We start from the raw sequence: 72,089 nt of genomic DNA on the forward strand, positions 1-72,089 counted from the left end.
AATCCTTGTCAGGTCAGCTGAAAAGATTTTTCATTTTTGGGATTGGGAGCAAGGCTGGTATTTATTACCCATCTTTAATTGTCCTCAAACTCAACGGGTTGAAAGGCCATTTGGAGAGTTATGTTAAGAGTCAATATTTGTATAGGTTTGGAGTCACATGTAGGCCAGATTGACAAAGGATGGCAGATTTCCTTCCCTGATTGGTGAACCAGTTGGTTTTTAATTAACGACAGTCTCATGGTCACTATTAATTCTGTTAGTTTCATATTCCAGATGTATTAATTGAATTTAAACTCACTAGCCACTGTGGTGGGATTTGAACACATGTCCCTCTCGCATTTACCTCAGCCTCTGGATTTCTAGCCCGGTGGGGTTACTATGACCCCACCACCTCCCCATTACAACGGAACATTGACAGAAAATTTTGCTTCAGTACCTCCCAGCCAGGTACCCAATACATTCCATGACTACAGAATCCTTTGTCGGGTCTGTCTGCACACTCAGACAGAATGCAATACAAATTTTGATTTTAGGAGAATGGGGCAAAAGCATATTACAGTTCCACCGCATGATATAGAGATAATCTGAAATCTCAAACAGCCTGGCAAAGTGAATGTGCAATTTCCCCTGGGTGAAAACATCTCTCTATCCATCTTTTCCCTGCAGCTGATGCAGTGCAGCAGGTGAGAATGGAATTGGGCTTGGCAGTGTTGCCTCCACAGCAGAACAGCTGGAATCTCTGGATTGGCATGACTTTAATGCCAGGGCAGGTATAAAAAATATTAGCGAAGGCATGTCAGGGTTCACACAGCCCTGAACGTCAGTGAAACGTAACAATGACCAGGGAGAAAATCATCAAGAAATTGAACTGGAAGGAAAGTTATGTACGAACGTAAAACAATGACAACCCACACCCCCACACAAAAACAAACAATCAGTTCAATGCGGATTTGCTAGATGGATGGAGCTTGTGATGAGGGGTAAATATTCCATTACACAGTCAGAAAAAAGTTATTGCGCAAAATATGAACATAAACAGGAACCATTTATCAGACAGGCTTAAGGTAGAACGTCACAGGAAACACAACCGGGGGGATGTCGAGCTGATGCCTGCCATGTAAATGCTGGGACTTAAAGCCAGCACGTCATCAGACAACATTGCACGCTCTGGAGACAACTTCAGCTGTAGCTGCATAATGACTCATTCTGCACAAACGTCATCTCCACACTGTTAGTGCTCTTGTAAGATTCCAGATCACATCAACGTTCTACCTTCTTCATCCCAGGAAGGGCTTTATTGGATTAACTGATTGTTGGGTTTGCATCCTCCAGTGAGGAGGAAAAGTGCAAGAGAGGAGATAAGACTTGTATCAGTGAACAGAGGAGACAATGCTGTAAGTATTAAATGTTATATATTTTACCAGCAATGATGAGAACACGAGAGCTGAAGAAATATACAGAATAATTTTCGCGCTGTGTTAGCTGATTTGTGTGTGTGTGTGTGTCTGTGTGTATGTGTGTGTGTGTCTGCGTGTGTGTGTAAAGTTTGGGTCCATCAGTGTGTGAGGCTGAGAGTGCTGGCAGATGGGATCTTCTCATTTCACACACACCACTCCCAGGTCTGATGGAGCGAGCTGGGAACCACAGCAAAGCTGTCGTCAACTCTGCCCCAACAGTGTGCTCAATCAGCTCTAACGTCTCGGGTCACATTTTACAAGTTTTGCAATGTTTTCGGAGAGCTGTGGTTGGGGAATATGGGTGCTGACTAAGGGGAAACTGTCTCTGTTCATGACACACTGTTGCTGAAGATATATAACTCAAATCGAAATGAATTGAATTGAACTTATTATCACGTGTAACAGGCTTTGCAAAGTCAGTGAGATGTGTGGCAGTGCCTGGGTTTTGTGACATTCACATATTAATCTCTTAAAGGATTTTGCTATTCTTATTCATTCTCCACCAACTTAGTCTGATTGACAATAATGTACATTTATATGGCACCTTTCTCACTGCACATCCTGAAACAGCCCCCACTGAGGGCAATTCTGGGTCATGCGGGTTCAAGTAGCTTCAACTGAACTCATATAACTCACCAACTTTAAGGGCATTTAAATGATCTTTGGATGAATATATGGATGAGAGCGGAATAGTATAGGTTATATGTGCTTTAGATCGGTTCCACAGGTCGGCGCAACATTGAGGGCCGAAGGGCCTGTACTATGCTGTGTGGTTCTACGTTCTATGTTCATATATTCTTTACAACTTACAGTTATCCTAAGGCAAATCATTAAGTCTAAATAAAAGGATGAACATCTTTTTGAGACTAAATGGTGGCTATTTTCTTTAGTTGTTCACTCTTGATATGTGATGCGGGCAGCATTTATTACCAACCCCTAATTGACCAGAGAGTATTTAATAGTCAACCATATTGCTGTGGTATTTGAGTCAAATGTAGGCCAGATCAGGTAAGGATGCCAGAATTCCTTCTGTCAAGGACATCAGTGGATAAGATGGATTTTTCCTACAGTAGACAATGGTTATTATTTTCCATTTTTTTGGCCGCTGAATTAGTTTTGGAATCTGCTAATGCAAATATTGAGAAACATGGGCAAGAGTCCAGTCTACAGAGAAATTGACAAGTTTAAAACTTTAAACATTCTTAAAAGTAAAACTTTATTTATGTTTAGCATCTGAAGTTGAAGCAGGACAGGGCAGAATACATTATAAGTACGTTTTCAGAAGCTGTACAAAAACTAAAAATACATTCTGAACCCATGATTTGGCGATGCCGGTGTCGGACTGGGGTGTACAAAGCTAAAAATCGCACAACCACCTGATGACGGAACGGCCCTTCAAAAGCTAGTGCTTCCAATTAAACCTGTTGGACTATAACCTGGTGTTGTGTGATTTTTTTAATTCTAAACATTCCTTCTAACTAATTGAGAAACCCTAGTTCTGTCTACATTATTCTAAATTCTAACTCATAACTCTGCTAATCAGAAATAGTGGAAACATTGGTACGTTATGTAAGTGCTGAGGCCTGTGTTATTTGGAAAAGCAAAACTACATTTCAGTGCTTGAGCTGTTAACATGTCCGCTTCAAAGCAGGTGGGTGAATTCAGAAGGATAAAGTGGCCTCTCTTCGGCGCCAATTAATTGGGGTTATAGTTCTTTATTACCCAAGTAAATTATTACTAAGGTAGATTATTCTCCTATCTAAAGTTTGGAGTTCCATAGCACAATTCACAGAGGATCAGGCAGGTCTCCCAACTACATCTGACTGAACAGAGCTGCAGTGCCCCATTGCATTCTCTAAAGCTAGATCCAACATTGCTTGCCTCCTCATTAGCCTGGAAGCACACTGATTAAGAAAATTCTGTTGTAGACAATTCTACTCCAGAGAGCAGGTTGAAGGATAGAACTGGAACAACTCTTCAGTCATTATATATTTATTTACAGAGTTACACATTACAGATGCACATTCCCAAAACCAAACACTTTTGTTTATCTGTGTATACCAACACGGGCTTGAGCAAATCCTCAGTTAATGCATTATTGCCGGCAAACAATTAAATATGACGAATACATAATTAAACAAATGATCTATCGCAATCAATATACAATCCGCACACATTTCATCCTCCACTTTTCTCTACACACAGTTATTTTCCCAGTTTTTCTCATTATCCCCATTCCTAAGCTCTTGCATCTTCCTGTAATTTTCCTGCATGTTATCACCTTTCCCCAAGTACAAGAGCCTCAGTAGCTGCAGACAGTAAACAAATAAAACCAAAGAACTGTGAGTACTGGAAATCAGAAACAAAACTAGAAATAGCTGGGAAAACCTAGCAGGTCTGACAGCATCTGTGAAAAGAGAAAGTAGAGTTAACGTTTCGGATCCAGTGACCTGTCTCCAGAACGTTCTGAAGGAGGGTCACGGGACCCGAAACGTTAACTTTGCTTTTTCTCCGCAGCCGTTGTCAGACTAACTGCAGAAAGATGGTATCCTTCACAGTGTTGTACTCCTGCTGCCTTTGTCTAATGTATGGGAAATGCGAATCAGTTTGTCTATCCCTGTGCGTCTCCTGTCTACCTCAGTTTACATGCTCTTAGTAAACCTGGTGATTGTAATGATTCCAGGGAATTCTGTCTGCTCATGCGTTTGGACACTCTTGGAATTTGTTGTTATTCTGCAATTCTTTTTGGAAAGGGAGATAAGGACACTTCTTTAAACTACAATAACTTGATGTGATTTGGAACATATTGCCTGAAAGGCAGAAATAGATTCAACAACAATTTCCAACAGGGAGTTGAAGATATACTAGAGATTGAAAAGTACACAAGGCTGTGGAAATTGAGTAGGGAATAGTACTAATTGGATAGCTTTTTCAAATACCTAGCAGAGGCAGAATGGACTGAATGGCCTTCTCCTGCACAATTTAAAGAAAGATTGACAGTAATTTGAAAAGTTTGATTCAGATTTTTACAAACACACATACACACGCACGTACACACACACACGCACACACAGCACAAGACACACACAAACACACAGCAAAAGACACATAGACACACACACACATACACACGCGCACACTTGCAACACCATCAACTCGAGAGAACAAGGATTAGTGTCTTTGTTTTCACTCTTGTATCAGGAATATGTCATTGTAACATGTTTATTTGTATGTTTGAATTATAAATTCACATTGAATTTTAGTGTGGTGCTGCTACAGCTACATAAACCTTGACACACAATTGTGACTGTCTAACATTTTCCCCTTGTACATTCTCTGCCCTAGTTCTGTTACCATCTCAAACACAAACACACACAAAGAACTCCCTGAGTTTGAGTTGTAGTTTCACAGTGCAGTGTGGTCACACTCTGTAAGAACCACTCACACCCTGGAATTTTAGTTAAAACATTTTTTAATGAAAGTCCTCTTCAGTCAGCAAAACAATTTCTTTTACATGTGCAAAAGCTTCGAAGCTGTTTCCCCTGATTTGAATAAGATAGAATGGTATGTATGAGGCATGGAAGGTCACAAGAAAGTGTTGATCCTTTCACGATACATTAAATCCTCGATTAACATCAGGAGAGTTAAACAGAGGGGCTTGAATGTGTGGGCTCGCTGATGTAAGTGAGGGGGTAGACCCTCAATAATGTGAGATCAGAATAGATCTATCTAGTTACTAGTGCTAGCTGCCTGAGCTCATTGTGCAGCTTTCTTTGCGGTTGGAAACTTGGTTTGGTTGTACAATAGCTGTGGTTAGGTACATCCTCCAGATCATATATCGAGCTTACTCAAGAAGACTGAGAACACGGAGAATGAAAAAGAAAGCGTTTTACAAGTCAAAATGTTCTTATCACCTGGCATCAATTAATTCTTTTTTTAAAAACTCCTAAACAATAATAATTCTACAACACGGGTTTGGGAGCACCGACACAAATGTTGGAGTTCACAGTTTATCTATTTACTGCGCCGGGCAAGACGAGGCTGGAAGATGTAGAAGGAGATGCAGTATAGGGCAGAGAAACACGCTGTCTGGCTCAGCCAGTTAGCATATGATTATACTGTATCCCATCATCTTCCTCCCACTCTTGAACGCTATCAGCACATTCCATTTTTCTTCTTGTACTTCTTCAGTTTCTGTTCAAACTGTAGACGCTGTTCACCTCGACGTTCCCACATGGGAATGAGTTTTCCATTCTCACCTCATTCTGGGTAATGTCATTTCTCCCAAGCTCCCATTGGATTTATGAGTGACTGCCTTACATTTTGAAATCTTAGGTTTGGACTTCCCCCCACCCCTCCCCCCAATTACGATGCACCTCTCCCCAGGGTGGCATTAAATAATATTTAAAGTCTCTGCCTTACTTGATTTTATGAGCCTGTGAAGAGGGCAAGGGCACAAGAGCAGAGATAATAGACAATAGGTGCAGGAGTAGGCCATTCTGCCCTTCGAGTCTGCACCACCATTCAATATGATTATGGCTGATCATCCTTAATCAGTATCCTGTTCCTGCCTTATCTCCATAACCCTTGATTCCACTATCCTTGAGAGCTCTATCCAACTCTTTCTTAAATGAATACAGAGACTGGGCCTCCACTGCCCTCTGGGGCAGAGCATTCCACACAGCCACCACTCTCTGGGTGAAGAAGTTTCTCCTCATCTCTGTCCTAAATGGTCTACCCCTTATTTTTAAGCTGTGTCCTCTGGTTCGGCACTCACCCATCAGCAGAAACATGTTTCCTGCCTCCAGAGTGTCAAATCCTTTAATAATCTTATATGTCTCAATCAGATCCCCTCTCAGTCTTCTAAACTCAAGGGTATACAAGTCCAGTCGCTCCAGTTTTTCAGTGTAAGGTAATCCCACCATTCCAGGAATTGACATCATGAACCTACACTGCACTCCCTCAATAGCCAGAATGTCTTTTCTCAAATTTGGAGACCAGAACTGCACACAGTACTCCAGGTGTGGTCTCACCAGGGCCCTGTACAGCTGCAGAAGAACCGCTTTGCTTCTATACTCAATCCCTCTTGTTATGAAGGCCAGCATGCTATTAGCCTTCTTCACTACCTGCTGTACAAGCATGCTTACCTTCATTGACTGGTGTACAAGAACACCCAGATCTCTCTGTACTGCCCCTTTATCTAAATTAATTCCATTTAGGTAGTAATCTGCTTCCTGTTCTAGCCACCACAGTGGATAACCATACATTTATCCACATTAAACTGCATCTGCCATGCGTCTGACCACTCACCTAACTTGTCCAGATCACCCTGTAATCTCCTAACATCCTCATCACATTTCACCCTGCCACCCAGCTTAGTATCATCAGCAAATTTGCTAATGTTATTGCTAATACCATCTTCAATATCATCAACATATATTGTAAAAAGCTGCAGGCCCAGTACTGATCCCTGCAGTACCCCACTGGTCACTGCCTGCCATTCCGAAATGGAGCCATTTATCACTACTCTTTGTTTCCTATCAGCCAACCAACTTTCAATCCAAGTTAGTACTTTGCCCCCAATACCATGCGCCCTAATTTTGCTGACTAACCTCCTATGTGGGACTTTATCAAAAGCTTTCTGAAAGTCCAGGTACACTACGTCTACTGGATCTCCCGCGTCCATCTTCAGAGTTACATCCTCAAAAAATTCCAGCAGATTAGTCAAGCATGATTTCCCCTTCATAAATCCATGCTGACTCTGACCTATCCTCTTACTACTATCCAGATGTGTCGTAATTTCATCCTTTATAATAGACTCCAGCATCTTTCCCACCACTGAGGTCAGACTAACTGGTCTATAATTTCCTGCTTTCTCTCTCCCACCTTTCTTAAAAAGTGATATAACATTAGCCACCCTCCAATCCACAGGAACTGATCCTGAATCTATCGAACTCTGGAAGATAATAACCAACGCATCCACGATTTCCCGAGCCACCTCCTTCAGTACCCTGGGACGTAGACCATCAGGCCCCGGGGACTTATCAACCTTCAGACCTAACAGTCTCTCCAACACCAATTCCTGGCAAATATAAATTCCCTTCAGTTCAGGTCCTTCAGCCACTGTTACCTCAGGGAGATTGCTTGTGTCTTCCCCAGTACCAATTCAATTCTTCTGCCATTTCTTTGTTCCCCGTAATATATTCCCCTGTTTCTGTCTTCAAGGGCCCAATTTTAGTCTTAACCATTTTTTTGCCTTTCACATACCTAAAAAAACTTTTACTATCCTCCTTTATATTATTGGCCAGTTTACCTTTGTACCCCATTTTTTCTCTGCGTATTTCCTTCTTAGTAATCCTCTGTTGTTCTTTAAAAGCTTCCCAGTCCTCCGTTTTCCTACTTATCTTTGCTATGTTATACTTTTTCTCTTTTAACTTGATATGTTTCTTAACTTCCCTCATCAGCCACGGCCACCCATGCCTCCTCCTAGGATCTTTCTTCCTTTTTGGAATGAACTGATCCTGCAACTTCTGCATTATACACAGAAGTATCCGCCATTGTTCCTCCACTGTCATCCCTGCTAAGGTATTGCACCATTGAACTTTGGCCAGCTCCTCCCTCATAGCTCCATAGCTCCCTTTATTCAACAGAAATATTGTCACTTCCGATTGTACCCTCTCTCTCTAAAATTGCAGATTGAAGCTTATTGTATTATGGTCACTACTTCCCGATGGCTCTTTCACTTTGAGGTCCCTGACCAATTCTGGTTCATTGCACAATACCAGATCCGGAATTGCCTTCTCCCTGGTCGGCTCCGGCATCAGCTGTTCTAAGAATCCACCTCTGAGGCACTCCACAAAGTCTCTTTCTTGAGGTCCAATACCATCCTGATTCTCCCAGTCTACCTGCATGTTGAAATCCCCCATAACAACTGTAGTAACATCTTCGCGACAGGCCAATTTCAGCTCCTGATTCAACTTACATCCGACATCCAGACTACTGTTTGGGGGCCTGTAGATAACTCCCAAGAGGGTCTTTTTACCCTTAGCATTTCTCAGCTCTATCCACACTGACTCTACATCCCCTGATTCTAGGTCCCCCCCGCGCAAGGGACTGAATATCATCCCTTGCGTGGATGTACTGCTGAGGCTGTATGATGCTTTGGTCAGACTGCATTTGGAATATTGTGAGTAGTTTTGGGCCGTGTGTCTAGGGGGAAGGTTTTGCTGACATTGGAGAGAGTCCAGAGGAGGTTTGCAAGAATGATCCTGGGGATGAAGGGCTTGTCATGTGAGGAGCGGTTGAGGACTCTGGGTCTGTACTCGATCGAGTTTAGAAGGATAAGGGGGGAGCTCTGATTGAAACTTACAGAATAATGAGAGGTCTGGATTGAGTGGATATGGAGAAGATATTTTCACTAGTAGGAGAGACTAGGACCCAGGGCACAGCCTCAGAGTGAAGGGACGGCTCTTAAGAACTGAGATAAGGAAGAATTTCTTCAACCGGAGGGTGGTGAATTTATGGAACTCATTGCCTCAGAGGGCTGGGCACACCAAGCCATTGAGTGTACTTAAGACAGAGATATATAGGCTCTTGATTGGTAAGAGGATTAAGGTTACAGGAGAGAAGGCAGGAGAATGGGGTTAAGAAACACATCAGCCAGACCAGACCTAGTGGGCTGAATGGCCTAATTCTGTTTCTATATCAGATGGTCTTATGACTCTAATGGCTTGGTGAGCATATACATGGTTCTCATCTTGTGCCAAATGGACGAGGAACTGGCCTCAGCTCGATGGGGCCAACCCATGGCTGAATGCAATAGGTCTCAGTACCTGCTGGATATGGTAGTGGGGAGGTGGGGAATGGTGAGCGAAGTGAGTCAGGGAATCCGTGTTTCTTGCTGGAAATCAATCCAGGCCGGTGACCCCTCAGAACTCACATTGCATTTTATTGCTTCCCATTTGGAACACACTTTATGAATGGCATGTGTGAAACATCAGAGGCAAGAGATGAATCTAGAACAAGAGTTGATGCTTTCAGGAGGGGATGGGGATATCTAGGAGAGGGATCAGGGAGCCCTGGCACAAACTGAAAGTTACTACGTGGTCCTCACAGGCCAGAATTTAATTAGATTACTTACAGTGTGGAAACAGGCCCTTCGGCCCAACAAGTCCACACCAACCCGCCGAAGCGCAACTCACCCATACCCCCTAACCTAACACTACGGGCAGTTTAGCATGGCCAATTCACCTGACCCGCACATCTTTGGACTGTGGGAGGAAACCGGAGCACCCGGAGGAAACCCACGCAGACACGGGGAGAATGTGCAAACTCCACACAGTCAGTCGCCCGAGTCGGGAATTGAACCCAGGTCTCTGGCGCTGTGAGGCAGCAGTGCTAACCACTGTGCCACCGTGCCGCCCCCAGAAATTGGGCATATTGTCCGTGGAACGGAGAAGATTAAGAGGTGACTTTTGTTTTAGATTAGATTACCTACAGTGTGGAACCAGGCCCTTCAGCCCAACAAGTCCACACTGACCCTCCGCAGAGCAACCCACCCAATCCCATTCCCCTACATCTAACACTAGAGGCAAATTAGCATGGCCAATTCACCTATCCTGCACATTTTTGGATTGTGGGAGGAAACTGGAGCACTAGTTGGAAACCCACACAGACACAGGGAGAATGTGCTAACTCCACACAGCCAGTTGTCTGAGGCTGGAATTGAACCCGTGTCTCTGGCGCTGTGAGGTAGCAGTGCTAACCGCTGTGCCACCGTGCCACAATGTTTCCAGTAAATTGGTTTTATGAAACTCTCATAAGCCTTTAGCCTTGATGATGCAACATAGTCCTGACTAGTTTCCCACATGCTACTCTTTATAAACTTGTGATCTTCTAAACCTCTGCTTCTTGCATCAACCTGTGTTCTCACATTGCCCCTGTGCTCACTGACCTACAAGGGTCTCTGGTCAATTAGCAATGTCCTAATTTTAAATTCTTGCGCCTACTTTTGATTCCACCAGGGTCTAACCTCTCATTGTCTCTGTCACTTCTTTCAGCTCAACCACCCATATCTTCTGTCCACTAATGCTAACCTTTTCATAATCTTTAGTGCTCCTCAGTGACAGCAGTGTCTTTAGTGATCGAGTCCTCATGCTCTGGAACACCACCCTGTTCATCTCTGTCTCTCTAACTCTCTGTGTTCTCCATAGCACACGTTTAAAAGCAACCTCTTTAACCAAGCTTTTGCTCATCTAACCTAACATTTAATATTAATTCCTCAGCAGCTCCATAAGAAATAGAATTTATTAGGCCATTTGACCCATTGAATCTGCCCCACCATTTAATCCTGACTCATTTTTATTGTTTGATTATTTTTTGTATTTATTATAATGTTTAACATAATTTTGTTTTAGAATGGGCTTTGGGATTTTACATCCGTCTCTCTGCACGTCTGTAGGTCAGTCTGTTAATGAGTGTGTCAGTCTGGGGTAAGCACGTGTCCCTTTTTTCTTTCACCATATGTGAGTGTCACTGGTAAGGTCAGCAGTGATCACCCATTTCTAATAGCCCTTGATCTGAGTGGCTTGAAAACCAACCATACTGCTATGGGTTTGGAGTCACATGTAGGCCAAACTAGTTAGGGTGGCAGATTTCCTCCCCTGATGTACGTTAATGAACCAGTTCACTTTTATTTAAATAACAATTGACGATACTTACCATCACTGAGACCAGCTTTCAATGCCAGATCTTTGTGAAGGTAATTGTAATTCCCCAGTTGCCTAAGTGGGGTTTGAGCCATGGCATTAGTCTAGGTCTCTGAATTGCTAACCTGCTATGCCACGTGTGCAGCAATGTGTTTATGTGTGCCGATGTCTTTTATGTGACTTTCAGACAAGTATTTGTCTTTCTGTGTACCTATATTAGCTCTTGCCTGTGCATCAACCTCTAGTTAAGTGTGCAATTCTATGTCACTCCATATGTCCCCTTTGGATGTTTATGTATATGTACATTTGTTGTATGCGTGTTATATGACAACCCCTTTCAGCTTATGTATTATTTGTATCTACTCTGTGAGACGCTGCTGTCTTTCTGCAGTGCCTGGGGGCTAGTTCCATGGGGTTTGTGAATCACTTCATAATTATTCTAAATCATTCACAAAGTACCAAAAAGAAACTTATATTTAAAGAGGATCCTTCGCGCCTCAAATGACACCCAAAGAATGTTTTTGAGAATTATAATTAGTGTTTAAGGGCAGCCAATCTGTGTGCAGCAATGTGATAACCTTTTTCATATTGATGTTGGTTGAGGGTTCAACATTAGCTAGGAAACTGGGGAGAACACCCTGCAGAATAATGGCTCGGGATATTTAATATCTGTATGGAAGGGCCACAGGCTTGCAGTACCACCTGAAAGATGGGACCTCTTCCTGTAGTGCATTGGATGTGTCTCAGGAAGTTCCACTAAAACTCCGAAAAAGCTCCTCTGCGTGAAAAAGTTGGCCCTTTGGTCCCTTTTAACTTTGTGGAGAAAGAAACTTTTAATGTTTCAAGTCTGATGCAACTCTTCTTCAGAGATGTTCTGAAGAAGCTGCACTGAACTCAAAATGTTAACTCTATTCCTCTCTCCACAGTTACCACCAGACCTGCTGAGTTTTTCCAGTATTCTCCCACGGTTATTTCAGATTTCCGACATCCACAGTATTTTGCCTTTACCCAATAAAACTCTATTTCACCACACATAATTTTCGAAGTTATTTAAGGACAAAATAACTGAAGTCACAAAGTAACCAAACTCCTGAAAACAGCGTGCAAACGACATGGGGAACCTTACTTTTGCTTGAGATGAAGGCTGGCTTTGTTGCTGCATTGTCATGACTTTCCGTATCTGTTAGCTGGGTAGTATGAGCTAGTCACTCTGGCACACAACACTCTGGCACAGTTGATATGAAAAAAAGATCTAAAGTGCAAGAAATGGAAAGCCACACATGAATCAGTGAATCACATAGCAGAGTGGCTCAGTGGTTAGCAAAGCTGCCTCACAGTGCCAGGGTCCCAGGTTTGATCCCAGCCTTGGGTGACTGTCTGTGTGGAGTTTGCACATTCTCCCCGTGTCTGCATGGGTTCCTCCGTGTGCTCCGGTTTCCTCCCACAGTCCAAAGATGTGCAGGTCAGGTGAATTGGCCATGTTAAATTGCCCGTAGTGTTGGGTACATTAGTCAGAGGTAAATGGGTCTGGGTGGGTTACTCTTCGGTGTGGACTGGTTGGGCCAGAAGGGTCTGTTTCCACACTGTAAAAAAAAAACCCAGATCCAGTTTCCAATGAGTACCTTTGTATAGTATACCATGATTAACACTGAACATGGCAAAATCACAGAACCATGGATGATGCAGATATCTCATAGCTGATCTCCTCTGGGTAAGTAAGTAGACTTGCTGTTTCCATGGAAGCCACAAAGTCTCATTTCTGTGAGAAGGAAACTTTAAACTCCATTGGAGGTGCCGGTAATGCAGGAAACCTCATGGTTCCAGCTCAGAATGAAACAATCTTCAAATAACTGCTTCTCCTATTCCCGGTGCTTTCAATGCGTTGAGGTCGAACACCTGAAGAGTGAAAGACTCAACGTGTTTCAATTTTATTTTTAGTTCGGTCTTTGGCTTGTGATGGTTGTATGCCCAACTCTAACTGCTCATACATTTTGTGAATTGTCGCAGTCCATGTGGAGTAAGTATTCACACAGTTTCTGCAGCAGGCCATTGCATCTGAAGGACTTGCTGAGCCTTTCCAGAGAGAAGTTGAGAGTCAACCATACCTGGATTCAGAAGGCCAACAAGGTGAAACCGGCCTCTGAGGAGGGTTAGCAACCTAGACAAATTTTTTTTAAAAATCAATCTAGGGTGGTTCGGTGGTTAATACTGCTGCCTCACCATGCTAGGATCCCAGGTTTGATTCCTGCCTTGGGCGATTATCTGTGCAGATTTCACGCATTCTCCCGCGTCTGCATGAGTTCTCTCCCACAGTCAGGTTAGGTCGAGTGGCCGTGCTAAATTGCCTCAGTGTATCCAGGAATGTGAAGGATATTTGGATTGGCCATGCTAAGTTGTCCGTAATGTCCAGGGATATGCAGGTTTGGTGGATTATCCATGGGGGAGACCCTGTGATGGGGTGTGGGGTGAGTCTGGGTGGCTTGCTCTATGGAGAGTTAATGCAGACCCATTGGGCCAAATAGCCTTTATCTGCTCTGTAGGAAATCTGTGATTCTACTTTCTGGTCAGAATTAATGAAAGCAACATTTTGCTCCAGATTTATTAATTGAATTTAACTTCCCCCAGCTGCCATGGTGGGATTTAAACACGTCTCATCAAAGCAGTGACCGAGTCTTTGGATTATTAGCCCAGTAACACAACCATGATGATGCAACACTTATGCCCTCATCAACCTTACTCTCCATACTCCCCCATAACCTCACTACCATCCCCTCCTTCCTCCTTTCCCCAACACCCAATCTGCCAAATGTGTACGGTACATCTCATGGTGCAGGCCTGAATAAGATACTTTCCCATCAGTTAGCAAGTGAAGCATTCAGCCAATGATAAAAACAGATTATTCCAACAGAGTTAAAGAAATGGGCTCACGAGCGAATTCAATTTCAAAACCATAGAAAAATCACAAGGAAAAGGGGCGGCACAGTGACTCACAGTGACAGGGTCCCAGGTTCCATTCCAGCCTCGGTCAACTGTGTGGAGTTGGCACATTCTCCCCTGTGTCTGCGTGGGTTTCCTCCGGGTGTTCCGGTTTCCTCCCAGAATCCAAAGATGTGCAGTTTAGAGAATTAGCCACACTAAATTGCCCATTGGACAATGGCAAATATATAGGGTAGGGGAATGGGTCTGGGTGGATTATCCTTTGGAGGGTCATTGTGGACTTGTTGGGCCAAAGGGCCGGTTTCTACACTGTAGGGATGGATGCTTTGTAAAATCATAGCTTAGACTCGTGGAGGTTGTAGAAGGAGAGCTTATTTGGTGAAAATCTCCAGATGAGATTCATGTCAATAAATTAAAATCAATAGAAACCAAAAGAATTGTGAATGCTGTAAATTAGAAACAGCTGGAGAAGCTCAGCAGGTCTGGCAGTACCTATGGAGAGAAATCAGGGTTAATCTAGTGCCGGACTTGCTGAGCTTTTCCATCAACTTCTGTTTCTGGTTTAAAATCAATAGTTCACTGAATGATAACTGTCAAAAGTCCCTTTCCAGGGACAGCTTTAGTTGACTTGGTTTCTGGAGCTAAACAGCAGCTCCTCCCAGAGTAGCACCAAGAGGCATCGAAATGAACCAGTGGTCTACCACTGTCACCCAGGACTTCCCCTCTTCAGTTACTCGAAGGGATTCCTCCTTAGTGTTTAGTTGCATTTCAGCCCCATGCTCCTGATTCACCCCTGGGGAGTGTCGGACAGGTCAGAGAGCATTTCCTCCACAGCCTGGACAAAGCGGCCACTAGCAGCAAACTGAGTAGGGGCTCGTTGTTCCTGGCCATCTGCCCCGCTTTCATAGTTACGTCCACACTCAGGGATACCTGGAGATGGCGCACGCTGACCCCCCTCCCCACCTCCCCCAGCACACTATCTCCTCCCCCTCTTCAGCACGCTGTCCCCCCTCCCCCCTCCCCAGCACACTATCTCCTCCCCCTCCCCCAGCACGCTATCTCCTCCCCCTCCTCCAGCACGCTGTCCCCTCCCCCTCCCCAGCACGCTATCTCCTCCCCCTCCCCCAGCACGCTGTCCCCTCCCCCCTCCCCCAGCACGCTATCCCCTCCCCCTCCTCAGCATGCTGTCCCTCCATTCCCCAGCATGCTGTCCCCCCTCCCCCAGCACGCTGTCCCCTCCCCCTCCCCAGCACGCTATCCCCTCCCCCTCCTCAGCACGCTGTCCCCCCATTCCCCAGCATGCTGTCCCCCCTCCCCCAGCACGCTGTCCCCTCCCCCTCCCCAGCACGCTATCCCCTCCCCCTCCTCAGCATGCTGTCCCCCCATTCCCCAGCATGCTGTCCCCCCTCCACCAGCACGCTGTCCCCTCCCCCTCCCCAGCACGCTGTCCTCTTCCCCTCCCCCAGCATGTTGTCCCCCCTCCCCCAGCACGCTGTCCCCTCCCCCTCCCCCAGCATGCTGTTCCCTTCCCCTCCCCCAGCACGTTGTCCCCTCCCCCTCCCCCAGCACGCTGTCCCTTCCCTCCACCTCCCCCCTTTCCCCAGCACGATAGAGGCCTTCCCAGACCAGTGGGGAGTACAGGAGCTGAGTGCATCACTGCTCTGGATCACATTGCTTTGACTGGATAATGTTCCATTCTTTGACTGGATAGGTTTCCACTGACCATGAGCGTTTATTTTTGTTAAAGTACTCCATCAGGTGCATCTAACTTCATTTTAAGCTTGTTTAAAAGACTAGAGAAGGGAGAATTGTCATTTTGAAATGGGGGACTTTTTCGAATATTACTGTGGCTTAGTGCTGTTCTTATAGCTTTTCCTTATAAGGCTTCAGTTTGCATTTTCTTTATACTTGGCAAAGAAATGCGACAAGTTTGGTTGACTACTTGTATGTAACTGTGAGAAGCAGTCGGTGTGAAAGTGTGCCTGTATGCTTTATCTGTACTGAGAACAGATCTCTCCAGTACAGGGCAAGGCAAGAGGCTAAAGCAGTCACTGGACCAGACTTCAATACTTTACAAAATACTCCAGAAGGTTGGGAATTTTCTCAGTGTAATTGCAAGAGATAGCCAAAACTCACTGAAATGTATAAGCAATTGTCCGCAGTGTTCACCTTCTCTTGACAGTTCAGATTCTATGAATTTGGCAAACCTGCAAATCTGAAACCAAAACAGAAATTGCTGGAAAAGCTCAGCAGGTCTGGCAGCATCTGTGGAGAGGAATCAGAGTTAACGTTTTGGCTTGAGTGACCCTTCCTCAGAACGTGTGTACATTGTTGAACCGACATGAAGAACATTAAAGCCAGATGACCTGTTTCACAGGTGGTCATTAGGAAACAATGATTGACCAGAACACCATCAGCCTCCAGATATCAATCCACTGCAGTAACTCAAATCTTCTAACATGGCTCCCAATAAAAGCCAAATACTGTAGGTGCTGGAAATCTGAAATGAGCACAGAGAGTGCTAGAGAAACTGCAGGTGGAGAGAGAAAATATTTTGAGTCCAGTATGAGACTTTGTTCCTGAGGAGAGGTTATACCAGAGTTGAAACATTCACTCTGTTTCTCACTCCGCAGATGCTGCAGGACCTGCTGAGTTTCTCCAGCATTCTGTGTGTGTTACAACAACATTCATAGTCACCAGGCCAGCATTTATTACCCAGCCCTAATCGCCTTTGCTGGGGCGTTGTTTCAAGTTGCCTGCTGTGCTGTTAGGGAGGGAGTGCCAGGATTTTGACCCAGTGACAGCGAAGGAATGGAGATATATTGCCATGTCTGAATGGCATGTGGCTTGGAGAGGAACTTGCAGCTGGTGCATTCAAGTGCCTGCTTCCCTTTCTCCTCCAGGTGTTAGAGGTTGCAGGTTTGCAAGGTGCTGTCAAAGGATCCTTTGCATCTCTATGTGCAATGTGCACATTGGACATGCACACCGGCAGTGAAGGGAGACAATGTTGAAGGTAGTGGATGGGGCCCCAATCAAGTAGGGATGCTTTGTCTTGGATGGTGCTAAGCTTCTTGAGTATCTTTGGGAGCTGCAGGCAACTGACGAGTATTCCACCTCACTCCAGACTTGTGCCTTGCAGATGGTGGGCAGGGGGAGACGGGAAGATGTATGTCTGAGGGCAGGAGTGGGTTCGACATCAGCAAACTCTTTCCGCTCACTGTCTGGGGCTGACACATTTCAATTGTCATTGAACCACGGGTACTCATCGGATCTTCCTTCTCCTTCCTTTGCAGCCTCTGCTGTTTAAAACATTGACGAGCAGTTCCGTGGGGCGTGGACATTATGGGCAGCCGACCGAGCAAGTGCAGGCACCAGAGCATGACCATGATTTCATCCAACCCAACCAACCAACTCTCTCCAGGTAAGATATACCCTCCATCAGAGGGCACCTCTGAGCAGGGAAGAGGAAGGGGGAAGTTGGAGAATGGTTAATGAATGATCAGGGTACCGCCTCCTGGCCACTGCTGTGCAAGCTGTGTGCTGGAAAAGTTTACATCAACTTACAATAAGTTATCCGGATCCTGGAATTCTCATGCAACCAGCATCCGAGATTCAAAATCCAGGTGCTTGAGATTCGGATAACGGGTTTTGACTGGTTCTAGCAATTGGGAGGAAATAATGGATCAGATGCTTTATTAAAACTAGTTCAAGAGTTACCTTATCGATAAAGTCAGAATCACCTATCACAGCCAGGTACACTGGTATTTAAGAGAGTTCCTGGCCCCTTATTCTTAAAAGGTTAAAAATCACACAACACCAGGTCATAATCCAACAGGTTTATTTGGAAGCACAACCACCTGATGAAGGAGCGTTGCTCCGAAAGCTAGTGATTCCAAATAAACCTGTAGGACTATAGCCTGGTGTTGTGTGATTTTTAACTTTGTCTACCCCAGTCCAACACCAGCATCTCCGCATCGTTCTGAAAAGGCACATACATCTTCTCGCTGCAACATCTCCCAGCTACCACTAGCATTGCTCATGCAGTCAGCAGCTTTATCTAACAGACACCCCCATTCCCTGTCCATCCTGGATCCGGGGAGGTTACTGTACATAGATTGGCCAGCACAGACAGAGCCCCAGTATCATTGTAGGATATAGTAGATGCTCAAAGAGTAGTTGGTCCATCACTGCCTTCTCCAGGCAAGTAAAAGTGGATAATGAATATTAAAAATCACACAGCATCAGGTTATAGTCCAACAGGTTGATTTGAAAGCATTTGCTTTTGAAGCACTGCTTCTTCATCAAGTGGTTCTTCAACAAGGTGCTCCGAAAGCTAGTGCTTCCAAATAAACCTTTGATATCCTTCCTCATATCCAAAGCTCCACTAATTGTTGGTGCCATCCGCAAATTTCCTAATCAGACCACCTATGTTTTCATCCAAATCGTTTATATATCTTACAAACAACAGAGGTCTCAGCACTGATCCTTGTGAAACACCCCTGGTGTTGTGTGATTTTTAACATTGTCCAGCCCAGTCCAACACTGGCATCTCCCCAGCCTGCAGTATCACCCATATCTTGAGAATAAAAAAGAGACAATGTTGGTGAAGTTCCCGACAGAGCTGAAAATGTGTTGCTGGTAAAGCGCAGCAGGTCAGGCAGCATCCTGACCTGCTGCGCTTTTCCAGCAACACATTTTCAGCTCTGATCTCCAGCATCTGCAGTCCTCACTTTCTCCTCGAAGTTCCCGACAGAATCAACAAAGAGAACTGCCTGTAATTGGTTGGAAATCTGGAACCACAGACTCTTAAAAAAATAGAACCAGATCTTCCCAAGGTGAAGTCAAGTAACACATATACACAAAAGTGACTCTTGACACCTGGAATTCCCTTTTGCAAATGACGATTGATGCCGCTGTGAATTGTTAATCTTTGAACTGAGAATAATAGACCTTGTTAATCAAAGGTATTAAAGAATGTAGGGCAAAGATGGGTAATTGGATTTAGATCATAAATCAGCCATGATTCCAGTAAATAGGGTTCAGGGGCTAAATTGCCTCCTTCTGTTCCTATTATCTGAACATATGGGAGACTTTTTCTGTTGTACAATTGCATGGTCTCGATGTGAATTAATGTGGTCACCACTATTTTTAGATCAGTTTAATTTTACTTCTGTTGGCTGGAAGCACACGCATCAATCATTGGGACATCTCTAACACTTCTATATCTACTGAGTCCTGAAAAGCTCCTCCACTTTCTCAGACAGCTCCATGCAGTCAGACATTTAACTGGTCTGACTGCAGGTCTTCAGCCAGTGGTGTTTCACAAGGATCAGTGCTGGGACCTCTGTTGTTTGTAAGATATATAAATGATTTGGATGAAATCATAGGTGGTCTGATTAGGAAGTTTGCCAATGGCACCAACAATTGGTGGAGCTTTGGATATGATGAAGGATATCAAAGGATGCAGCAGGGTAATACATCAGTTGGAAAGTTGGGCAGAGAAATGGCAGATGGAGTTTAATCTTGACGAGTGTGAGGTGGTGCATTTTGGGAGGTCAAATGCAAGACAAAAGTATATAGCAGGGGTCTTAGGAGCATTGACATACAGAGGGATCTTGGGATGCAAGTCCATAGTTCCCTTAAAGTGACAACCAAGTGGATACATGGTAAAGAAGGCGTACAACATGCTTGCCTTCATTGATCAGAGCATTAAGTATAAAAGCTGTCAAGTCATGTTACAGCTGTACTAGACTTTAGTTAGGCCGCAATTGGAATATTGTTTATAGTTCTGGTGCAACACACTGTAGGAAGGATGTGGAGACTTTGGAGAAGGTGCAAAGGAGGTTTACCAGGATGTCTCCTGGATTGGAGTGGATTGGCTATAAGGAGAGGTCGGACAACTTGGATTGTTTTCGCTAGAGTGCTAGAGGCTGACGGATGATCTGTTAGAGGTAAATAAAATTATGAGAGGCATGGATAGGATGGATAGTCGGGATCTTTCTCCCAGGGTGGAAATGGCAAATACTAGGGAGCATAGGGTTAAGGTGAGAGGGGGGAAGTTTAAAGGACGTGTGCGAGGCAAATTTTTGTACACAGAGTGTGGTAGGTGCCTGGAACGCACTGCCAGGGGAGGTGGTAGAAGCAGATACAACAGAGACATTTAACAGGCATTTAGATAGACACATGACCAGCCTGGTATTAGAAAGATACAGACTGTGTGCAGGCAGATGGGATTAGTTTAGAATGGCATCATGGTCAGCACAGACATGATGGGCTGAAGGGTACTGCACTATACTGTTCTACATTTCATATTTCTATGTTAATCTCAGCCTAAATGTATCATCTTCTAAAAAGCGTAATTTCTTTCTGCCCAGAACAAAAGGTGAATGTTAAAGCCAATGGGCATTGCTGCACATTATTAAAGATATTTTAGTAGAAAAATAATGGTTGGTGCCAACAATGGGGAACTTCCCATTCGCACGACAGAAGTTGCATCTGTGCAGTTATAACATTACAAGCTCGTCTCTTATTCCAGTTAGAATCATTTGCAGGCTCTTGTATTTTGAGAAACAATGGGAAGGGTGACAAGGAGGCCATTTTGATTTTGTGTCGTGGTTGACACCTTTATACTCATCCTAAATTTTTCTAAGAAAAAGGTTTCTAATGCCTTCAAAACTTTGTTTTCTTTTTTCTAGATATAAGCAAAGTTATGACGGTAGTGGCACTGTATAATTACCCGTCAACATCTGATACTGAACCTGTTATTAGTGTGGGCGAGAGACTGAATGTTGTTAGCGAGTAAGTATTATTCTACGTGCGGCTGTGATGGACATGTTTTTAACTGTGCATGCAGCCGTTAACTCTTTAGAATGTGGGTAAATCATTTTATTGATTGGATTTCCCTGTGTGCCCATACATAAAATCCCAAAGGCCTCCAAACCAGAGAGACTTCTCCAATACACTTGTGGTGTGAACATTAAAGATTTCTCTTCTATCCCTGACCTCCAGCAATAGGTATCATAAATAGTTCAACTCAGATTCCTGACAGTCTGACCTTCCTGAAAATCATTGGGTTAAGGCCACTGTGCGCAAATACAATTAACCATCCTCCCCACAGAAGGGTATTTAATATCTGGAAATAAATTCTGTGCTTCTTTCCCTCCATTTTCTTTAAACACTTTCCCTTCATTGGTTGATATGAAACAATGTAGAATAGGGAAAGATCTATTTGACTATGGGTTGAGAATGATCCAGTGTAGGTGATTAAGAACTTGTTTACTTTAGCATTGCTCTGAGAAGGTAGATTAACACCGCAGGACCCTGGGGGGAGGGGTGGTTAATGGTGGAAAGTCACGTGATAACGCCTCCAGAAATGCACCCAACCTAATTTGGCAACCCATAACAAGAAGTTATTAATGCATTTACATGAAATGCTGTTGTTTGCTGTTTGAGAGGCAACATAACTTAGGGGTTTGCTACAAGTGGTGAAACAGAGAGATTCATGGAAGAGTACTGATTATAAATATCACTGTGTATTTTCCACTTTACTATGGATTGTATGGTTTAAGGGGATGAGTTAATTTGCTTCCTGTTGGAGGTGAAGTACAAACCCAAAAACGCTAAACCTTCCCTTATTATCACTGCTGTGCTGATATTCTCAAATTAGACTGCAGAATATTGTTAAGCATTGGGTATTGACCCTACCTCTGAGCCAGAAAATCTGGGTCCAGGTCACACCTCACAATTCAATGGGTAAGGAAGATGCATTCATAATGTGGCCAAACAAGTATCAATTTGTAAATCCTTTCAACATGCACCTATAAGATTGGGAGATTCCAAGTCACCCATGTGATGGGAGCAGTGGTGGCACCCCCACCATCACTGTCCAAATGTCCAGAATGACAACATACACGTCAAGATGTGTGGTATTCTTTTGTTGCGAAAATATACTTTATTCATAAAAATAGTTATTGATAAATAGACAGAGAAAGCTTCTCGTTCTGGTCTGTACAATCATTCCAATGGGGAAAAAGGAACAAACAACACATTGGAATTTCTCACAGAGTTACTGTGTAGTTGCAAATAATGATGGCATTTTTACCACACGCAGGAAATAAAATTTACATTTTAAGGCGATGAGCAAGAACTGAGCGGTTCCCCGTTTTACTTTGGCAGGAAGACTGAAACGGGTAGTCTTTCATGTTACCACGGCAACTCAGACACCCTGCAAGTGGGGTGGCGGGGAGGAAGGGGGGAAGGTTCTCGAAACTGGTACAGTCCAGCTTGCAATCCATAGTATGGGGCTCAATCCCCATTCTGACTGGGGTGGGTTTGGAAACTTACTCCTTGTTTTGTAGATCAGGCCTGCCACATAGAACTCATAAATAAGGGCTTCAGAAAATAAACTTAATTGCAATGTACTCTGTCAAATATTTGTGTTATTAAAGCAATTGGTTAATTGTAACTTAAATGATTAATGCAGTCATCTATAAGAGCCTGCATGGAATAAGATATAAAGACTGGTTGGGATCTCACATGTACTTTGAATTTGTGAAAAGCTAGCTTCTACTTAAAAGAGATTCAATTTTTGGCAAATGTGTTTAATTTTAGTGAGTTGCTTAAACACGTTCTGTTGTTGTCTGCAGGGAATGAGCATTGACACTGGGGAAACGTGCTGATTAAAATGCAAATGAAGTTAGACCAGAAGAGGCAAGAGTGGAAGTAGGCCATTCAGCCCATTGAATAGCTGATCTGATAACCCCCAACTCCACTTTCCTGCCTTCCCCCACCCCCAACCCCCAATAACCCTTGATCCCCTCAGTCAATAAAATCGTGTCCATCTCAGCCTTGAATATACTTAATAACCAGGCCTCAACAGCCCTCTGTGGTAAAGGATTCCATAGATTCACTACCTTCTCATCGCTGCCTTAAATGGGTGACCCCTTACTCTGAGAATCTGCTCTCTGTACCTAGACTCTCCCACAAGGGAAAATGGCTTTTCTGCATCTACCCTGTCAAGCCCACTAAGAATTTTGTGCGTTGCAATTAGTTCTTTTGAATGAATTTCTTTTCTGTTAAATTGTAGGGAAGGCGATTGGTGGAAAGTGGTGTCCTTGGCAACTGGCAAAGAATGTCACATCCCTTGTAATTATGCGGCAAAGGTGTATCACAGGTAAAGAGAGATCCTCATTTTCCATACACTCGACATTGTATTCATATCATTGCAGTGACAGGAAATAGTTTCAAGTTGAAAGGTTCCTGTTTCTACTGATGTAGCAGGAAAATTCTCAGCAACTACAGACCTCACTCCATTTTCCGCTGTCACATGCAATATTCAGGGTTTCTTTCGTTTTGTTCCCTTGAACAGTCACTTTCAAAATGGCCAGCATTTTCATTCTTGCAGTCAGAAGATTATGGTTTGCAGAGCTTTTCCAGAGATGAGAGTATGCTTTCTTTTATTGGTCAGAGTGTTGAGTACAGGAGTTTGGAAGTCCTGTTGTAGCTATACAGGACATTGGTTAGGCCACTGTTGGAATATTGCTTGTAATTCTGGTCTCCTTCCTATCGGAAAGATGTTGTGAAACTTGAAAGGGTTCAGAAAAGATTTACAAGGATGTTGCCAGGGTTGGAGGATTTGAGCTATAGAAAGAGGCTGAACAGGTTGGGGCTGTTTTCCCTGGAGCATCAGAGGCTGAGGGGTGACCTTATAGTGGTTTACAAAATTATGAGGGGCATGGATAGGGTAAATAGGCAAAGTCTGGAGTTGGGGAGTCCAGAACTAGAGGGCATAGGTTTAGGGTGAAAGGGAAAAGATATAAAAGAGACCTAAGGGGCTACGTTTTCATGCAGAGGGTGGTATGTGTATGGAATGAGCTGCCAGAGGAAGCGGTGGAGGCTGGTATAATTGCAGCATTTAAGAGGCATTTGTATGGGTATATGAATAGGAAGGTTTGGAGGGGTATGGGTCGGGTGCTGGCAGGTGGGACTAGATTGGGTTGGGATATCTGGTCGGCATGGACGGGTTGGACCGAAGGGCCTGTTTCCGTGCTGTACGTCTCTATGACTATAACTCTGCACAGTACTGAGGGAGTGCTTCAGAATTAGAGGCTGTGGCTTTTAAATGCAAGTCGACATAGTATGCTCAGCGTACAAAATCTTAAGTCACTATTTCAAAGGACAGTGAATAGCATATACTGTCAAATGTTTTAGACAGCCTGCAACCAACATCAAAATAACGCAGAACAGAAAAAAAAACACGAAAGAACTGCGGGTGCTGGAAATCAGAAATGCAGATTATCTGCTCATCGTTTCTATCTGTGGGATCTTACTGAGCGTACCTTGATCGCTGTGTTTCCTCTATCATAGCAATGGCTACACGTTAGAGACATAGAGAAGTTGAGAACGAGACGTCATAGTTTTAGGCTGAACAGTAGGAGATTTAAAACAGAGAAGAGAAATTACTCTCTTGAAGGGTCGTGAATGTGGTGATTCACTATCCAAGAATGCCTGGGAAGGTAGAGGAAGTCGAAACCTTACAATATATTTCGAAGAACATTTGAAATTTATTTTTGTTGTTGTGTCACCATAGTCTTACCAGACCATAGGGGCTGCTCTCTCATTAGAGACAGAAGCGACTGGTGGTGACTTAACCTGAGGGTCACCTGACCTCAGGGGAGAGAAAGCAGGTCCTTCACAGTAACCTCAAATCGGTGATGGGAATTGAACGCAGGTTTAAAAATGTGTTGCTGGAAAAGCGCAGCAGGTCAGGCAGCATCAAAGGAGCAGGAGAATCAACGTTTCGGGCATAAGCCCTTCTTCAGGAATGCTGGAATGATTCAGGAATGATTCCTGAAACGTCGATTCTCCTGCTCCTTTGATGTTGCCTGACCTGCTGCGCTTTTCCAGCAACACATTTTTAAGCTCTGATCTCCAGCATCTGCAGTCCTCACTTTCTCCTAATTGAACGCACGCTGTTAGCATCACTCTCTAAATCAACAATCCAGCCAACTGAGCTAAACCAATTCCCTGAAATATCATAACATTCAAGGGTATGGGACAAGTGCAGGAAATTGGGTTTAGCACGCCTTTAGTCGTAGTAGTATCAGTACCGACCTGATGGGCCGAAGGGCGTTTTCGGCGCTGTGTGATTCTGTGGATGCCAGGACACCAATAATATTTAAGGAGAAGGTAGACTGATTTGTAATTAGGACTGGGCTGAAGGGTGATGGGGAGCGGGCAGGAAAATGGATTGGAGGCCGAGGTGAGACCAGCCATGATTGTAATCAATGGCAGAGCAGGGTTAAGGAGTTGAATTACTTACTCCTGCGCTGAGTTTTCGTGTCCAATTCACTTTGTGATGTCCAGGGTTCATGAAAAACACAATATAAATGTGTTTCTCTGTCACCACCTCCTCAATCTGGTTGAGTTGACGTGCTGGGGAATGGCAAGACCTGACCTGGTGGGTGCTAATGTGTCATCACCAATACCATGTGTATGAATACCAGGAAATTACAGATCAGGTACAACTGACTGCGCCACTACTTTGCACCTTCTCACTTTCTTTGTTCTTTCTTCCCTCCCGCCCACAGGTGGCTGTTTGAAGGTATCAGCAGAGAGAAGGCAGAGGAACTGCTTCTGTTACCTAGCAACCGATCAGGGGCTTTCATGATCAGAGAAAGTCAGACCAGGAAAGGTAGGCAAAGGAAAAATTGTGATGAATGAACTGTACTGTCACATATATTCAGTGAGTACAATTTAACGTTTATATCTCAGGTATAAAGGAATGGAATGTCCAGCATTGCAGAAGTGAAAGCCCAGAACGTGCAACTAGGAGAAAATGAGGACCGCAGATGCTGGAGATCAGAGTCGAGAGTGTGGTACTGGAAAAGCACAACAGGTCAGGCAGCATCCGAGGAGTCGATGCTCCAGGCTTAAGCTCTTCATCAACCCTTTTATTTCTCATTCCTGATGAGGGGTTTATGCCCAAAACATCGATTCTCCTGCTCCTCGGACACTGCCTGGCCTGCTGTGCTTTTCCAGAATGTAAAATTGCCCATTTCACATTGGGCTCGTTGCCAGATTCCAGAGAACATAAGGCACAGGCCATTCGGATATCATGGCTGACCCTTAGGAAAATCCAGCAAAGGGACATTAATACTTGGACATGAACATTGCATTGCAGCTCCATTTTTTTTTAGATTACCTAAAGTGTGGAAACAGGCCTTTCGGCCCAACAAGTCCACACCGACCCTCCAAAGAGTAACCCACCCAGACCCATTCTTCCTCTGACTAATGCACCTAACACTCTGGGCAATTTAGCATGGCCAAGTCACCTGACCTGCCCATCTTTGGACAATGAGAGGAAACCCACACAAACATGGGGAGAATGCACAAACTTCACACAGCCAGAGGCTGGAATCAAACCTTGGACCCTGGTGCTGTGAGGCAGCAGTGCTAATCACTGTGCCACCGTGCCACCTGTAAGGTACATTGGGCAGTATGTGTCATTTGCAAGTTGTACTGGAATTTTCCTATGGTTTTTACCTCAACTCTGTATTCCCACTTTATACTCCTTTTTTTCCTTTCAGTGAAAATATCCCCACACTCTCTGCTAAATATATCCCTCAACTGAGCATCCACAACCCTCTATGGTAGAGAATTGTAAAAATTCACAATCCTCTGAGTGAAAGAAAGTTTCTCTTTCTCTCATTTATAAAGGGCCAATTCATTGTTGGGAGAAAGGCAAACTACTGCAGATCAAGCTGAAGCAGAGAATACTGGAGAAACTCAGCAGATCTGGCAGCTGCTTGTGGAGAGAAAGCTCATGTTTTGAGTCACTTCTTCTGAAAAAGTTACACTGCACTTGAAACATTGACAGTTTCTCTCTCCAGCACTTTCTGTTTTTATTCCATTACCAGGAGAAAAAGTAACTTTTCTGAGTAGATTGGAGTGTTAATAAAATCCCATAAAATCCCATAATATTGATAGCATAAACATGATCATAGAATCCCATCAGTGTGGAAACAGGCCATTCGGCCCACTGGATCCACATCAAGCCTCTGAAGAGCAGACCCACCCCGCTACCCTATTTCCATAGCTAATCTACCTCACCCTCACATCCTTGGATATTAGGGGGCAATTTAGCATGGCCAATCCATCTAAACTGGGCTGTGGAAGAAAACCAGAACAACTGGAGGAAACCCACGCAGACACGGGGAGAACATGTAGACTCCACACAGACAGTCGCCCGAGCCTGGAATTAAATCCAGGTCTCTAGCGCTGTGAGGCAGTAGTGCTAACCACTGAGCCACCGTGCCGCCCTTAAGATCATGACTTATTTATAATCATCAGTCTCTGTCACAGCTAAAATGTAATAATTAAACCAGTGCTAACACCAGCACGTGTTGTTTATTCCATTCCATGCTGGCTTTGCCTCTCATTCTTCTGTATTCCAAGAACAGGCCTAACCTACTCAGCCTCATCTCATAAGGCAGTCCCTCCCTATAGTTACAGTGCCATCTTAGGTGCAAAGAAATAAAATGTCCAGAACATAAAATTGTCCGTTCCAACCTAGTGAACTTTCTCTGGCCTGCCTCCGATGCCTTTCCTTTTGTCAGCAGTGGTTTTTACCTGCCCAGTGCCAGGGCAAGGGAGCAGGTCTCAGGCCTACCTCAGCTGGAATGGGCATTAAACCATCGCTACTGGCGCAATTCTGAAGCATATACTATAAAACTGAATTAACCACCTTGACCATAGCATGTGAAATTAATAGTAAATAAATGAAAGCAAAATATGTAAATGCTAACAAATCAGTAAGTATTTATCCTCTGAGACAGCACGAGGAAGTCACATGGTTAAACTACTGTATGAGGGCAGACATAGCATTGATGCCTTTATCAGTACAGAGTGTCCTGTGTATTAAACAGATCTGTACACTTTTACACATTGATACAATCAACGTGTTACTAGCTTCTTTGAAAGATTGCATCTGTAAAGTGAAAAACTCGAGTACAGAATGCAGAGGGGGAAACTCTTTCATGTCTGATAAGAAACATTTGCAAAATTATTGCTCAAGAAATCTTTTTGGGGACAATTTACTTATTGCTTGCTTATGTTTATTAATAAGTGTATTTTTTCACTAAAAATCTCAGCAGCAAATTAATCAGAACCAGAAAACTAGTAGGCATCCAAAGCTAAACGTCAAAAAATATTACCATGACATTTAGAAAATAATAAAACTGACTCATTAATTAGTTTCTGTTTCTAAAGTGAGCCAAGTCCTAGATGTTCTCATTCGTTTACACTTTCTGTACCCTTCAAAGGCTTGTACTGAATTAATCAGTAAGATCTGAACAATAAAGTTCATCAGCTGTGGGTCAGTCAGTATCACTCACATCTCTCTGCCAGCAGTGGGTTAAGTGTTTAATTCCCATTGAATCCACACCAACCCTCTGAAGAGCATCCTACCCAGACCCACCCCGCTACCCTATTGCCATGGCTGATCCACCTCACCCTCACATCCTTGGACACTATGGGGCAGTTTAGCATGGCCAATTCACCTAACCTGTACATCTTTGGACCCATTCCCAGATTTGAGTCAGTCAAGGTACTCAGTGCAGTGCAGTACTGGGGGAGTGCTGCACTATCATTGGTACAGTCAGTCGGAGGGTACATGAAAGAGAATCTGCACCAGCCCTCTCATTTGGATGTAATAGATCCCACCTTGCTATTTCAAAAAATAACAGGGGACTCATTCCTGGTACCCCAGCTAATATTTATCGTTCACCCAGCATTGCTAAAACGGATTATCTAGTCATCATCACACTGTGTATAGGAGCTTACTGTTTGCAAACTGGCTGCTACATTTCTTACATTTATAACAGTGACTACACCACGAAAACTCTAATTACATTGTTGTGAGCATTCTGTGGTCGGGGGAAGGACCTGTACAAATGCAGGTCTTTCTTAGAATTGTCTCAGCGATAATCACCATACTATATTTTTAAACCAACATTGCAAATAGAAATGTACACCACATGGACGGCAGGAATGTGGAACTCACAAATACAGAAATTGGTTTGAAACCACTTCATAGATGGGCTCTGTATAAAGCCAACAGTAAGATCTGCCTTAGAAAATAACACAGCACATGAAGCTGGCATTCATGCTGAACAGCTGTTCTGATCAGCGTGGAGGTACTTATCACACTTCAGTTATTAACTGTGAACAAGTATACTTCAAAATTGGTCACAAATTAGTTTAAGGTGTTATTCTACTGAAATGAACAACTCTATTGTTCTACAACCCTAACCTTGCTGAAGTAAGAGTCCACAGTTACACGGTGGGCAGCCCTTGCCCTGCTGAGTTATCAGCTGCACTAGAATACAGCTTTTGACACCAGAAGTCTACAAAGTTTAATTTAATTTGGCAACGTAAGGATTAAAATACAAGTACTGATAATTCAATCCCAGGTACAGTTAGTAGATACTTTTACTCCAGAGAGTACAACTGTAATGTTCTCAAAATATTTTTATAGGAATGAACAAAATAAAACTCAGAAAGTGATAAAGTTTGGTGTGCAAATCTGAAGTGTGAAAAAGCTCCCCCTCCCAGAGATGATAAAGAAAGGAAGCCAGATAAAAGTCCTCTGTCAGTGTAAGATGCTGGCTGGCAGGTGTTTATCAGCATCGGATGGTAGTGCCTGTCAGACCGCACTCCCCTGAGCAGGAGGCATGAGGTGTCAACCAAGAACGACGGCCACAGGTGACAGGAAGCTGAATCCTCAGACCACCTTCTGGAGGCTGCATTGTCGAGTACCACATCCATCCTTTCACAGATGCGTGTGGCTAACCCATTAACCCTTCCACTGCTGCAACAAGACTACCATGTCATTTCAATATCTGGCGATGGAAGGCCTGGTGTGCAAATGGGTTATATGCAAATAAAACCCTTGGGTTTATGTCATGTGAGTGAATCTAACACACTTTACAGCCCTCAAGGTACTGTTTTGAAGTGTAGTTGGTGTTTATTGGGCTCCCGAGGGATCAGGAAATGGAAGACCAGAAGTTTGTTATAGAGACTTAGAGATGTACAGCACGGAAACAGACCCTTCGGCCCAACTTGTCCATGCTGACCAGATATCCTAAATTAATCGAGATCCATTTTCCAGCATTTGGCCCACATCCCTCTAAACCCTTCCTATGCATGTATCCATCCAGATATTTTTAAAATGTTGTACCAGCCTCCACCACTGGAGGTGTACATCCGCCTTCCTTTCAGAAAGTTACTCTTAAACATTTTCCACCATTCTTCCAGACACTGTGTTCCAGATTGTAACATTGAACTATGTCAAACAATGTAATTCCTATATATACAATATATACAGATATACTTGTTTTCATGTCATTGTAATATTATATAATTCCTGCACTTGTCTTTCCAAGTTGGAATTGAAGATTGAGAAAAGGATATTGTGGTAGTCCTAAGTACTCCCTGACTCATTCCTGTCTTACAGTTCCGAATGTTCATGGTCCCTTCTCTTGTTTCCTCAGGTTCCTATTCATTGTCTGTTCGCCGATCCAACAATGCATCATGGGATTCCATCAAACACTACCGCATTCATCGCTTACCCAATGGCTGGTTCTACATCTCCCCTCGGCTCACTGTCCCATCCCTGCACGATATGGTGGATTATTATTCAGGTACACCTCACACAAACTCTCAAAGCAGGTGCGATTTTTCCAAGTTTTCGTGCAGCTGATATCAGTGGTGAAAGTGAAGGGAGTTAGACATTTGTAAGTGAAGTAACTCCTCAGAGGCCTGTATCCCATCACCTAGGCCCCCTTTATTTTATGTGGAGAGTCCTTGATGTTGATCCAGCTCCCTTAGAGCCAGCTCTCAGCGTGAGCAGAACCTCTCGCACTCCTGTTTATTCTCTTTCTTTATTTATTTCTCTTTTTTCTTTTTTCTTTTTTTTCTTTTCACTTTTTTTAATTTAACCCCCACACTACCGTCTAACTGCAGTAGTGCTTATTTTTTCCCCAGCACCCATGGTGTGTGTGTGTGCAGTGTGAGACACAGTGAGAGACACAAGGTGCATGAATCTTTATTCAATTTCCACCACCAGGAAGATAGGAAAACACTCGAGTGGCCAGTGGCAAGCAGTGCCCTTCACAAAAGGCAATGCTGTGTGATCAAACAGTGAAGGGGAGGGCAGGGATTAAATCAAAATAAAGTTGGAGGGGGAGACACTCCTGTTTATATCTGTCAGCCAGGGCTCCCTGATTGGATCAGGTTAACAGTCCCAATCAGGGAACTCATATTCTATGCGGTCCACTTCAGTAAGAGGTTAGATTTTAGGGGGTTTGGAAACTGGAGCAAGTGACAGGTATGAAGACAGGCAAGGCTATGAATGTTTAATGGACCAATCAGATAACAGAAGACAACCCAAGATTCACAACTTTTAATAATTCAGCACAAGTCAGCCTCCTGTCTGGATACTTTACTTTCTTAGATTCCAACCCCCTACACGGGGAAAACCCAGGTTTTTATTTGCAAAATTAGCAATTTCCCATTACCAGGGGCATTGAAACCCTACCTTTTTATTTCATAAAACGTCTGAAAACCCAGTTCTTTACTTTTGAAGTCCCCACCAATTTATCAATGCATCCTATTAACAACTAACAACATTAAACACCAGGAGTGGTGTGACAATAACAGCAAAAAAAGAGGAGGGATTAAATCAAAATAATGCTGAAGGGGGCAATAATGTATTTTATCCCCTGAAAACCCAGCTCTATTCTTTTTACAAGCCACCAACAACTCACCCAAATAATCGACGAAACAAACAATGAACAAGTGCTAACCCCTAGGCCATGCAACAATAACAAACAGAGTCATACAGCACGGAAACAGACTTCGTTCAGGCTGATCAAGTTTCCCAAACTGAACTCACCCCATTTGCCTGCATGTGACCCATATCCCTCTAAACATTTCCAAGTCGAAATGTCCTTCAAAAGTTGTAACTGAACTTGCATCTATTATTTCCTCTGGCATCTCATTCCATACACGCACCACTCTCTGTGTGGAAAAAGTTACCCCTCAGGTCTTTTTTAAATCTTTTCCCTCTCACCTCAAACCTATGCCCTCTAGTTTTGAATTCCTCTACGCTAGGGAAAAGACCTTGGCTATTCACCTCATATATGCCCCTCAGGATTTTATAAATTTCTTTAAGGTCACCCCTCAACCTCCTAAGCCCCAGGGAAAAGAGTCCTGGCCTATCCAACTTCTGCTCCATTTTCAAAGCACTATAGACATAGAGCATTACAGCGTAGTACAGGCCCTTCGGCCCTCAATGTCACGTCAACCTGTGGAACCAATCTGAAGCCCATCTAACCTACACTATTCTATTTTTGTCCATATGTCTATATGCCTACCCAATGACCCATTTTGGTCCAATGACTATATACCTGAACTCTTTGGGATCCCTTGGGAATCTCTAAGATCATCCAATTTTACTCTATTGTACATCCCTGGCAATTGTACTTTCAGCCCCAGAGCTGAAGGAAGGGAAGGTATTAGAGTATAGATTACTTACAGTGTGGAAACAGACCCTTCGACCCAACAAGTCCACACCGACTCTCCGAAACGCAACGCATCCAGACCCATTCCCCTACATTTACCCCTTCACCTAACACTACGGGTAAATTTACATGGCCAATTCACCTAACCTGCACAGCTTTGGACTGTGACGGGAAACCAGAGCACCCGGAGGAAACCCACACAGACACAGGGAGAATGTGCAAACTCCAGACAGACAGTTGCCTGAGGCGGGAATTGAACCCAGGTCTCTGGCGCTGTGAGGCAGCAGTGCTAACCACTGTCCAGAGATACCAGAGGAGATTAAATTATCTCCCTCCCCATATTGGAGGGGGAGATAGAACAGTCCAGCCCCTGCTGTGTGTATCTTAGTCTAAATGCCAAACCCCGCTCTTATACCTATACCCATACTTCTAATAAAAAGAACAATGAACAAGTACCACCCACCAGAGGCACTGCAGCAGTAACAAAATGCAAAAGAGGGAGAGATTAAATTACAATTGTGTTAGTGTGGGAGCAGTTACATGTTCTAGCTTCTGAGGTACCTACATCTGGTTAAATGTCCCCCAACACCAACCCACTCAGGGCTGTTATGACGCACTTCTGGAGCAGGAGGGACTTAAACCTGTGCCTCCTGATTCAGAGATTGGGACACTATCACTACACCATTGACCAGTTCTTCTCTTGTAATCCTCATGCCCAGAATTTGATTAGATTACTTACAGTATGGAAAAGGCCCTTCGGCCCAACAAGTCCACACCGACCCGCCGAAGCGCAACCCACCCATACCCCTACATTTACCCCTTCACCTAACACTACGGGCAATTTAGCATGGCCAATTCACCTGACCCGCACATCTTTGGACTGTGGGAGGAAACCGGAGCACCCGGAGGAAACCCACGCAGACACGGGGAGAATGTGCAAACTCCACACAGTCAGTCACCTGAGTCAGGAATTGAACCCGTGTCTCTGGTGCTGTGAGGCAGCAGTGCTAACCACTATGCCACCGTGCCGCCCATGAGAACATTAGCCTTGACCTCTGGATTACTGATCCAGTGACATTACCACTACGCCACCATCATTCCTTCGGTCAATCCGTTCAGCGATGTTATTATATGACTCTTGAGCAGGTCGGCCTTGAAGCCGGATCTCCTGGCTCAGATATAAGGTCACGATCACTGCAAGAGTCCCCTCTTCTATACAAACTCAATGAGCATTTCCTGATCTCAGTTAACCCTGAAGCTGATCTGGTTCACCCTGAAAGGGACCTGCATTTTTAACATTGCCAATGGAGCGATCAGAAGACAGAGAGGTAGCTCTTAAATTGGGATGTCTTGGGCTGGCACGGAAGGTAGGTCGCAGAGTATAGATGTTGAGAAGGACCTGGCGCCGTTTTGGTTGCAGGCGCCGGAGTTTATGGATGAGGTGAAGTTTACGGAAGATTCAAGCTAGGAAGGCTGGTGGGTCAACCGGGGAAAGCCTGTGAGTTGGTCACTTGGAAAATATATACCTGTTTATTTAGCTTTTCTTCTGATAGTGGGCTTGGTTTGTATCAGAGCCTCTTGCAGATTTTGCTGACTCTCCATTCTCTGTGCCCCCTCTGCAGAATGTGGTGAGGGACTGTGCTGCACTTTGAAGGAGCCTTGTCACATCCAGGGACCTCGCGTGGCCCAGCAACATCACCCAGACCCCATCATGGTGCAGAATCCTCAGCTCAACTGGAACGAAGTGGACAGGTATGAAGCATGCAGACTCCAGTTACATCATCAACAAGCATCCACCTCCAACATGCAGCCAATGTGAAGGAGGGGTAAAAAACAATGAGGGGCACATGACAGAGTAGGAGAATACAGCTGGACAATGAGCCAGCTGGGTTTTTTGACCAGCGAAGCCTCGATGGGTCGAAGGAGCCTTTTTCTGTGTTGTAGATCTCTGTGGCTGTGTGGTAGGATTGCAATCCAGAGGTTTGTCATTGGCAGGAGGTGGGAGAGAGGTGGGGCTGTAGGAAAGGGGCAGGATGGTGAATATGGGAGGAATGGAGTGGAGACACAACCCTCAGGTGGTGAAGGCACAGAGCGGAACATTTCCAATGCTTGCAGAGAGATGTCCTCATGGAGCTGTAAACTGGCCTATTATTAGGGCAAAAACAATGGCCCAGTGCACACAAACCCCTGTGTCTTCCCTGAAGTCTGTGTGTGCATGTGTTAGTGTGTGTGTGTATGTGCATGTGTCAGTGTGTGTGTGTGTGTGTGTGTGTGTGTGTATCTGTGTGTGCGTGTGTGTTGGTGTCTGTGTGTGTGTGTCTGTCTGTCTGTGTCTGTGTGTGCGTGTGTGTATGTGGGTGTCTGTGTGTGTGTGCGTGTGTGTGCGTGCTTGTGTGTGGGTGTCTCTCTGTGTGTATGTGTGTGTGTGTGAGTGTGTGTGTGTGGGTGTGTGTATATGTATGTGTGTGTGCATTAGAGTAATCCTGGAAGTTCTTGTCCTGCTGGAATGCTCATTATCCATTTCCTTCTCTTCTAGCTCTGTTTTGATCAGTGACAACAAGGAGTCGGGAGAGGAGTCACCCGTCAGCATGGGTCTACGTGAAGCCATCAACTCTTACTTGTTCATGACAGAGGAGATGGACCTCGATAAGATGAGTGACAAAACAACACGTTTGAAAACACTGCAAGCCCGATTACAGAGCAGCCAGCGACATGTTAACCTTAACACGGTGGGGAATCTCGGTCACCTCAACTTCAACTCAGCTGGACTTTAACCCCAAAACGAGAAGAACTCAGGGGGGTGGCTGGTGTGGACATCACTGTATTGCCTTTAAGTTATTTGCTGTGGTCAGTTAAGCTGCACTTTGTTCCTTTTTGTTGTTCTTTTTATTTAGGTGAATGGGTCATGTGGCCCATTGCTCTCAGTGTTACACTATCGAGGACAGGTTTAACTAAGGTTGCTGGGTCGAGCTGGATATATTCGGAATGGTTTCATCAAGTCGGAGTTATCATGCTCAGACCCAGTCAAACATCCCTCTTTTCAGCCCCATCTCCAGTGTTGTTTTGTTCATTCACGGGATGAGGGTGACCCCAGCTGGGCCAGCATTTCTTGCCCATTGCTGGTTGCCCTCGAGAAGGTGGTGGTGAGCTGCCGTCTTGATTCACTGGTGTAATTGCGCTGTGCTCACCCTCCCATGCCACAAGGGAGAATGTTCCAGGATACTGACCCAGTGCCAGTGAAGGAATGGCGATACATTTCCAACTCAGGATGGTTCCCAGGTCCGAGTTGAGGCATGGCTCGGGTCACCTGAAGCACTCCATCCACCTACTACGGTGGCTTCAGTTTACACTGCAGAACCTGCTGCTGGTCTCTTGGTAAAACTTACCCCATTTTTTTCCTCCATCATGGCTGATTTTGCACCCTGTCCCAATTTCACTTTACGTTGCCGTTAATCAACAAAGAGCAATATTCGGAGAAAGTGAGGACTGCAAATGATGGAGATCTGAGTCAAAAGGTGTGGCACTGGAAAAGCACAGCCGGTCAGGCAGCATCCAAGGAGCAGGAGAATCAACATTTCAGGCATAAGCTATGCTTGAAACATCGACTGTCTTGCTCCTTAGATGCTGCCTGACTGGCTGTGTTTTTCCAGCACCACACGTTTTAACAAAGAGCAATATTTGGTTGGTGTGAAACTGGCATTCCATTTAATCCTGTGAGATCACTCCCAGCAAGTTTGCTCTAAAACTCCCCCCACTCCCGTCTCAAAAAGATGCTGCTTTTTGAGGCAAAGTTTTGAGGTGGAGACTTTTCCCTTCAAAAGCCAAAGCCAGATTTTCTTCTGGCACTTCTGAACCTTGTTTAAGTCAATGCCGAAAACATGGGGGTTAAGAGAGTAAAAGAGTTGGGTTTCTAGCAATGTTTTAAAGAAGGGAAACAGGAGATGGAGAGCTGCTGGGAGGGAATTGCTCTTCTTAAGGCCAGGCACAGCCATCAGAAATGGAAGTTTTCGTACATTGGAGGAAAGCAAGATGCCAGCGTTAGATGAGAAGAAATATTTCAGAGGAAAGGCCAGGGGGAGATTTGAAAATGAAGAAGAGAATTGCTCAACTTGGAACATCAATTTATACAGCAATTCTTGTAGTCCTTTCCTAATATCCTCTTGCTGGGACACCACGGCTTGAAAATTGCCATGATTTGGAGATACCGGTGTTGGACTGGGGTGTGCCAAGTTAAAAATCAACCACCTGATGAAGGAGCATCGCTCCGAAAGCTAGTGCTTCCGATTAAACCTGTTGGACTTTAACCTGGTGTTGCGTGATTTTTTAACTTTGAAAATTGCCACAATCTCCTTGTGAGGAGCAAAGAGTGTAAAGGCAGTCCCCAGTTTTGGGTCTCCAGCCATTGTGCCCAACGAGATCACCCCTCAAAAACCAGCTCTCCCCACTTTTTCAACAAGAGCTATCCAAATACCCTTCCATTTCCATTCTCCATCATGTGTCTATCTAGCTTTGCCCTTGACTGAATCTGCTATTCACTGCATCTCGTCCATGTGGTTGATAATTTTATTCTAACTACTCGCGGGGGAAAATATATTTGTTGGATTCCTTTGTCAGTTCGATTAAAAAGCAAATCTGTGCTGGCTGTGAACTTGTGGATGAGTGGGAAAATGTCATAAGGGTAAGGAATGAGCTATTACAATGTGACCAGTTCCTTGTAATTGATATCATTTAGTGGTGACATGGGTCGGAAATATGTTTATGCATCAGGTCCTAGGATCAGATTGCAGCTTTTGTAACAAAACTGCAAAGCAAGCAAAAAGGAACCTCGTGCCCCTTTGTGATCTCGATCACAGACCTTGCTTCCTGTAGAACATCTAGTTCACAGGAACTTGAGACAGCTGTCTGGTCACCGAATGGAAAATTTCACCAGCATTGGCCTTATGCAGTATCGTATCCAGCTCTTGGAAAAGGCATGAGGTCGCAAACTAAAGTAGACCCATAACAATGGGCTAATCAGAGCTGAGATCAGATAGATATCGAGATTGTAACGCAATCATAATTGTGAAAAAGAATTGAATAATCTCTGACTTGCATGAAACTGTGCAAAATGCAAGTTGTCTCAATCCATCATCTGCACTTGAGAGGAAGTGCCAAAGATGTGCACACCATTTCCATGGAGTGTGACTGAGCATTCCAGGGACTTGGAAAAAGGAAGTCTTTTGGGTTGAAAGCCAAAATGAAAATACACAGCTCACAATATGTGTCTTAGCTTTCTTTAAGGTGTGTTCCCACTGAGCAACACCCTGGGACACAGGGAGTGTCTGTCCTATCAAGAGTTAATTTTTACATGTTAGTAGTTGTGAATGCCAAATGGTTTCCAACATTTGAAGTTGTGTAGTCCATTGGAGTTGCATGAGAATGGAGTTAACAGTTTGGTCCATTGGAAATATTTGGATTTGCAACTAAGTCCAGTGCAACTAAATGCAAATAAATGCAATAATATATTTTATCGAAGAGGAAATGATCTGTGTTCTTGGAATTGCTGGCATCAGAAAGGTGTGCTGGCTCAGAGGAAATCAAAAAAACCTGGACTCAAGCAAAGATAGTGCTGTATAATTTATTTGACAAATTCATGGTGTAAAAGTATTTTACTTTGTTACTTTGTTATTGTGAATAAATCAAACTTGGTAATAACGTTACTGCATTGTGTCTCATTCGGTGGTATACAGTGTTCCGTTCATTAAGGAGCTACAAGCCACATTAAAAGCATCAGATGAACACTATTCAATATAAGGCAAAAGTGAGGACTGCAGATGCTGGAAACCAGAGTTTAGATCAGAGTGGTGCTGGAAAGGCACAGCAGGTCAGGCAGCATCCGAGGAGCAGGTACATCGACGTTTCGAGCAAAAGCCCTTCATCAGGAACTCAGATTTGTTGCAGTCATTCACTCACCACTGCCTTCTCAAGGGCATTTAAAAACGGGCAAGAAATGCTGGCCCAGCCAGCGATGCCCACATCCCATAAACAAATAAAAGAAAATAACAAAAGACATTTCAAGAATGAAATTGGTTGGTGCACATTATCAGTTGTCAGATTAGTTTAGGGGGAAAGAAAAGGTGCCTAGGCCAAGACATTAGAGAACCTCAGATGGCACCTCATGGAATGAGGGGTTCTATAAATGCAAATCTTTCTTTGTGTTGCTTTTAATTAAGTTTTTATTTTAATTTAGAGAAGGAAGGAAGGATATATAAGTTTTATTGCATGATAGAGAATATGGAAGAAATCATTTTGTTTGTTTTTCATTCATTTTGTTCATTATTTGTATGTCTGCAAACATTTTATTTAAAGAGAACAAGGAAATATTGTCATGTAACAAATAGTTAAACAAAGAGGTAATTGGAGTTAATTGATGAATTAATTGATTGGGTAGGAACAAATAGGGAACTCTGCTGCTCCTTACTGTTGATGGTCTGCATTCCCTTAATGGGCTTAGCATGTACATTAATCAATTGGAAAATAGGAATGATTTACTGGTGGTGTTTAACAGATAAAAAAAAAACACAGGTGATTTGGTGATGGAGGCAAAAAAAAGTTCAGTTATGTGGATGAACATTTCTGGATGTTTCACTAGTCATCCTTCTCAGAGGTTCTATTACACACCTCCAGAGCAGGTGGGACTTGAACCCTTGGTTCAGAGGTAGAAAACTACCACTATGCTACAACAGGCACTTTTGGATATTAAATAAAATGGAGAACAGATGGACCGTTAAGGAACCAAAGAAGCTGCATGCAAGACTCACGTACTCCAGAGGGGTGTAATAATGTCCCTCTGAATAGGTTGGTCATAAAATATAGAAGCTCTTTTAATAAAGAAAGACTAACTGGGGGGGAGGTTGTAGGATAATGGTAATGTCACTGAACTAGTTGTACAAAGTTCAAGCTACTGTTCTAACAGAACGAAAGATAAAATAAATAAAGAAAGAAATAATATTAGCTAGAATCACAGAGCTGTACAGCATGGGAAACAGACCCTTCGGTCCAACTTGTCCATGCTGACTAGATATCCTAAATTCATCTTCTCGCCTTCGTCAGCATTTGGCCTCTATCCCTCGAAACCCTTCCTATTCATATACCCATCCAGGTGCCTTATAATGTTGTAATTGTATCTGACTCCACCACTTCCTCTGGCAGCTCATTCCACACACACACACACCTTCTGTGTGAAAAGGTTGTGCCTTGGGCCCCTTTTATAACTTTCTCCTCTCACCTTACACCTATGCCCTCTAGTTTTGCACTTCCCTACCCTGGGAAAAAAGCCTTGAGTATTCCCCCTCCCATTGCTCCTCATGATTTTATTAACTTCTCGAAGAACACCCCATAGCCTCCGACACTCCAGAGAAAACAGCCCCAGCCTGTTCAGCGTCTCCCTATAACTCAAACCCTCCAATCCTAGCAATGTCCTTGTCAATCTTTTCTGAACCCGTTCAAGTTTCATAACATCTTTCTAATAGCAGGGAGACCAGGATTGAATATAGTATTCCAAAAGTGGCCTAAAATCATCGCCCTGTACAGCTGTAACATGGCATCTTAACTCCGATACTCAGTGCAATGACCAATAAAATCAAGCATACCAAATGATTTCTTCACCACCTTGTCTATCTGTGACTCAACGTCAAGGAACTACGAACCTGCACTCCAAGGTCTCTTTGTTACCCAGGAGCTTACCATGAAGTGTATAGGTCCTGCCCTGATTTGCCTTTCCAAAATGCAACACCTCACATCTATCTAAATTAAACTCCATCTGCCACTCCTCGGCCCATCGGATCAAGGTCCCATTGTACTTCTTCACCATCCAATTTTGGTGTTATCTGCAAACTTCCTAATCAATACTCCTATGTTCGTATACAAATGTTGAAAAGCAGTCAACCCCCCACCAATCCCTGTAGAAAACCACTGGTGACAAGTGTCCAGTCCAAAGAGTGACCATCCAACACCACCATCTGCCTCCTACCTTCAAGCCAATTTTGTATCCAAATGGCTATCTCTCCTTGGATTCCGTGTGATCTAACCTTGCTAACCAGTCTACCATGTGGAGAAAGTGAGGACTGCAGATGCTGGAGATCAGAGCTTAAAAATGTGTTGCTAGAAAAGCACAGCAGGTCAGGTAGCATCAAAGGAACAGGAGAATCAACGCTTCGGGCATAAGCCCTTCTTCAGGAAAGATGCCCAAAACGTCGATTCTCCTGTTCCTTCGATGCTGTCTGACCTGCTATGCTTTTCCAACAACACATTTTTAAGTCTACCATGTGGAACCTTGTCAACTGTTTTGCTAAAGTCCATACATGACACCGGTCTGCCTTCATCAATATTCTTTGCTAGTTCTTCAAAAAATTCATCAAGTTAGTGAGACATGATTTCCTTTGCACAAAGCCATGTTGACTATCCCTAAACAGTCCTCGCCTTTCCAAGTACATGTAAATTCTGTTCCTGTGATCCCCTCGAACAACTTACCCACCACTGATGTCAGGCTCACCTGTCTATACATTCCTGGCATTTCCTTACCACCTTTCTTACATAACAGCACCACATTAGCCAACCTCCAGTCCTCACTGGAAGATTATCAATGGCTATCGATGATACAAATATCTCAGCAAGGGGCACAGTCTTCCTTCCCTAGCTTCCCACAAAGTTCTGGGATACATCCGATCAGGTCCCAGGGATTTATCCACCTTAATAAGTTTGAAGATGTCCAGTACCTCTTCTTCTGTAACATGGACACTTCTCAATATATTAATCAAAAACACTATTTATTCAAATACTAGGTAGTTAATAAACTCTATCAACAAAAAAAGGTATTTTTGGTTTTTGTCTCACTGACTGACTGTTTATTTCTCCAAGTTCCCTAGCTTCCATGTCCTTCTCCACAGTAAATACTAACACAAAATGCTCGTTTAGCATCTCACCCATCTCCCGTGGTTCTACGCATGGACAGCCTTGCTGATTTTTAAGGGACCCTATTCTCTCCCTAATTAATCTCACCCTTAAAGTATTTGTAGAATTTCCTTGTGGATACTCCTTAACCCTATTTGCCAATGCTATCTCATGCCCCCTCCTGATGACCCTGTTGAGTATACTCCTATTGCCCTTATACTTCTTGAGGGATTCATTCCTGTCTGTACCTGTCATATGCTTCCTTATTTTTCTTGACCAGAGCCTCAATTTCTCTACTCAGCCAGCATTCCCTACACCTGCTAGCCTGACCCCTTACACTGACAGGAACATACTGCTTCTGCACTCTTGTTATCTCATTTTTGAAGGCTTCCCAATTTCCAACTGTCTCTTTACCTGCAAAAGCCTCCCCCAGTCAGCTGTTGAAAGTTCTTGCTGAATGCCGTCAAAATTGGCCTTACTCCGATTTAGAAATCTAACTTATGGATCTGTTCTAGTATTTTTTATTCATTGGTGGGATGTGGGTGTTGCTGGCTTGACCAACTTATATTGCCCGTCCCTAGTTGCCTTTGAGAAGGTGGGGGGGAGCTGCCTTATTGAACCGCTGCTGTCCATCTGCTGTGGGTTGACCCACAATACCCTGAGGGAGGGAATTATGGGATTTTGACTCAGCGACAGTGAAGGAACGGCAATATATTTCAGGTCAGGATAGTGAGTGGCATGGAGAGGAACTTGAAGGTGGTGGTGTTCCCATGAATCTGTTGCCCTTGTCCTTCCAGATGGAAGTGGTTGTGGGTTTGGAAGGTGCTGTCTGAGGATCTTTGGTGATATTCTGCAGTGCATCTTGTAGATGGTACACACTGTTGCTACTGAGCATCGGTAGGGGAGGGAGTGGAAGCTGTGGATGTAGTGCCAATCAAATGGTCCCTTTTGCTCTTTCTCTAGTAGATTCATCCACATACTAAATGTTGTACAAACACTCAACAAATTCCTCTCCGTCCAAGCCATTTATGGCAGTCCCAGTGTATGTTTTGAAAGTTAAACCCCCCACCATGACTACCCTATTATTCTTACAGATATTCGAGATCTCCTTACAAAATTGCTTCTCAATTTCCCGCTGACGATTGGGGTCTATAGCACAATCCCGATGAAGTGATCATCCCTTTCTTATTTCTCAGTTCCACCCAAATAACTTCCCTGGACGTACTCCTAGGAATATCCTCCCTAAGTACAGCAGTAATGCTATCCCTTATCAAAAATGCCACCCACCCCCCAACCCCCCTCTCTTGCCCCCTCTCTATCCTTCCAATTGCATCTGTAGCCTGGAACATTAAGCTACCAGTCCTGTCCATCCCTGAGCCATATCTCTGTAATTGCTATGATAGCGCAGTCCCATGTTCTCAACCAATGGCTGAGTTCATCTATCTTATCTGTCAGGCCTCTTGCAATGATTAGTTAAATTGGTGGTGGTCTATTCAAAACACTAGAGAGTTAATAAACTCTTATCAACAAAGGAAGGTATCTTTGGCTTTTGTTTCACTGAAACTCGACCGATAGGGGACCAGAGTTTATTACTGAAACGGAGTTGGCACCTTCGGTGCATCTATAATCTCTGCACGTTCTGTGATATTTTTGACCAAAGGTTCTCCCTTGTTTTCTTCAGCGTCCATTGATCCTTGCTGGTTACCAAGGCATAGGCTGGTTCGCTGATGGTGGCTGTTCTTTAACTACGAACTTGCATTGATAGGACACTCAAGCTTGGACAAAGAGCCAATCAAATCTGCATTACCAATTGACTCCCTAACAGTAGTCACTAACTTGTGATTGGGGGAGAAAAGTCTTGAACAGCAACATAAATTGCTGGCAAGACTCAGCAAGTCTGGCAGCATCTGTGGAAAGAAATCAGAGTTAATATTTTGAGTCCAGTGACTGATGAATTCTGACAGATATTCCATCTGGTTGGACAATATTTCACTTACCAGACGTCATTACTTACCTCACACATTCAAGATGTATTTCGCAATTACTTTCCTGTGTCAAGCAGAAAGAACTTGATAGTTTCATCATAAGTGTGGAAATATGGTACAGAAACCGTCTCCACCATTGTAACATCCCACACATGTGACGAACCTCGAATTTTATAAGCCACATGATTATGTGATTTCTCCCTCTCCCCACTGCCCTTAAATCAGTCTAGCTACTTAAAGGTTACAGCCATAAGCAGAACATGTGGGCGGAAATTTGTGAAATGTGACAAAAATAGATGATTAATCAGTACTTAAAGGAGAATATCGCTTTGAATGTTCCACTTGACAGTGAGAAGGATATTATCGATGGTGAATAACATGCCTCTGCACTTTGAACAGTCAACATCAGATTACCAGGTCAGATCAAATGACCAGATACTCAAACCTCTATGGAAATGATCTAACAGCGATCGATAGTTGTGTAACTTAACTAACAATCTAGAGACCAGGGTTAATAAACCTGACATGGTTTGAGAATTTGAATTCAGTTTATTCATAAATCTGGACATGAAAAATTCGACTCCGTTAAAGTCACCATGAAAAGATTGTAGAGGGTTTACCTGCCAACTTAAAGCCAGCAGAGTATTCAAAGACAAAGAACACTTATAGCCCAGGAAGAGACCCTTCGCCCCTCCAAGCCTGAGCTGATCCAAATCCACTGTCTAAACCTATTCAGTACTTGAGAAGGGTCACTGGACTGGACATGTTAACTCTGCTTTCTCAATAATACGTTCTGGCATTGCCTGAGAATGAACTGTCGAGAAGCCATCTTTACTCTACAGCAGTAATAAGCATTAACTCTTAGCCAATCTGCTCACGCTACCTTCATCTGACTTGGGCTAAAGCTGTCCTGAGAATCTTGGCTATGGAGAATGTGTGGAGGATCTGGAAGTGTTCCATCTTTCTGATGAGCAGACCACTACGAAACAATGACAGGAAAAGCTGGATAAATCTGGGAGGGCAGACAGTGTTTGTTCTGACAAAAGATCATTTTTTTCTGAAATATTACCTCCACAGAGGCTGACAGAATTAAAGAGATTTTCCAATGGTTTCTTTATTGCTCTCATTTCTGATTCCAGAAATCGGAGTAATTTGCGTTTGTGTTGGTGAGATTTTGAGGCTACGGTCTGATCTCGCTTGTTCATTGGTCTGTAAAGTGCTGTCATACTGACAAGATTGTTTCCACTGATTAGGAAGACAGTAATGAGAGGACAAAAAGAGCAACATAATCATAATTATTGGAAGTTTAAAAATAGGCAGAAATTGTTTTTACTGAAGTTGCACAAGTGAGTAAGACACATCTCATTTTACATTTATGTTCATTCCTCGGATATAGGTAACACTGTCATTTATTGCCCTTTGATAAAGTGGTGGCAAATTGTAAAACCAAGTGTGTGTGAGTGTGTGTGTGTGTGTGTATGCCATAGTGTTATGACAGGAGGAGTTCCAGAATTTTCACTCAGTGAAGATGAAGAAAAGGGATTCTGGATCAGTGGTGCTGGAAGTGCACAGCAGTTCAGGCAGCATCCGAGGAACAACGAAATTGACGTTTCGGGCGAAAGCCCTTAAAAAGGAATAAAGGCAGTGAGCCTGAAGGGTGGAGAGATAAGCTAGAGGAGGGTGGGGGTGGGGAGAAAGTAACATAGAGAACAATAGGTGAGTGCAGGAGGGGATGAAGGTGATAGGTCAGGGAGGAGAGGGTGGAGTGGATAGGTGGAAAAGAAGATAGGCAGGTAGGACAAGTCCAGACAAGTCATGGGGACAGTGCTGATCTGGTAGTTTGGAACTAGGGTGAGGTGGGGGAAGGGGAAATGAGGAAACTGTTGAACTCCACATTGATGCCCTGGGGTTGAAGTGTTCCGAGGCGGAAGATGAGGCATTCTTCCTCCAGGCGTCTGGTGGTGAGGGAGTGGCGGTGAAGGAGGCCCACGACCTTCATGTCCTCGGCAGAGTGGGAGGGGGAGTTGAAATGTTGGGCCACGGGGTGGTGTGGTTGATTGGTGAAGGCCAATAGTTATCTAAGTCGGGATGCTGTGTGTGATCTGGAAGAGAACTTTAGTGTGGACGTGGCCGGTGTTGTGCTGGGATGGACAAAGTCAGAAGTCACGTGACACCAGGTTATAGTCCAACAGGTTTATTTGAAATCACAAGCTTTCTGAACACTGCTCCTTCGTCAGGTGAAATTCCAAGTTAATTCCAGGTCCTTAAGAGTACCATTGCCTTGCTATTATCTCTCTGCCTATATATTCAGCGCCTGTGCACTTCCCTCCACTTCATCTGATGAGGGAGCAGCACTCCGAAAGCCTGTGATTTCAAATAAACCTGTTGGACTATAACCCGGTGTCACGTGACTTTTGACTTAGAAGAGAACTAGGGAGTGGTGAGGTCCCCGTGAATTATCCTTCTCGGTGGACATGTTTGCAGATCTGGGATATGCTTTTGAAAAGGTTGTTCATGTTCACAGCCTCCCCGTGTTCCTCTGTTCCTCGTTGTCATCCGGATCCACCAGGAATCTGTTTCCATTCTGTTTGGTTACTTGCTGAGATCCATGGGAAAAATACATTTTGAGCCTTTCTCATTTATTTTATTTCAATAATATACTTTATTCATAAAAAAACTCTATAAGTACACAAAAAGATTCGAAGTCATTTCTGAACAGTCTTGGCAGAGAAAAAATAATAAATGAAACAATGGGATTCCGACATTTCTCCAAGTTTATCTACAATTGCAAAAACAAAGGCACTTCCATTTTTTAAATGTAAAATATACTTTATTCATAAAAACATTTATGTACATAGACAGTTTCTGATGTAGTTCTCTACAGTCTTTGCACATGAAGAACAAACAGACATTAGAGTTTGCCATTCCCTGCAGTTGCGAATAAACCCAAGATATTTCTAACTTATACAGGACTATATTTACATTCATTTGAGGTACTGCGAGGTTCTGATAACTGAATGGACCCCCCATTGCAATTTGGCAGGAAGACCTCAGACAGAGGTCTTTCCCCACTGCACCTGGGCAGCAGCTACCCCAAGATTTAGTGCGTCCCTCAGAACGAGGAGGCTGTGAACATGAACAACCTTTTCAAAAGCATATTCCAGATCTGCAAACACGCCCACCGAGAAGGATAATTCACGGGGACCTCACCACTTCCTAGTTCTCTTCTAAGTCAGAAGTCACGTGACACCAGGTTATAGTCCAACAGGTTTATTTGAAATCACAAGCTTTCTGAACACTGAGGGAGCACACACAGCATCCCAACTTAAATAACTATTAGCCTTCACCAATCAACCACACCGCCCCGTGGCCCAACATTTCAACTCCCCCTCCCACTCTGCTGAGGACATGGAGGTCCTGGGCCTCCTTCACCGCCACTCCCTCACCACCAGACGCCTGGAGGAAGAACCTTGGAATGTGCCTGTCTGCAACACTCAGTCGAAGTTGACTCCTTGCTCTGGAAGACCAACAAGGTTTGGGCAGACCAAGGATTTGATGTGATTCATCACCCTGTGTACCTCAGTACAGTGAAAAGCTTAGTTTGCAAGCTCTCACCGAGTTGATCACCCTCCATGAGTAGTCGATGTTTGTCTAGGTATACGTCCCGAGGAACAGACCATAGAGCACAGTGTCCTGCATCACTCGCAACATTCGGGACAAATCTCAACAAAAACCACTGCACCTCCCTCCAGACTTCCTTTGCAAAGATACATTCCAGCAGGAGGTGTGTGACAGTCTGTACCCCCTGCAGCTACTTCGAGGGCAGCCTGCAGTGGCACAGGCTGACCAGGCATACATACCGGGGAGTGCCCTTTGCACCACCAGCCGAGTGATGTCTTGGTGCTTGTTGGAAAGTTCTGGTGGTGAGGCGTTCTGCCAAATGACACTGACAGTCTGCTCAGGGAACAACCCGACAGGATCCACCTTTTCCCGCAGGGTCTCGAGGACACGCAGAGCTGACCATTTCCTGATGGGCTTCTGCTCAACGGTATTTTCCTTTACAATGTTTCAACAAGGAACAGGTGACACAGACAGTTCAAATACTTGACGCTAAACCCATTGCTCACAGCTCCAGGGCAGGGACAAGCTCAATACAGAGTGACACTTGGTGGTTGTGCGGCAAAGTCTACTTTCCCCACGGAGCTGGTAGAAGTGTTACACTGAACTCAGAGCTAGTACCAAAGCTCTGTCATGATGAGATTCCTCACTGTGGGACTGCACAATGGAGCTGTGACAATAGTTTCTTCTCTCTGTGTTTTTTTGGGGTCAGCACTTCCAACACTGCAACAATAAAATCCACAACTACTGACAGCAAACTGGTTTCCCATTATACTTTGCAAACTGACCTCTGCATGTACATCCTTGATAGCAAAATAATCACAAATAATTTGCATATTTTTCTTCCCTCTTTCCATCTCTGCTTCTCTGCCTTCTGACATTATCTGACGATCTCTGCACTAATTCATGTAAAGACTTTGCTCTGAAGTAAAATAATGGAAGGCTTTATGACAACACACTTTGCTGTTCTCTGCATTACGAACTTGTGTCATTGTAGATAAACATAGACTAGAATCCCTACAGTGTGGAAGCAGGCCATTTGGTCCATTCAATCCACACTGACCCTCCAAAGTACATCTCACCCAGACCCATGGTCTACCCTATCCCCCTTCATGTCCCATGGCCAATCCACCCTAACTGGAATATTTTTGGATTGTGTGAGGAAACCGGAGCACGTAAAGGGAACCCACACAGGGAGAACATGCAAACTCCACACAGCCAATCGCCCGAGTGTGGGATTGAACCCAGGTCTGTGGTGCTATGAGGCAGCAGTGTTAACCACTGAGCCACCACGCCACCCTGGTACTCAATTGTGAAATATTTCCCCTGGATTGTCTCATTTAATGTGTTTACCCCTAAACTAGGTTAAGAAACTTGTTTCTAAGGTTGGTTGCTGATGCGCCCATGTTTCCTCTCACTGTTATACTTCAAGGCTTTTGCAACAGCTTGCAATGTGTAAGCAACTCCCGGGTAATGGGGTGAACACAGGACGTGGAGTTAGTGTGAACACAGGGCGTGGAGAGAGTGTGGACACAGGGCATGGACTGAGTGTGGACACAGGGCGTGGAGTGAGTGTGGACACAGGGCGTGGAGTTAGTGTGAACACAGGGCGTGGAGAGAGTGTGGACACAGGGCATGGACTGAGTGTGGACACAGGGCGTGGAGTGAGTGTGGACACAGGGCGTGGAGTGAGTGTGGACACAGGGCGTGGAGTTAGTGTGAACACAGGGCGTGGAGTGAGTGTGGACACAGGGCATGGAGTTAGGGTGAACACAGGGTGTGAAGTTAGTGTGAACACAGGGCGTGGATTTAGTGTGATCACAGGGCACTGAGTTAGGCGAGGAGCTAATGTGAACACAAGGCATGGAGTTAGTGTGAACACAGGGCATGGAGTTAGTGTGAACATAAGATGTGGAGTTAGTGTGAATATAGGATGTGGAGTTAGTGTGAACACAGGGCATGGAGATAGTGTGAACACAGGATGTGGCGTTAGTGTGATCACAGGGCATGGAGTTAGTGTGAATATAGGATGTGGAGTTAGTGTAAACACAGGGCATGGAGTTAGTATGAACAGATGATGTGGGGTTAGTGTGAACACAGGGCATGGAGTTAGTGTGAACAGATGATGTGAAGTTAGTGTGAACACATGGCGTGGAGTTAGGCATGGAGTTAGTATGAACACAGGGCATGGGGTTAGTGAGATCACAGGGCATGGAGTTAGTGTGAACAGATGATGTGGAGTTAGTGTGAACACAGGGTGTGGAGTTAGGCATGGAATTAGTGTGAACACAGGGCATGGGGTTAGTGTGAACTCAGGGTGTGGAGTTAGTGTGAACACAGTGCGTGGAGATAGTGTGAACACAGAGCATGGAGTTAGTGTGAACACAGGGCATGGAGTTAGGGTGAACACAGGGTGTGAAGTTAGTGTGATCACAGGGCATGGAGTTAGTGTGAATATAGGATGTTGAGTTAGTGTGAATATAGGATGTTGAGTTAGTGTGAACACAGGGCATGGAGTTAGTGTGAACACAGGACATGGAGATAGTGTAAACACAGGGCGTGGAGTTAGTGTGAACACAGAGCATGGAGTTAGTGTGATCACGGGACATGGAGTTAGTGTGAATATAGGATGTGGAGTGAGTGTGAAGACAGGGCATGGAGATAGTGTGAACACAGGGTGTGGAGTTAGAGTGAACACAGGGCATGAAGTTAGTGTGAACATAGAATGTAGAGTTAGTGTGAACACAGGCAGTGGAGTTAGTGTGAACACAGGGCATGGAGTTAGTGAGATCACAAGGCATGGAGTTAGTGTGAACAGATGATGTGGGGTTAGTGTGAACACAGGGCATGGAGTTAGTGTGAACAGATGATGTGGAGTTAGTGTGAACACATGGCGTGGAGTTAGGCATGGAGTTAGTATGAACACAGGGCATGGGGTTAGTGAGATCACAGGGCATGGAGTTAGTGTGAACAGATGATGTGGAGTTAGTGTGAACACAGGGTGTGGAGTTAGGCATGGAATTAGTGTGAACACAGGACATGGGGTTAGTGTGAACTCAGGGTGTGGAGTTAGTGTGAACACAGTGCGTGGAGATAGTGTGAACACAGGGCATGGAGTTAGTGTGAACACAGGGCATGGGGTTAGTGTGAACATAGGATGCGGAGGTAGTGTGATCATAGGGCGTGGGGTTAGTGTGAACACTGGGTGTGGAGTTAGTGTGATCACAGGGCATGGAGTTAGTGTGATCACAGGGCATGGGGTTAGTGTGAACATAGGATGCGGAGGTAGTGTGATCATAGGGCGTGGGGTTAGTGTGAACACTGGGCGTGGAGTTAGTGTGATCATAGGATGTGGAGATAGTGTGATCACAGGGCATGGAATTAGGGTGAACACAGGCTGTGGAGTTAGTGTGAACACAGGGCATGGAGTTAGGCATGGAGTTAGTGTGAACACAGGGCATGGAGTTAGTGTGAACACAGGGCATGGGGTTAGTGTGAACATAGGATGCGGAGGTAGTGTGATCATAGGGCGTGGAGTTAGTGTGAACACTGGGCGTGGAGTTAGTGTGAACATAGGATGTGGAGTTAGTGTGATCACAGGGCATGGCGTTAGTGTGAACACAGGCCGTGGAGTTAGTGTGATCACAGGGCAAGGGTTAGTGTGAACATAGGGCATGGAGTTAGTGTGACCACAGGGCATGGGTTAGTGTGAATGCAGGGCATAGGGTTAACGTGAACACAGGGCGTGGAGTTAGTGTGAACACATGGCATGGGGTTAGTGTGAACATAGAGCATGGAGTTAGTGTGATCACAGGGCATGGGTTAGTGTGAACATAGGGCATGGAGTTAGTGTGAACACAGGGCATGGAGTGAGTGTGGACACAGGGCATGGAGTAAGTGTGAACACAGGGCGTAGAGTTAGAGTGAACATAGGGCATGGAGTTAGTGTGAACACAGGGTGTGGAGTTAGTGTGAACACAGGGTATGTAGTTAGTGTGAACACAGAGCGTGAATTTAGTGTGATCACAGGGCACTGAGTTAGGCGAGGAGCTAGTATGATCACAGGGCATGGAGTTAGTGTGAACACAGGGCATGGAATTAGTGTGAACACAGGGCATGGAGTTCGTGTAAACACAGGACATGGAGTTAGTGTGAACATAGAATGTGGAGTTAGTGTGAACACAGGGCATGGAGTTAGTGTGAATATAGGATTTGGAGTGAGTGTGAACACAGGCCATGGAGATAGTGTGAACACAGAGCATGGAGATAGTGTGAACACAGGGTGTGGAGTTAGAGTGAACACAGGGCATGAAGTTAGTGTGAACATAGAATGTGGAGTTAGTGTGAACACAGGACGTGGAGTTAGTGTGATCACAGCGCATGGAGTTAGTGTGAATATAGGATGTGGAGTTAGTGTGAACACAGGGCATGGATATAGTGTGAGCACAGGGCATGGAGATAGTGTGAACACAGGGCGTAGAGTTAGTGTGAACACAGGGCATGGAGTTAGTGAGATCACAGGGCATGGAGTTAGTGCAAACATAGGATATGGAGTTAGTGTGAACACAAGGAGTGGAGTTAGTGTGAACACTGGGCGTGGAGTTAGGCATGGAGTTAGTGTGAACACAGGGAATGGGGTTAGCGTGAACTCAGGGTGTGGAGTTAGTGTGAACACAGTGCGTGGAGTTAGTGTGATCACTGAGCGTGGAGTTATTGTGTACACAGGGCATGGGGTTAGTGTGAACATAGGATGCGGAGGTAGTGTGATCATAGGGCGTGGAGTTAGTGTGAACATAGGATGTGGAGTTAGTGTGATCACAGGGTATGGCGTTAGTGTGAACACAGGGCATGGAGTTAGTGCAAACATAGGATGTGGAGTTAGTGTGAACACAAGGAGTAGAGTTAGTGTGAACACTGGGCGTGGAGTTAGGCATGGAGTTAGTGTGAACACAGGGAATGGGGTTAGCGTGAACTCAGGGTGTGGAGTTAGGGTGAACACAGTGCGTGGAGTTAGTGTGATCACTGAGCGTGGAGTTATTGTGTACACAGGGCATGGGGTTAGTGTGAACATAGGATGCGGAGGTAGTGTGATCATAGGGCGTGGAGTTAGTGTGAACATAGGATGTGGAGTTAGTGTGATCACAGGGTATGGCGTTAGTGTGAACACAAGGTGTGGAGTTAGTGTGATCACAGGGCGTGGAGTTAGTGTGAACACTGGGCGTGGAGTTAGTGTGAACACAGGGCATGGAGTTAGTGTGAACACAGGCTGTGGAACTAGTGTGATCACAGGGATATGGGGTTAGCGTGAACAAAGGGTGTGGAGTTAGTGTGAACACAGGGCATGGACTTAGTGTGATCACAGAGCATGGTGTTAGTGTGAATGCAGGGCATAGGGTTAGTGTGAACACAGGACGTGGAGTTAGTGTGAACACATAGCATGGGGTTAGTGTGAACATAGAGCATGGATTAGTGTGATCACAGGGCATGGGTTAGTGTGAACATAGGGCATGGGGTTAGTGTGAACACAGGGCATGGAGTTAGAGTGAACTCAGGGCGTAGAGTTAGTGTGAACATAGGATGTGGAGTTAGTGTGAACACTGGGCATGGAGTTAGTGTGAACACAAGGTATGGGGTTATTGTGAACACAGGGTGTGGCGTTAGTGTGAACACAGGGCATGGAGTTAGAGTGAACACAGGGCGTGAAGTTAGTGTGAAAATAGGATGTGGCGTTAATGTGATCACAGGGCATGGAGTTAATGCAATCACAGGGCGTGGAGTTAGTGTGAACACAGTGCGTGGAGTTAGTGCAAACACAGGGTATGGGGTTAGTGCGAACATAGGATGTGGAGATATTGGGAACACAAGGTGTGGAGTTAGTGTGAACACAGGGTGTGGAGTTAGTGTGAACACAGGGCATGGAGTTAGTGTGAACACAGGCTGTGGAACTAGTGTGATCACAGGGCATGGGGTTAGTGTGAACAAAGGATGTGGAGTTAGTGTGAACACAGGGCATGGAGTTAGTGTGAACACAGGCTGTGGAACTAGTGGGATCACAGGGCATGGGGTTAGTGTGAACAAAGGGTGTGGAGTTAGTGTGAACACAGGGCATGGACTTAGTGTGATCACAGAGCATGGTGTTAGTGTGAACGCTGGGCATAGGGTTAGTGTGAACACAGGACGTGGAGTTAGTGTGAACACATAGCATGGGGTTAGTGTGAACACAGAGCATGGATTAGTGTGATCACAGGGCATGGGTTAGTGTGAACATAGGGCATGGGGTTAGTGTGAACACAGGGCATGGAGTTAGAGTGAACTCAGGGCGTAGAGTTAGTGTGAACATAGGATGTGGAGTTAGTGTGAACACTAGGCATGGAGTTAGTGTGAACACAAGGTATGGGGTTATTGTGAACACAGGGTGTGGCGTTAGTGTGAACACAGGGCATGGAGTTAGAGTGAACACAGGGCGTGAAGTTAGTGTGAAAATAGGATGTGGCGTTAATGTGATCACAGGGCATGGAGTTAATGCGATCACAGGGCGTGGAGTTAGTGTGAACACAGGGATGGGGTTGGTGTGAACACAGCTCGTGGAGTTAATGTGAACATAGGATGTGGAGTTAGTGTGAACACAGTGCATGGGGTTAGTGTGAACACAGGATGTGGAGTTAGTGCGAACACAGGGCATGGAGTTAGTGTGAACATAGGATGTGGAGATAATGTGAACACAGGGCGTGGAGTTAGAGTGAACGCAGGGCATAGGGTTAGTGTGAACACAGGGTGTGGAGTTAGTGTGAACACAAGGCATGGAGTTAGAGTGAACACAGGGCATGGAGTTAGTGTGAACACAGGCTGTGGAACTAGTGTGATCACAGGGCATGGGGTTAGTGTGAACACAGGGTGTGGAGTTAGTGCAAACACAGGGTATGGGGTTAGTGCGAAAACAGTGCATGGAGTTAGTGTGAACATAGGATGTGGAGATATTGGGAACAAAGGGTGTAGAGTTAGTGTGAACACAGGGCATGGACTTAGTGTGATCACAGACCATGGTGTTAGTGTGAACGCAGGGCATAGGGTTAGTGTGAACACAGGACGTGGAGTTAGTGTGAACACAGGGCATGGAGTTAGAGTGAACTCAGGGCGTAGAGTTAGTGTTAACATAGGATGTGGAGTTAGTGTGAACACTGGGCATGGAGTTAGTGTGAACACAAGGTATGGGGTTATTGTGAACACAGGGTGTGGCGTTAGTGTGAACACAGGGCATGGAGTTAGAGTGAACACAGGGCGTGAAGTTAGTGTGAAAATAGGATGTGGCGTTAATGTGATCACAGGGCATGGAGTTAGTGTGAACACAGGGTGTGGAGTTAGTGCAAACACAGGGTATGGGGTTAGTGCGAACACAGGGCATGGAGTTAGTGTGAACAGAGGATGTGGAGATATTGGGAACACTGGGTGTGGAGTTAGTGTGAACACAGGGTGTGAAGTTAGTGTGAACACAAGGCATGGAGTTAGAGTGAACACAGAGCGTGAAGTTAGTGTGAACACAGGATGTGGAGTTAGTGCGAACACAGGGCATGGAGTTAGTGTGAACATAGGATGTGGAGATAATGTGAACACAGGGCGTGGAGTTAGAGTGAACGCAGGGCATAGGGTTAGTGTGAACACAGGGTGTGGAGTTAGTGTGAACACAAGGCATGGAGTTAGAGTGAACACAGAGCGTGAAGTTAGTGTGAACATAGGATGTGGAGTTAATGTGATCACAGGGCGTGGAGTTAGTGTGAACACTGGGCGTGGAGTTAGTGTGAACACAGGGCATGGAGTTAGTGTGAACACAGGCTGTGGAACTAGTGTGATCACAGGGCATGGGGTTAGTGTGAACACAGGGTGTGGAGTTAGTGCAAACACAGGGTATGGGGTTAGTGCGAACACAGGGCATGGAGTTAGTGTGAACATAGGATGTGGAGATATTGGGAACAAAGTGTGTGGAGTTAGTGTGAACACAGGACATGGACTTAGTGTGATCACAGAGCATGGTGTTAGTGTGAACGCAGGGCATAGGGTTAGTGTGAACACAGGGTGTGGAGTTAGTGTGAACACAAGGCATGGAGTTAGAGTGAACACAGAGCGTGAAGTTTGGATTGTTTTCTCTAGAACAAAGAAGACAGGGGGGATACTAAGCTATCCCATTCCCCTCTGATCTGTATCAGAGAGTGCTGACTTTGAAGATCGGTTACACTTTTATTAGCACAGTACATCATTCACACCAACTTTATCAGCTTGAGGCTTGATCTCATTAATATTCTTCCCCCCTGTAAAACATCAGAGTGCCAGCTCCTCAGTGAGGGCTCCCTGACCCTGACCATGTGATCTCACCCAGACCTCAACCACACGTGTCCTCAGTTTCTGGCAACTTCTGGGATGTCTCAGCTAGGCTGACTGCTGCCAATCCTTCTGACTTGTATCAGCTTACATGACAGATATCAAGTGGGGAAGGATGCCCAGACAAAGGCAGAAAAGAGGTTTGGTTTTGGTGAACAGACTATGTTTATTACATATTCTTTAGTAGCTAGTTACATGACATCTGGAACTGAAAAATGTGTTGCTGGAAAAGCGCAGCAGGTCAGGCAGCATCCAAGGAGCAGGAGAATCGACGTTTCGGGCATAAGCCCTTCTTCAGGAATGGCATCTGGAATACAAGATTCTGAGAGTCTGACCCTTGTGAGACAGAAGGGTCCATTTTGCATTGTAGCACACATTACTGAGACTGAAAGACTGTAAACTTGTAACAAGCACAGAATGCTAACAACTAGAACACTGTAACTCCTCTCAGGAACAGCACTTTAGAGTCTGATGGGCAGAGCTTATCTTATGATATTGATAATTTCTTTCAAGGTTGGAACTACATTAGGTTAGGACTCTTTCAAGTTAGATTGGGTTACAACTTTAAGGTGATAACTCCCCCTTTTGTCTTCTGCTTCTCCAATTCAGCCTAATCTTTTTCAGTATCCCGACAGTGTAGAAACTACCCTCTGAAGAGTATCTCACCCAGACCAGTTCCCTAACGCTATTATCTTATATTTCCCCTGACTAATGCACGTAACCTACACACCCCTGGACACTATGAGCAACTTAACATGGCCAATTCACCTGACCTGCACATCTTTGCACTGTGGCAGGAAACCGAACCACCGGGAGGAAACTCCATGCCCTGTGTTCACTCTAACGCTATGCCCGGTGATTACACTAACTCCATGCTCTATGTTCACAGGAACTCCACGCCCTGTGATCACACTAACTCCATACCCTGTGTTCAGTCTAACTCCATGCCCTGTGTTCACACTAACTCCACGCCCTGTGTTCACACGAACTCCACATCCTATGTTCACATTAATTCCACACCCTGTGTTCACACTAACTCCACGCCCTGTGTTCACACGAACTCCATATCCTATGTTCACATTAACTCCACACCCTGTGTTCACTCTAACTCCATGCTCTGTGTTCACACTAACGCCATGCTCTGTGTTCACACTAACCCCATGCCAAACTCCACGCCCTGAGTTCACTCTAACTCCACGCCCTGTGTTCACATTAACTCCATGCCCTGTGTTCACACTAACTCCAAGCCCTGTGTTCACACTAACCCCATGCCCTGTGTTCACACTAACCCCATGCCCTGTGATCACACTAACTTCACGCCCTGTGTTCACACTAACCCCATGCCCTGTGATCACACTAACTTCACGCCCTGTGTTCACACTAACCCCATGCCCTGTGTTCACACTAACCCCATGCTCTGTGATCACACTAACTTCACGCCCTGTGTTCACACTAACCCCATGCCCTGTGATCACACTAACTTCACGCCCTGTGTTCACACTAACCCCATGCCCTGTGTTCACACTAACCCCATGCCCTGTGTTCACACTAACTCCAAGCCCTGTGTTCACACTAACTCCACATCCCACGTTCACACTAACCCTAAGCCCTGTGATTACACCAACTCCATGCCGTGTTCACACTAACTCCATACCTTGTGTTCACATTAACTCCACATCCTATGTTCATACTAACTCCACGCCCTGTGATCACACTAACTCCATGCCCTGTGTTCACATTAACTCCACCTCCTATGTTCACACTAACTTCACGCTCTGTGTTCACTCTAACTCCATGCCCTGTATTCACACCAACCCCATCCCTGTGTTCACACTAACTCCATGCCCTGTATTCACACCAACCCCATCTTTGTGTTCACACTAACCGCATGCCCTGTGATCACACCAACCCCATCCCTGTGTTCAGTCTAACTCCATGCCCTGTGTTCACTCTAACTCCACACCCTGTGTTCAGTCTAACTCCATGCCCCGTGTTCACACTAACTCCACGCCCTGTGTTCACACGAACTCCATGCTCTGTGTTTACACTAACCCACGCCCTGTGATCAAACTAACTCCACGCCCTGTGATCACTCTAACTCCACGCACTGTGTTCACACTAACGCCATGCTCTGTGTTCACACTAACCACATGCCCTATGTTCACACTCACTCCACGAGCTGTGTTCACACCAACCCCATGCCCTGTGTTCACACTAACCCCATGCACTGTGTTCACACTAACTCCATGCCTAGCTCCATGCCCTGTGATCATACTAACTCCACACCCTGTGTTCACACTAACTCCACATCCTATGTTCGCACTAACCCCATGCTCTGTGTTCACACTAACTCCATGCACTGTGTTCTCACTAACCCCATGCCTAACTCCACGCCCTGTGATCATACTAACTCCACACCCTGTTTAAACACTAACTCCACATCCTATGTTCGCACTAACCCCATGCCCTGTGTTCTCACTAACTCCACGCCCTGTGTTCACACTAACCCCATACCTTGTGTTCACACTAACTCCACATGCTGTGTTCACACTAACCCCATACCCTGTGTTCACACTAACTCCACACCCTGTGTTCACACTAACCCCATACCCTGTGTTCACATTAACTCCATGCCCTGTGTTCATACTATCTCCACATCCTTTGTTCACACTAACTCCATGCCCTGTGTTCACACTAACCCCATGCCGTGTGGTCACACTAACTCCACGCACTGTGTTCACACTAACTCTACGCCCTGTGCTCACACTAACTCCACACCCTATGTTCACACTAACCCCATGCCAAACTCCACGCCCTGAGTTCACTCTAACTCCATGCCCTGTGATCACACTAACTCCACGCCCTGTGTTCACACTAACCCCATGCCCTGTGTTCCCACTAACCCCATGCCCTGTGTTCACACTAACTCCAAGCCCTGTGTTCACATTAACTCCACATCCTATGTTCACACTAACTCCAAGCCCTGTGTTCACACTAACCCCATGCCCTGTGTTCACACTAACCCCATGTCCTGTGTTCACACTAACCCCATGCCTTACTCCACGCCCTGTGATCACACTAACACCATGCCCTGTGTTCACATTAACTCCACCTCCTATGTTCACACTAACTTCACGCTCTGTGTTCACTCTAACTCCATGCCCTGTATTCACACTAACTCCACACCCTGTGTTCACACTAACCCCATGCCCTGTGTTCACACCAACCCCATCCCTGTGTTCACACTAACTCCATGCCCTGTGATCACAGTAACTCCACATCCTATGTTCACACTAACTTCACGCTCTGTGTTCACTCTAACTCCATGCCTTATGTTCACACTAACTCCACACCCTGTGTTCACACTAACCCTATGCCGTGTTCACTCTAACTCCATGCCCTGTGTTCACATTATCTCCACATCCTATGTTCACACTAACTCCATGCGCTGTGTTCACACTAACCCCATACCCTGTGTTCACACTAACTCCACACCCTGTGTTCACACTAACCCCATGCACTGTGTTCACACTAACTCCACACCGTGTTCACACTAATCCCATGCAGTGTTCACACTAATCCACACCCTGTGTTCACACTACCCCATGCACTGTGTTCACACTAACTCCACACCCTGAGTTCACACTAACTCCACATCCTATGTTCACACTAACTCCACGAGCTGTGTTCACACCAACCCCATTCCTGTGTTCACACTAACTTCATGCCCTGTGTTCACACTAACTCCATGCCCTGTGATCACATTAACTCCACATCCTATGTTCACACTAACTTCATGCTCTGTGTTCACTCTAACTCCATGCCCTGTATTCACACTAACTCCACATCCTATGTTCACACTAACTTCACGCTCTGTGTTCACACTAACTCCACGCCCTGTGTTCACACTAACTCCATGCAAAACAATCCAAAACAATCCTATCTCTCCTTATAGCTCAATGTCTCCATCCCAGGCAACATCCTGGTGAACCTCCTCTGTACCTGGCTTTGGGCTATCACAGCCTTCCTGTAGTGAGATGACACAATACTCCAGCTGTGGCCTAACCAATGCTCTGCATAACTCCAATATTACCTCTTTACTCTTGTACTCTATGCCACAACTGACTAATGCAGGTCTCCCATATGCCTTCTGAACTAGCCATTCATGTGCTCTGAAAAAGCACAATCGCTCAGGCAGCATCCGAGGAGCAGGAGAGTTGACATTTCGAGTATGAGCCCTTCATCAGGAATGATCTTCATCATCAGGGCAGCACTGTGGCTCGGTGATTAGCACTGTGGCCTTGCAACCCAGGGACCCAGGTTCGATCCCAGCCTCGGGCAACTATCTATGTGGAGTTTACACATTCTTCCTGTGTCTGTATGGGTTTCCTCCTACAGCCCAAAGATGTGCAGGTTAGGTACATTTCTCAGGCGTAAATGTAGAGAAATAGGGTACAGTAATGAGTCTGATGACTCTTCAGAGGGTCGATGTGGACTTGTTGGGCTGAAAGGCCTGTTTCCACACTGTAGAGATTCTAGTGCTCTAGCTTATGCTCGAAATGTCGACTCTCCTGCTTCTCAGATGCTGCCTGAGCGGCTGTGCTTTTCCAGCACCACACTTTATGACTCTGATCTTCAGTATCTGCAGTCCTCACTTTCTCCTATTCACGTGCTCCTCCTGATTCCAGGGATCTGTGATTAATTACTCCAAGAACCCTCTGTTCCTTTAAGCTTCCCAGTGTCCTGCCATTCATCAAATATTCCTATGTCTTGTTGTTTCTTCCAAGTCACTTTCTGGATCATTCTATGGCCTGTCATCCCTCTTTCTTGAGTCCGGTGGTGAAGGGTGAGTAATGTAGCAGTATGTGTGGTGTTTCTGGGAGCTATAGCAGTGAACCCTGCACACAAGTGGCTCAAGCCAGAGAGCTGGTTTTCAGTAAGACCAAGCAGGAGGGACTCAGTAACTGCCCTTGCCCAAAATGAAAGAACAGCTCTTTACGGGACCACACAGTTCACCTCCCAAGAAAGAGGATGGGGAAAGATACCCTGAACATATACTGCTTCACCTCTCCATCCACCAGACCGCAGTTGGCAGGTACCTGTACACCAGGAAATGGAACCACTGCATACAGTTCTGGTCGCCACATTACCAAATGAATGTGGATACTTTGGAGAGGGTGAAGAGGAGATTCACCAGGATGTTGCCTGGTATGGAGGGTGCTAGCTATGAAGAGAGGGTGAGTAGATTAGGATTATTGTATTTAGAAAGATGGAGATTGAGGGGGGGACCTGATTGAGGTCTACAAAATCATGAGAAGTGTAGACAGGGTGGATAGCAGGAAACTTTTTCCCCAGGGTGGGGTCTCAATTATGAAGGGTCATGAGTTCAAGGTGAGAAAGGAAACGTTTAGGGGAGATATGCATGGAAAGTTCTTTACGCAGAGTGTGGTGGGTGCCTGGAACACATTGCCAGTGGAAGTGGTAGAGGGGGGTGCACAATACTGTCATTTAAGATGTGTCTAGACAGATTCATGAATGAGCTGGGAGCAGAGGGATACAGATCCTAAGAAAATAAGTGATAGGTTTAGATAAAGGATCTGGATTGGCGCAGGCTTGGAGTGTTTGGGGAGAAAGTTTCTTTGTTCTTCGATTTGAGCAGCCTTCAGAGGCATCTGCAGCTCAAAATATCTGACATGGTGGTGCCCACCTGAGTTGGCATACCAGGATCCCGTGCCACACTGAGACAATCGCCATTGGGGTTGGGCTGCTCACGTAGCCAGGATGCCTGACACTCGCTCGCTAAAGCGTATCTTCTGCGGGCAGCTCGATTCTGGAGGAGCTCGAAGGAAGTGTTAGAAAGGCGCTTACAAGTTCTTCCATCAATTTTGAGTCTTAAAGTTGACCCAGGATGGCTGCATCTGGCAGAACCAAACTTAAAACAAATGGCATGGTTTCCTTCAAAAGCTGACTGCACATCAGAGGCAGAGAGCACAAGAAGAGATCCTGAGCAAATACCAATCTGCAGTATCCTCCTCAATTTGCAGCAGGACCTCCTGGATACAGACTGGCCTTAGCAGTCACCTACAAATCTACGACTACTCTAGGAAACACCCATCTGTACAGTGTTTTATAGGAGTCATTAGGCCAGGTTCCATCATTAGGGATGAACTGATGGGAGGTGAGGCCAACACTGGAAAAATAGGAGGATTAGGCCATTCAGCCCTTCAAGCCTGTTCCCCATTCAATATGACCATGGCTGATCCTCATTGCTATATTCCCACTTTCTCCCTCTACCTCTCGATGCCTTTAACATCTGAAAACGTACATATCTCTTTCTTTAATGTAATCAGTGACTTGGCCTCTACAGCCTTTTGTGGTAGAGAATTCCACAAGTTCCCTATTCTTTGAATCAAGTAATATTTCCTCATTTCAGTCTTGCATGGCCCACTCCTTATCCAGAGATCCTGCACTCCCAGATGAAGAGCTCGATAAGGTAACTATTGCTCAGAATGCAGACACTTCACACACTAATTAATGATAGCTTTTGTAAAAAAAAAAGAAAATGAATTCCCTTCTGTGAGCGTACATATGTACGAGCTGCTCAGAATATTGTAGATATCAGGACACTGCCCTTGTCTGGCTCAATGGGGGCCAATGCCCACAGCTGTAGTGCAGTATTCACCACATCCCCCAGAGTATGAGATCTTGGCTGCTTTCTGGCTGAAGTTTGAACCCTGTGATATCGACGGTGGTCTAACTGTCAGACCATGGAATGTTCTTGCAACCCAAATTCAGCTGCTGTGGTTTCTTTTTAAAACATTGGCATTTGTCATAAACTGGTGAGCATGAGACAGAGGAAGTGGTGGAGGCTGGTATAATTACAACATTTCAAAGGCATCTGGATGGGTATATGAATAGGAAGGGTTTGGAGGGATATGGGCCAAGTTTTGGTAAATGGATCGAGATTGGGTTGGGGTTGGAAGGGCTTTTGCCCAAAACGTCGATTTTCCTGCTCCTCAGATACTGCCTGACCCGCTGTGCTTTTCCAGCACCATTCTAATGTAGACTCTGATCTCCAGCATCTGCAGTCCTCACTTTTACCTGGGTTGGGATATGTGGTCGGCGTGGATGAGTTGGACTGCAAAGTCTGTTTCCAAGCTGTACATCTCTATGGCTGACTGTAATTGCTTACTGAATTCACATGAGTAGGAGGAATGAGGCATGGACAGGAGACATTCTGCAATGAGACAGAGGTATTTCCTAATCAACCTGTGCAGCAAATGTTATGACACTCCTCTGGAGCAGTTGGATCAGGCCTCCCGTCTCAGAGAGCCTGACAACCAAACTTTGTCATCAGACAGCAGCACCTGGGAATCAGGATGATGGGTTCCCGCTCACTTAACCCAAAAGCAGTAGGAGAAAGTGTCTGAAGCCATTGCCCTTCTCCTGGTGTCAGACTTAGCCGGCTGGAGAGAATTTCACCTCCTCACAACTGCCCGACTGTTTTATTCAAATGTTGTCCTAGAACGAAGGAAATGGAAATCCCAACTCAAAGAAAACCAGTCCCTTTGGCATCATCTCCAGCCTCCAACTACTGTGCAGTCCCACTGCTGTCACTGGCCATCCATATACTCATGATCATTGGCTCCTTTGCTGCCAATTAGGAAGAATGCAGACCCTTAGTTAGCCAACTGGATGAATTGGCCCCTTCCTCAACATACCCTGAAACCTTCTAGGCAGACAACAAAAATTTGGAAGACAATGTGAACACATTGGACACATGGTATAGAAACAGGCCATTTGGCCCAAGCAGTCCATGCCAGTGTTTATATTCCATTGGAACCTCTTCCCGTCTTTTCTCAGCTAACTCCATCACCATAACCCTCTACTTCCTTCTCCCTCATACGCTTGAGTAGATTCTTCTTAAATGAAACTGCTCTGTTCACTACAACTTATTGGTGCAGCAGCTTCAACATTCCCAACGCTCTTTGGATCCAGGAGTTTCTTACAAACTACCTACTAGACTTCTTGATGACTATTATATTGATGGCCTCTAGTTATGGTCGTCTCCAGAACAGGAGCTAATTTCTCTGTATCCACTCAATCAAACCCTTCAATAATCTTCAAGGCCTCTTGCAGTTAACCCTCTGCCATTTTTCTGCCAAGAGAAATGACACACAGATGTACCTCATTTGAGCTCCCAGAAGATTTGTGGTGTCATCCTTGTAAAATATCTCTGTACCCCAATTGGATTGAAGTGCAATCGTGTACAAATGACCTTCCTGGTCTCAGTCATGTGACCTGAACTACACAGCACAAATGCTGGAGGCAGCCATATTTGTATCACTTCCAGGTTCTTGTGACACAATGGGGGGGCTGTCACTATCTCTGAGTAAACAAAAATTAGGTCTGCAGATGCTGGAGATCACAGCTGAAAATGTGTTGCTGGTTAAAGCACAGCAGGTCAGGCAGCATCCAAGGAACAGGAGATTCACTGATGAAGGGCTTATGCCCGAAACGTTGAATTTCCTGTTCCTTGGATGCTGCCTAACCTGCTGTGCTTTAACCAGCAACACATTTTCAGCTGCCACTATCTCTGAGCCAGTAAACCTGGATTCAAGTTCCACCTGAGGCTTGTCATGTCACACCCAAACAGGTTGATTCACAATATCTAGAGTATTTTAATGAAGATACATTGTGGGACAGTCTGCTGCCTGATGAACACATCACCTGTACCTTCTTATTCTTGCAACGACATAGAGGATAGGAGCAGGAGTAGGCCATTTGGCCCCTCGAGCATGCTCTAGCACGCAGTACGATCATGGCTGATCATTAAGCTCAATATCTCAATCCCACCCCACCCCCACATCCCTTCAGCCACAAGAGCTATATCTATCCCCTTCTTGAAAACATGGTGACCAGAGGTGGAAACAGCACCCCTTGTGGTCTAACCAGGGTTCAAAACACATTTAGGAGAAAAGTGAGGACTGCAGATGCTGGAGAGTCAACATTGAGAGGGTGGCACTGGAAAAGCACAGCAGGTCAGGCAGCTTCTGAGAAGCAGGAGAGTCGACATTTTGGGCATAAGTCCTTCATCAGGAACCTGCCTGACCTGCTGTGCTTTATCCAGCGCCACACTTTTTGACTTTAAAACATAATTAGCACAACTTTTCAATTCTAGAATTGAAGCAGAGTTGTTGGTTTGCCACTTCTGCCAGGGCCTTGCTGACTTGTAGAGCAACCTCTTGCCATTATTGGCCTACTCCAGTTCCTTTCAGCCCCTCAAGCCTGTTCTACAATTCAATTAGATCATGGCTGATCTGTGGCTTAACTGGATATACCTGCATTTGACGCATATCCCTTAACAACTTCGCTTAACAAAAATAGTCAGTCTCAGATTTTAAAAGTAATAACTGATCTAGCATCTCCCTGCCATTGGTGGAAGAGAGTTCCAAAGTTTTTGTATGTGCTTCTAAATTGGAGTACTTATACCCAGAGATCTTTCTGTTCCTCTACCCCATCCTAATTTTCACCGCCCACATGTAACAAATGAGGTTCCAATCAAAACGTACAGCCAGCACTCACTTATTGCCAAATTCCAGAATTTATAACATTCATGCAACTTCCCCCGCCTCCCTGGGGTGCTTGTGTTAGTGCCCTGAACGTTGCGCTTTAATGCCTGGAGACTCTTAAGGCAACCTTGAATGGTGACAAGGCAGGAATTATTGGTTTTTCTTTTGAAGAAAGGCAAAAGCTGCTAATTTTTGCCTGTCACTTACAATTTATGCTAACGATGACAAAGTGGAAAATTATCCTGAACCACATGCGCCAATTTCGTGCAGCATTTTAGCTTTAGTTTTTAAAAGTTAACGATGACAAAGTGGAAAATTACACTCAACCGCGCGCGCCAATTTTGTGGATCATTTTGGCTTTAGTTTTTAAGAGGTACAGTTTAGCAATCAGAAACCACAGAGATATTAACAGCAATTGGTGAAAGATGATGACCACCACCACAGGAAGGGGACACTACTTCAAGGCCTGGTGAGATAAATATTCTTTCCTGTTTTGTCTTGTGGTTTGGTTGAAGATGCAAACACAGTACCATCAGTTGGTAAGTCTCACACACTTGAGCCTTAGTACCAGGGCCAATACTCCAATGCAGTACTGAAGGAATGCTGTACTGCCAGAGTTTTGTTTACAAACAGCAGGAGAGGTGTGTGTGTGTGTGTGTGTGTGTGGAGGTCTATTTGTGTGTGTGTGTGTGTGTGTGTGCGTGTGTGTCCTCGCCAACATTTGTCCCTCAACACGTTTCACTTAAAATCAATCAGCTGGCCATTTTGGAGATTGGTGTTTGTGGAATCTTACTGTTTTAAATGCTGGCCTTATTTCCTATAACAGGGAATACATTGCAAAAGTACCGTATTAGCCACAAAGTGATTCGGGATAGACTGAGGCTGTGAAAGGCGCCATGAAAATGCAAATTGATCGTGCAGAAGCATCAACCTATTCACTATGATCCCAGGTATTCAGCAGTACCATTCTTTCAGGAATTAACTCTCTCTTGTTCCTATTTTCTAGCCATTCCCTAGAGTCCACCTCATCTGCTGGTTTTCTCCCATCTCACCTCTGGACATAGATCTGCAACCACTCCACATCTCTCACCAGCAACAAGGGAAAGCCTTGACAGCAAGTATCATATGCAACCAGAGAACAGAGTTGAGAATCATGGGAAAGAGAGATATGAATAGATTCCTCCCACCCCAAAACAAAACTGCAGATGCTGGAAATCAGAAGCAAAAACAGAAATTGCCAGGAAACGCAGCTAGTTTGGCAATGTCCATGGGGAGACAAAGCAGAGTTAACGTTTTGGGGTCCAGTGACACTTCAGAAAAGTTAAGTCTGCTTCCTCTCCACAGATGCTGACAGACCTGTTAGGTTTTCCCAGTGATTGCTGGTTTTGATAGTGACAAGAATAGACCATTTTGGCTGCTTTGAGCATACACCACTATACAACCATCTCCGTCAACACCATGCTATCTACATCTGTAATATCTAAAAACCCTTGACCCTTACCTTGAACATAATCGATGATTTGAGCTTCCATACCTACCGTGGTGGAGAATTCTGAAGATTCACCACTTTCTTATCTCAGTTCCAAATGGCCTGTGTTATTCTTGACTGTGTCTCCTGCTTCTAGATACTCATGGCCAGGAGAAACATTATTTCTGCGTCTATCCTGTCAAATTCTGTATCAATTTTGTATGTCTCAGTGGGTTAGCCTCCTATTTTACTAAGTCTCAGAGAACACAGGCCTGCTATCCATAAAGTGGGGGATAGGAGGCCATTTGTCCCAAGTTTACTCCACCATTCAATGAGATTATCATGGCTGATCTGATCATCCACAACTCCACTTTCCTGCCTCTGCCCAGTAACCCTTGATTCCCTTACTGACCAACAATACGTCCATCTCAGTTATAATTAACAACTTTCCTTCAACAGCTCCTGACAGTAAAGAATTCTACAAATGCATTATTCTCAGAAAAAAATCATCTCTGACTTAAATATATGACCCCCTTGTTCAAAGTTGATGCCCTCTGGTCCTAGACTCTCCTACCAGGGGAAACCACCTTTCCATATCTACCATGTCGAGTCTCCTCACAGGACAATCCTACCACCCCACAGATTAGCCTGAAGGGTTTGAGCTTGAAGTGCTTTAAGACATTCCGGAGGGAAACGGCGCAATACAAATGCAAGTTCTTCTGATCATGTGGCCCTTCTGCAGGCTTGTCTTCTCACCACTCTCTGGTTGGAGCTGTGGTTGGCTTTCAGACTCCGTTACTACAGTGCAACATCCAAATCACAGTCTTGGAAGGAGGCAAACACAGTACCGAGCAAAGATGAAACTGAACAGCTTGGGCCTGTGTTGTTTGAACACCAGCTGTTAGTGGTGAGTTATTGGCATCAGGTCTCTAACTCTTTCCTAACCTTCAAGTCCTGTGAAAAACCATGAAAAGGCAAGAGTGTGGCGATTCTGCTAGAAGATTGAATTTGTAACAGCTTTGCAAAGTGTGTTGCCAAGTCATAAAGTTGACGAGCTGGAGGCTGGAGGAACACAGCAAGCCAGGCAGCATCAGGAGGTGGAGGGATCAACATTTCAGGTGTAACCCTTCTTCAGGGCTGGCTACAAAAGCATACACTTCCCCACCTCCTGGTGCTGCCTGGCTAGCTGTGTTCTTCCAGCCTTCTGCCTGTCTACCTTGGATTCCAGCATCTGCAGTTCTTTCTGTTTCTAGCTAAGTCATAATGAGCTGACCTCTTGATGGAGTAAATCTAATTTCGGATCAAGGTGAGACCAGGTTTCTACAAGTGGGTCTCTATGGTCTGGGGAGGGTGGGGAGGTGTGAAATCAGGCACCACCCTCCAAAGCAAATACCACACCACAAATATCCCTCAGACACATCACTGTTCTTCACAGGAGAGACGTGAGTCACAGAACTGTGAGCATTCGACTGATTGAAGAACCATAAGTTGTTTAAAAAAAAGATTAAAGCCATTAGGGAATAAAAGGGAACAAAACAGGAATCACTGGCAAAACTCAGCAGGTCTGGCAGCACCTGTGGAGAGAGAAAATCCAAGAGAAATGAAGTTGACATTTTGATTTTTGGTTTGTTTTGAAGTCGTCATATTGGATCAAAAACATTAACTCTTGTTTTTGCCCTCCACAGATGTGACCAGACCTGCTGAGTTTTGCTAGCATTATTTTCTATTCCTGTTTCATATCCCCAATTCATTGAACTGATGGGAGGTGGAGTTGGGGAGGGGGAGAGGCAGCATCCGAGGAACAGGAAATTCGACGTTTCGGGCATAAGCCCTTCATCAGGAATATAATGCCCGAAACGTCGAATTTCCTGTTCCTTGGATGCTGCCTGACCTGCTGCGCTTTTCCAGCAACACATTTTCAGTTCTGATCTCCAGCATCTGCAGACCTCACTTTCTCCTTGGGGAGGGGGAAACTCAACTATTGATAAGTCAGATCTGGCACAACTAAAGGCGTTTGAAGTTGCTGGAAACCAATCTCAGTCTCATGACACGGGGGCAAGAACGCAACCAAAAATTGCCAGAGACACTCAGCAGGTCTGGCAGCGTCTGAGGAGAGAGAAATGGTTAATGGTGAATCCAATATGACTGATTCAGAACCACAATACAAAACGTCAACATAATTTCTGTTTTTCTCTCTTTACTGATGCTGCCAGACCTGCTGAGTTTCTCCAGCACTTCTTAAAACAAAATTTTCAGACATCCAGCAACCACAATATTTTGCTTTTACAGCTGTTCAGGGGTATCTCACAGTGGGGCTCTCGGTTCAACAATTCTGGCTACTCCAAATCAGAAGGGGATTGAGGGTTATGGGGAGAAGGCAGAAACGTGAAGTCGAGAATTACTGGGCTAGATGTTCTCCGTGTATGGTGGAGAGGCCTCTCCACAGCTGCTGGAGCTGTCCCAGCATGCCCTCTTGTTAGTTGGAGCCTCCCTAAATATTGAGCATCGCTGCTTAATGTGAATTTATGGAATTTGATTCAATACAGTGTTGCTGCAGAAGTTGCACTCCGAATTTAACCTCATACATCAGCATTAATTTTAATTCTTCTTCCTGAGCTTGAAAGCCCCAACATTTTTCACTCTTTAGTCATCTAAGTATTAGTCTTGTGTCCCTTTGCCCCAGCTGCAAAAAGCAATAATTACCCATTATTTGAGGTTGACAGTGGGGACAGTTCTTGGATACAGCTCTGATCACTTGGCCTGGCCAGCCTCGGATAATCACGGGTCCACTTAACATATTTCTAACTCCACTCAGTGCAATTTACCAGAGGACGTCAAGATGACCTTGAAGAACTGGATTAACTGTTGGTTGCATTGGTGGATTGGAGGGGTTGGGATTATTCAACAGAAATCTTCAAATCATGATGCCTTTGGTCAATGAGCAGTTTATCCCCAAGGAGTTGCGAGCCAAAGGGGGAAGTCGCTTTCGCAACAGGGGCTCGAGCAAAGTCATTTCTATACACAGCGAGCGGCTAGGACGTGGAGAACACTACCTGAGTGTATGTGGTGGAAGTATCTTTGATAATAGGCTTCAAACGTGAATTGGACAATTACTTGAAGAGAAAACATTTGCAAGGATGCAGAAGATTAAAAAAAAGCAGAGGAGGAGGACAAAGGGAATTGCTTGTGCAAAACTCCAGCCCCAGGCAGACAAATGGCCTCCTTTGTGGTGTAACCATTCCATTATTGTTTAAAATTCTGATGTTGTCAAGACTGGGCCAGCACTTGTTGGCCAGGTCTAGAACTGAGTAACTTGCTAGATTGTTTCAGAGGGCAACCACACTGCTGTGGGTCTACAGGTACATGTAGGCCACATCAGGTAAGGATGGCAGTTTCCTTCCCTCAAGGACATTAATGAACTAGATGGGTTTTTATGACAATCAATTATATGTTTCACAGTACCATAGTAGCATTGGATTCCAGATTTTTATATTTAATTGAATTGGAATTGCAGTGGTGAGGTTTGGATCTGTATCCTGAGCACACTGGCCTAAAATTCACAAAGATCCCAATGTTTCTATGATGGTAAGGACAGCGCACACTATAACAAGCTCCTCCTAGCATGTAGCAGAGTTTCAAACACCAAATGTAAGTGTTACCCACCTCTGTGCCACATAGGACACATGATCAGCCGAGTATTATCTCCCAATTGACGTAATGAAAGAATTCTTAGCAATTCTCACCTTGAATCTAAAACTGTAACATCCTGCTTCAGGTCAGTTTCTCTCAGGGTTAGTGAATAACTTGTGAAGCAAAACCAGCCACCTGTGCCCTACTTATGAGAGAGACTGGAAAAAACAGAAAACCACCAAGTATACCAGATGATAGCACTGCTCTCTGGCTGACAGTTTAACCTGTAACTAAGAAACAAGTTGCTGCATCCTTCACTTTTTGGGCATTTAGTAAGAGAAGTTAAAGGAGCCAACTCTTCAAAGCTTGGATATTTGGTACCAGTGGTGTTTCAGTGGTTTAAGTGATTGGTTAGCCAACAAACCAACATGTACAAGGCCAGAATAAACATTCAGAATACTGGAGAAACTCAACTGGTCATAGAAACACAGAATAGACAAATAGGCCATTCAACTCTTGAAGACTGCATCACAATTCATGATGATCATCCATTGCAATATTCCTACTTTTACCCTGTATCCTTTTAGCCTTTAATGCTTTATCCTACTTCTCTTTGAAATCATACAATGATTTAGTCCTTGGGAGAGAATTCCATGGGCTCACCACTGTCTGGGTGATGAAAGTTCTTATCTCGGTCCAAAATGGTTAACCCCAAATCTTTAGGTTGTGATCGTTTGTTCTGGACTCCTCCTCCATTGGGAACACCTTCCTGCATCTACCGTGTCTAGTCCTGGATGTAAGTTTGCTCGCTGAGCTGGAAGATTTGTTTTCAGATGTTTCGTCACCATACTAGCTAACATCATCAGTGAGCCTCTGGTGAAGTAGTTATGTCCCACTTTCAATGTATGTGTTTAAGTTTCCTTGGGTTGGTGAGGTCATTTCCTGTTCTTTTTCTCAGAGGGTGGTAGATGGGGTATAAATCAATGTGTTTGTTGATAGAGTTCCAGTTGGAATGCCATGCTTCTGGGAATTATTCTATGTGTCTCTGTATGGCTTGTCCTAGGGTGGATGTGTTGTCCCAGTCAAAGTGGTGTCCTTCATTATCTGTATGTGAGGATACTAGTGAGAATGAGTCATGTCTGTTTGTGGCTAGTCGGTGTTCATGTATCCTGGTGGCTAGTTTTCTGCCTGTTTGTCCAATGTAGTGTTTGTTACAGTCCTTGCACGGTATTTTACTGATGACATTAGTTTTGCTTGTCGTCTGTATAGGGTCTTTAAGTTCATTAGCTGCTGTTTTAGTGTGTTGGTGGGTTTGTGGGCTACCAGGATGCCAAGAGGCCTGAGTAGCCTGGTAGTCATTTCCAAAACGTCTGACATAGGGGAGAGTGGCTAGGGTTTCTGGCGCGTTTTGTCTGCTTGTTTGCATTTGTTCCTCAGAAATCGACATACTGTGTTCTTACGTACCCATGTGTTTTGAATACGATGTATAGGTGGTTTTCCTCGGTTCTTCATAGCTCCTCTGTGCTGTCTAGTCCCATGACAACGTGGTCCGAAGAGACCCCCTCTCATCCTTCTGAACTCCAGTGAATATTATAATAATCGATACTTGTCATATGTCAGTCCCACCATCTCAGGTCTTGCAGTATCTGTGGATGCTTCAAGTCCAGTGTGATGGTTCTACCAAGCAAAGAACAGGGGATACTGCCAGTTCTGCTATCCAGCGTTGTGCATTTGGTAAATCTCCTTTGCAGTCCCTCTCAAGACATGATATACTCTGAAAAGACACTATCCAGAATCTCCAGGTGAGACATAACCAGCAACTTACAAATG

The 72,089-nt window shown here is 44.8% G+C and overlaps 1 protein-coding gene across 1 annotated transcript; it reads left to right on the forward strand.

Moving 5' to 3' along the window:
- The first annotated feature begins 1,164 nt into the window (after positions 1-1,164).
- LOC132822796 (src-like-adapter 2) lies at positions 1,165-38,311 on the forward strand. The gene is made up of 8 exons (XM_060836148.1): positions 1,165-1,394; positions 17,395-17,522; positions 20,797-20,899; positions 23,187-23,273; positions 25,690-25,793; positions 30,652-30,801; positions 34,305-34,434; positions 35,219-38,311. The coding sequence occupies exons 2-8, from the start codon at positions 17,444-17,446 to the stop codon at positions 35,454-35,456; spliced, it is 891 nt and encodes a 296-aa protein (XP_060692131.1). The 5' UTR covers positions 1,165-1,394; positions 17,395-17,443; the 3' UTR covers positions 35,457-38,311.
- Positions 38,312-72,089: the final 33,778 nt, after the last annotated feature.

This window comes from Hemiscyllium ocellatum, chromosome 15 (genome assembly GCF_020745735.1).
Source record: "Hemiscyllium ocellatum isolate sHemOce1 chromosome 15, sHemOce1.pat.X.cur, whole genome shotgun sequence".
NCBI classification, from domain to species: Eukaryota; Metazoa; Chordata; class Chondrichthyes; order Orectolobiformes; family Hemiscylliidae; genus Hemiscyllium; species Hemiscyllium ocellatum.

Excerpts from the sequence above, each read along its gene's own strand:
- LOC132822796 (XM_060836148.1), top strand. The coding sequence starts at position 17,444 with ATGGGCAGCCGACCGAGCAAGTGCAGGCACCAGAGCATGACCATGATT. Across the intron at positions 20,900-23,186 it reads AGACTGAATGTTGTTAGCGA|GGAAGGCGATTGGTGGAAAG; the intron begins GTAAGTATTATT and ends GTTAAATTGTAG. Across the intron at positions 23,274-25,689 it reads GCGGCAAAGGTGTATCACAG|GTGGCTGTTTGAAGGTATCA; the intron begins GTAAAGAGAGAT and ends TCCCGCCCACAG.